This window comes from Rhipicephalus sanguineus, chromosome 2 (genome assembly GCF_013339695.2).
Source record: "Rhipicephalus sanguineus isolate Rsan-2018 chromosome 2, BIME_Rsan_1.4, whole genome shotgun sequence".
Classification (NCBI taxonomy): Eukaryota; Metazoa; Arthropoda; class Arachnida; order Ixodida; family Ixodidae; genus Rhipicephalus; species Rhipicephalus sanguineus.
This window is the reverse complement of record NC_051177.1, coordinates 82,630,246-82,702,334: the sequence shown is the minus strand read 5'-3', so window position 1 is coordinate 82,702,334 and position 72,089 is coordinate 82,630,246. Positions and strand designations below refer to the sequence as shown.

The 72,089-nt window shown below is 45.6% G+C and overlaps 2 protein-coding genes across 2 annotated transcripts; both read right to left on the bottom strand.

The window, feature by feature from the left end:
* Positions 1 to 32,412: 32,412 nt before the first annotated feature.
* LOC119383251 (probable helicase senataxin) lies at positions 32,413 to 35,558 on the bottom strand. Its single transcript, XM_037651313.2, has 2 exons — positions 32,467 to 35,558; positions 32,413 to 32,435 (listed from the first exon to the last, which is right to left on the bottom strand). The coding sequence occupies exon 1, from the start codon at positions 35,556 to 35,558 to the stop codon at positions 33,045 to 33,047; it is 2,514 nt and encodes an 837-aa protein (XP_037507241.1). The 3' UTR covers positions 32,413 to 32,435; positions 32,467 to 33,044.
* LOC119383250 (uncharacterized) lies at positions 35,190 to 38,824 on the bottom strand. The gene has a single exon (XM_037651312.2). The coding sequence runs from the start codon at positions 38,645 to 38,647 to the stop codon at positions 35,573 to 35,575; it is 3,075 nt and encodes a 1,024-aa protein (XP_037507240.1). The 5' UTR covers positions 38,648 to 38,824; the 3' UTR covers positions 35,190 to 35,572.
* Between the last annotated feature and the right edge of the window lie 33,265 nt (positions 38,825 to 72,089).

Below are 72,089 nucleotides of genomic sequence, written 5' to 3'. Positions count from 1 at the left end.
AAGTGGTCAGTAAACGAACAAAACCGCGTTAATATCACTTTCTCTAAACATTTCGAAAAAACAGGCAACACTAATACAGGGTCATAATTTGAAAGAGCATTCTTGTCGCCTTTCTTTAATGTTACTGTCACCTTTGCCGTCTGCATGCTACGAGGGAAGACGCCTGTTGACAAACACAGATTAGAAATGTACTCTAGGCAAGGCAATTATGTCTGACGAATTTTACCGGCGCTGTTTGAATACCAAATGCATCAGTGACGCTGCTGTTACTTAATGGCATGTTTATGTAGCGTGTAACATAATAATAATAGTTGGGTAGCGGAGAGCTCCGGAAATTTCGACCACCTGGGATTCTTTAACGTGCACCTAAATCTAACTACACAGGTCTCGAGCGTCTTGCTTCCATCGAAATGCGGCCACCGCGGCCGGGAATCTATCCCGCGACCTTCAGGTTAATGTTGTAGCGGACGACCTCGTCAAACACACACAGCCTCTTGACATTGCGTCAGCAACTGCATGCGGTGTCTGGTCACACGACGCACAATTCAATTCCTTCAACAAACGCAACGCGCGGTGAGGTCCGCGGAAAGTACAATATGGCGGTCCTGAGCCCCGCATGTTGGCTTCTTGACCGGGAAGCCGAGCTGCTTGCCGCACGCATCGATACGGCCGGACATCTTTTTTTATTCGCGCGTATCGCTCGCCCGCCGCCACGAGGCCGTTATCACCGCGATCAGCACGCTGGTTGATGTCTAAAAATAGGAACACGCGTGCAGCTTCGGAAATCTGAGTGAAGATTATTTCGCGTTGTTTGTCAACCATGGCGTTAGAGCGGTCGTCGTCGTTTTAGTTTTAGCGGCATAAGACACGCCGCCAACGGAACATCTTAGGAGCGAGCTATATATGGCCGCTGTTCAGGCCACGAGCATGACTTGCAACTCGCGAGCGCGCGTCAGCACGTTCAGAGTTAATTAGATGGTGATGTTCTACGTGTGAAAAGTGCGAACTCATTAGACAGTTTTAGAATAGGGTTGGTAGGTTTAGCGTTCCTTGGATACGACACGATATATTTTCTTAACTTAACGTGGGTACCCAGGAGGATGGCGTATGACGCTTGCGCAACTAGTGGCGACAAACGCTATATAACGCAAAGCTTCGCGTTCCAAAATATCGTTAAAATCCTGCGTGGCCATAACTGAGTAAACGTATCGGGCAGCCCCCCCCCCCCTCCGCGATCACCCTCCTTGGTGAACAGGGGGGGGGGGGACGCTCCCCCTGCTCCCCTCGTGCGCGAGCCTATGTTTACATGTTCTTGTATGGACGCGACGCATAAAAATCGCGATACCGCCTCGTAGATTGTAAATTTTCGCAGATTTCCGTCTGTATAGCGTCAATAACTAAAGGTGTCTGACATTTTAGCTACAGTTAATAGATATTGCCTTAGTTATAGGCCGTACAGCGCTTGAAACGAGCTAATAGTAGTGGTTCCCGAGCAGACGACTGCCGCATCCAAAGGTTCCTCGTTTGCATGTTGTGCGCATACGTGAATAGGTGGCCTTGGGAGGACAAGCTTTCGCGATCTGCAGACTTTCTGTCTCTGTTTAGCGCTCTCGCGGGCTTCCGTGTTGCGCCGGTGGCGCTGGCTTCTCGCTCTCTGCGCGCGCTTTTAACGCCTCAACAAAGGCGAGCGCTTTCCAGGATTTTTATCTGTCCTTCTGTATACGATGGGGTGCAAATGTGTCGAGCAGAACTGCAACACTGGCTACACATCCTGCAAAAAGAAGGTCATTACCTGCAAAGTTCCGAGTGGTCCGGTGATGTTCGAAGCGTATACGCTCGCGCAATACAAAGAAAAGCTCACGACTCCCGATTACTTTGCAAGAAGCACTTATCGGAGAATGACACAAAGAGATGGAGGTATTATAGCGACCTTGAATATTGACCCACTGGATGCAGAAACATGCAAAGTGCATTCAATGCATTTACTTTTTTAGCAGCGTCCTGAGGATTGTCAGGCACCTGAAGCGATACCATCGCAGGAATTACTGGTTCCCAGCAGTGGCCATTCATCAAAGCTATGAAGGGAAATCATTAATAAGAACAACCTAAATACGAAATGATGACATGTAGAAGTACCATCATTCGTTGGAACAAATGATATCTAAGCTATCGAATTCACGTTATATAAAGAATTATAGTTCGCGCGCTGTACAAAATATTTCACGCATGTGATTTCCCTTTATGTGAAGACATTGTTTTCGATAATTTGCCGAATTTGGATCCGGCGAGGAGACCCAGAATACACACCCATTCGCGCGTAAACGCAAGCGGTGAATCATTACCGAATGTCCTTGAACCGGAGAGCTTCATCGGAGAGCGCAAAGCACGCGTTCTTCCTTCTCCGCTAGCGGACTCTCATGACAGAGGGCGCGTCAGTGCTGTGCCCGATTCCGTGACATTATTGGGACGCCTGAGCGAGTGCAGTTTGCCCCCTCAAGAATTCTTGCTCTGTGGCCGGAGCTCATCAGCTGACGTAACAACAAAGGGCTGCGTTAATAGTTACTGGGCTGCCGACCATTTCCATCTTGAGTAAAAGGACTTTGACAGCATGGCCTGCCAGTGGTGTCTCTTCGATACTGCCTTTCCGAGCTTCAGCACTGAAACTCTCCCACAGCGTTATGCATTTTGCCGTAGAGAAATTCACATCACACCGATTCCAATGTAAATCTCACACGTCATTTGTTTCGTCACTGATTTCTTAGGCTTTTTTTATTGTACTATCGGAATTACTTTTTAAAGAAAATCTCTCTTGATCCTACTTGCATTTCAATTATTGGTCATAATTGCATCCCTATTTTCTAAATTCCTGCCTCTAATAAATTTCTTGAAGACCCCCCCCCCCCCTCCCGGTATGTAGGCACCAGCCGCACCACTGCCTTCAAAATCATCGTCATAGAACACCTACTGAATTGATACCGAGTCGCCGCGGCTGCGCAGTCCGCTTCTTGGCCAATGCCCCCTATTTAGTTGTTTAGTTGGGTCCTCGTGCCAGGTGGTGTGGTCCAGACATTTACTGAAAGGGGAACTCAGAAAGCGCCATATTTTAGGAATTATGATCGTTGTTTTCGTCGCCAAAATTAGGAATTAGCATCACCGGTCGTGCCCCGGCACGAACCGCTCCTCTTCGCTGTGAAGTTCCGTATAAACTTCAAGAGGATTAAGACCATCTCGCACCCCGTGCGCGGTACGCTCAAGGTGCAAGCAAACGCGTGCGAGGGTAAGCAGAGAACGGTGACCGTATGTTGCACGAGTAAGCCAAGAATGATGACGTATGCTTGGCTCACGTCATTTCCGTGACGGAAATTATGCTAGTCACTGATATGAAGTCATAGAAGCGCACACGAATTGACCGCAAGGAACCCCCACGCTAGCTATAGCACCGTGCTTTGTGATGCGCAGCATAATTTGGCGAGACGCTTCGAAAAATCATGCGTCCATCCTTCCGAGGCAAACAAAAAGTTGTGGGTTGATCCTGGAGATAGTGCAATATATATGGGCTTTAGCGCAGAGTAGAAATACTGTATATGCTACCTTTAGGTATCAGAGTTGTGCGCCTGTCTTCTAAACTCAGCTATCAACCATGCATTGCGAAGAAGATGTCGCTTGGACCCACTTTTGTATTTCTCTACGCCGCCACTGTAGCGAACTGGATTGACATCAGACTTCGACAGTTAAGTTAATCACCAGTCTTCGACACGCCAAACATGTCGATCGGCGACACGGTAGGCATGTCGCCTGCAAAAACGGAGAGCGGCTTCGCCGCGTACATGTGGTTGCTATGCGCGACTCTGCTACCTAATAGTAGAGTAACTCTACCTAATAGTAGCTCTAGCGCAGAGCACGTCAAAACCAAAGCAGTCTCAACCAGACGCGGCGGTCAATTAGACGTAGGACCAAAAAAGAAATAAGAAAATACTCCCTCAAGTCAGTGGTGCAGCCAGGATGTCGGGTGGCGACGTACCTTTTGGGCGACGCATCGCTACTTATTTATTACTCGTGCAGTTCCCAGCGAACTCGTGGCGACGAGAGAGAAATCGCGTGTCTTCTCTTCCCCTTCTACATCGATCCTTGTAATGAATAGCAGCATATATAGGAGGCAAATGAGCGAGCCGAAAAAGAGTGCCAAAACGTCGTCGGGAGGCCTTCGACTGATTTCCTTTGTTCCTGGGCGCCGCAATCTTGGCTTGAAGAGAAACAAACAAAACAGAAAATGGCTGGCTCTCCCGCACGACGCAATATATACTGTGCTCGCCCGCAATCGAGAGCAGATTTAAGCATGAAATGTCTAACGGCAAAGCAGATTGATTGGAGATCATACTAGCCACAATCCTGTGAATGTTCGCAAGGGTACATCCCGGGCATTGCGCGGATTACGTTTCGCAAGTGCGTGTCCCGGCGCTACAGTTAATGAAAAAAAAAAAAAAAAAAAGCTCGGGGCAGCTACGCACTAGTGGTGCGAAGACAGAAGACACAGCAGAGCCGGTGGTGTTCCCCTCCTCCTCATCTTAACATCCCTTTCTATACATGGATATGCTATGCTTCACCCTTTCAACTTCAACTTCAACTTTTTTATTCTGCTAGTTACAGACTAGAAACGTCCTCCGGGGCTAAAAGCTGCCGTGAGCAGCTTGACTGGACCGAGGAGGCGTTGTACATGACAGCGCGATAACAGTAAACGTTTCGGTACAAAACTAAAACGAAAATTTGACACTCAGATACATGCTTTACGACAGGATGTTTAACATTCAACAAGAGACATTGTTGTGCAAATAGAGAGGCAATAAAACAAAACATGGTCATTTCATATGCATCATTATACAATAATATATATGCTTATATGTTAACAAAATACATCTTCAATTCCTTGCGAGATAGATTAGCAGTTTTCACATGTTTATTTAGAATCCTATCACCCTCATTTCCCTTTCCCACCTCCTTGCTATACTATACTATATACGGTATGCTTTCTTTCTCTCTCTTCCTTTTCCTATTTCTTTCTCTCTTTATTTCTTCCTCTTTCTCTTTTTCTCTTGCTCTATGTTATTTCTATCTTTTTTTGTGTGTCTGTTTCTTTCTATCTCTCACTCTCCCTGTGCATTTCTTTCAGTCTTTCGATCTTTTTATGTCTTTCTTCTCTTTCTTTCTTTCTTTCTCCTTGTTTCTATGACTTTCTTTTCCTCTCTCTGTACTCACTCTCACTACGGACAAATCGGCGCACGCTTTCTCCGAGCGAAGCAGAACATGAAGAAGAGCATAGGCGGAGAGTACGGGGGGCTGGGAGGCTTGGCTCCCCCCCCCCCGGACTGCCTCACGGGGGACAGAGCCCCCCCCCCCCCCCCTGGCGCCGGCCCAAGGTATTTTTTAAGAGCTTGGCTTAGGTCCCCGGGTCGTCCTGTCTGGCAGCTATTTCACAGGAGGCTGTTTACGCCCGCTTCTTTTTCATTTCAGCCATTGAAAGTTCGGCACATGGGCCAGTGACAAGTCAAACATTCAATGGAAAAGTGCCCCTCAAACGGATTTTTACGTGCAGAATGTGCTGTGTCGATGAACAACTGAAGCGACGACTTAAGCTATGACAAATTAAAAAATTCACCGGCAATTACGATACTGCCTAATTCGCTGAGCGCAGCCTCGTGTTCGGGCAACGCCAGCTGTGTTTGAAGTTTTGACTATCCGCAGTTGTAGCAATGTAACATTCGTTACATATTGCCACAGAAACTGCCAGCGCTCGAGTGCTACGCACACTATATACTCTGTACATTGCAGCTGTCGCGAACCAAGTGAAACGCCCACAGCCCCGTTACAAGCGAAGCCAGCCGCAGTGCACGTGCCAGCCCTGCATGCGCACGAGCTCCGACCGAGGGGCCAGCGCGCGCGACAGAGGAAGAAAGCGAGGTTAGAGGCAAGTATCTCGTGATATCGACAGACTCCGCGTTCGCTCTCTTTCGTCCTCGTTCGCGCTATCGGTTACGCCGCCGACGCCAACGTCGATGTGCGCTCAACGCAGGAACGGACGCCTAAGAGCTGCGCTCTAATTGTCTTGAACCCCGTAGTGAATGGTTTAGAGGACACAAAAAATATACTGAGAATACAAAGCAATCCCGACACAGTCAGTCAGTGAACGCTTTTGCACAAACTTACTCGCCAATAAAAAAACGGGGAATTTTGTTGGTTGCCTACATATTGGTACCCTTCGACATGCCTGCTAATAAAAGTGCCGAGAAAAGATAGTACGCTGTTTTGATTTATCAGTAAAGGGTTTCACTAAAAGTTCGGCCACCAATGAGCAACTCCATTACTCGTCCAGATTCATAACCGCAGCGTCGCACAAGGTGTAGTGGTAGCAAATGGTAATTGCTACCATCTCAGAATTACTTTCGGCCATCTTGAATTGAACTGATAGCGTTAGCCTACTGTCACCTGTGTGGCGCATGTTTTAACAAAGTAAAGCCCAACCCCACGCATTGAGTGAATCGATTTTACCGCGACTCAGTCAACGAGTCAACGAAAAAGGTCGCCTACGCGACCTTTTTCGCTTCGAGCCAAAAGTTACGAGGTGGATAGATGTCTTTGTGTAAATTGAAAAATAAATCTAGGGTCTTCCACTTACAGATTCTCATTATGATATCGCGGACACCTAAGAGACTAAAGTTACATTAAATTCTTTAATTTGGAAGTTTGACTCCTCTCTCTCTCTCCCTCTCTCTCTCTCTCTCTCTCTCTCTCTCTATATATATATATATATATATATATATATATATATATATATATATATATATATATATATATATAGGGAGAGTGAGAGAGAAATGTGGAACAGCAAGTCGGGCCCCCGCCCCCTCCGGTAAAATGAAAACTCTCCGCCTATGAAGAAGAGGACAAAGAGAGTGGACGCAGTTCATGATGATAATAGCTTTTGTTCTCAACAAAGGGTTTTTTTTCGAGCATATACAGCTTTGCTGGCTAAATAAAATTGAAATGGGTCAGTACTTCTTTAACTGTACAAGCAAACCACACCATTGTGCTACACTCGAATTCAGTAGCAATTATGGGCGCACCAGAGCACCTAGAACTACAGCGTACTCAAATTATCTAGTATACAATACCCAGGACAAATGGGAAATCTGCAAGGGCAAGCGGCAAGAAAAAACACTGGCTGTACGGGAGAAAAGAAGGAGAGGGAAGGCAAGAAAGAATGGCCGCTATCGACTTAGTTAGAAGTACTAACACAATATTATTTTTATTTTTCATATTTTTTTTCATTAAATGAAAGTCTAGAATTGCAAAACTGTTGGGAAAATACTGCTAAGCCTGAAGGCACCACAGATCCTTCAACATAATAATTTCCTTTATAATAAAGTGTACCTATTCCTTCTTCGTACAGCAAGAAAGAAATTCCAAGAATTTCCCTTCGTGCAATTCGAAACAATAACTTCCAAAAGTAGATTAAAACTATCATTGTCATCACCACCACCTGCCTGTTTATAGCCACTGCAGGACTAAAAGCTCTTCCAACGATCTGCAGTTGCTCTTGTCTTGCCCGAGTTGATACTGTTTTATGCCTGTAAATTCCCCACTATCATCACACCACCTATTTCTCAGACGTCTTGACTGTACTTCATACCCTTAGCACCCATCCTGTAACTCTAACAGACCGAACGATTATCTATACTCTGTGCATTACATGGCCTGCCAAGCTGCACTTTTTGCTCCTAATGTCAAATAGAATATTGGCTACCCCTGCTTGCTCTCTATAATCTATACCACTCTCATGCTGTCTTTAAATGTTAAGCTTAATATTTTTCGTTCTATTGCTTGCTGCAAAATTCTCAACAGAGTGTTGACGTGAAAGTCTTGTGCTTTGCTTTTTCTGCCTTTTTAAGTAGATGTAGACTACACACAGTACAAAAGCCTCAATTTAAGCTTCGGATGTGAAAAGAAAGTGATAATGGTAATTTATTGGAAGGTATGAGAGAAATGCATTAGCATTGTTGTTAATTAGCTTTAGTTATCTCAAAAGCCATCATCAGCCAACAGTGCCAATATTTTAAGAGTAAGTATGCTGTCGGCCTCACACAAACTTGTACACTTTTTTTAGATTTAGCCCCTCCTAATGCTAACACAGGAAAAGGAGACACAGGACATAATTCAAAACAGCGCTGATGGTCACATATAGTGATGTGTTCGAAGGCCACACCAGCCTTTCAAAGTTGTGAGCTTGTTCAGGTGAACACACTCTGCACACTTGCCCTGTCGAGTGCTGAATGGACTCTGCTTTCCAAACGCCGGCAAAAGTGTGTGCAGACACGCCATTGGTATCTGGTATAACAAGATGAGCATGGCAGGTTCCAGTGATGAACTGAGCATCTTTTTTTTTTCACGTCCAAAGCTGTGCAGTCCTGGTGCACATTTTGAAATGGTCAGATTAAAATATATGTTAATTGCAAATTTGTTTCCCTCTTGGGAAAATTAGGCTTCTTAGTATGATAATTACTTTGTTGACAGCTATCCAGCACAGCAATCAAATAAAGAGATATATCTTATTTCAGGACTCCTCTAACTCCTGAAGTTTTTGTTGACCTTAAAGTTGTTGCCCGATACAGGTGAATCAGTAGAGTACAAATAACATCTATATGAAGGCATGATTAGACTTCCTGCTAATCCACAAAAGGATGCGACATATGCAAATAAAAGAAAGGTGCATTTCCCAGCGTCTTCTATGAGAGTCTTTCATACTTAAAACCTTATAGAAGATCCAGAAGTGACACGGTAGTAAAAAAATGACACAGCAATGCTTCGGATTCCACTTTCAGCACCAAAGCACCAAGTGGGTAGGAGCAAAATTGTGTTTTGATAAAATGCCTTCAAATATCGATAGAAGGCAAGGTGAGGGCCTGTAGATTACGGGAAATCACCTTTGGAAGGCAACTCGTACAAAACCACAACAGCTGCAAGATTCAAGTACACTGAGTGGCACAAGCACACGTTTACTACCAATTCTTACCCTTTGTCATGAAGCATCAAAAGTGTGAACGAAGCGAACATGACTTCAAATCAGAGATGCAGACTTAAAGAAATTGTGGATAAGCACAAACATAAGCTTCAGAAGCTGAATCAAGAGTTTGTGCCATGCATGCACTTTGCTAATGTAAACAATCTCTCACACACACTCCTTGCTTTTTGTACACATGTTTCATAGCAGTCTGTATCTGTGTCAGTGCAGGAGTTACTCTAATTTAGATGCAATGAAGTGATGGGAACTGAGTGGAAAAAAAGGAAAGCTACAGCTATGCCAGCTACAGCTACATCAGGCTTTTTAAAACTTTTTTCAGTGTACCTGGTGTCTGCAGTGACCGGATGAAGGATGACGTCTTCACACAGAAGTCTGGTGTGTGCAGCGGCTCTAGGGTGGTGCCATGCTTGAGTGAAATTCGTTTAGGCAGTGTTGATCATGAATTGCAGTCATGGCTGAAAGATGTCACAGTCAAAACCTCCCGATATGTTGATGACTTTCTTGTACTCCTGGAATCGGGCCAGAGTGTTGAGGGTAGGGTTAATGTGCTAAAGCATTTTAAAGAGAACAGCGCAGTCTTGCACGTCACGTTTGAGGTGCCGAAGAATCATTATCACCATCATCAGCCTGTCTATGCCCACTGCAGGGCAAAGGCCTCTCCCATGTTCCGCCAATCAACCCGGTCCTGTGCTTTCTGCTGCCACGTTACCCCTATAAGCTTCCTAATCTCATCTACCCACCTAATTTTCTGTCTCCCCCTCACGCGTTTGCCATCTCTTGGAATCCAGTCGGTTACCCTTAATGACCACCGGTTATCCTGCCGATGTGCTACGTGCCCGGCCCATATGCATTTCTTCTTCTTGATTTCAACTATGATATACTTAACCCCCTTTTGTTCCCTGACCCACTCTGCTCTCTTCCTGTCTCTTAAGGTTACACCTATCATTTTCCTTTCCATTGCTCGCTGCGTCGTCCTCAATTTAAGTTGAACCCTCTTTGTAAGTCTCCAGGTTTCTGCTCCGTAGGTAAGTACCGGTAAGATGCAGATGTTATATACCTTCCTCCTGAGGGATAGTGGTAGACTACCATTCATGATTTGATAATGCCTGCCGAATGAGCCCCATCCCATCCTTATTCTTCTAGTTATTTCACTCTCATGGTTCGGCTCCGCGGTTACTACCTGTCCTAAGTAGACGTACTCCTTTAAAACTTCCAGTGTCTCTCCCCCTATCGCAAAGCGCTGTTCTCTGCCAAGATTGTTCCACATTACTTTAGTTTTATGCATATTAATTTTCAGACCTACTCTTCTACTTTCCGTATCCAGTTCAGTAATCATGAGCTGTAATTCGTCGCCCGCGTTACTCATCAATGTAATGTCATCAGCGAATCGCAGGTTACTGAGATACTCTCCATTAACTCTTATCCCTAATTCTTCCCAATCTAGGGCCCTGAAAACCTCCTGTAAACACGTGTTGAATAGCATTGGAGAGATCGTGTCTCCCTGCCGTACGCCCTTCTTTATTGGGATTTTGTCGCTTTCTTTATGGAGGACTATAGTGGCTGTGGATCCACTGTAGATTTCTTCTATTATGTTTGTATAGGATTCGTCAATGCCCTGATTCCGCAGTGCCTGCATTACTGCTGATGTCTCTACCGAATGAAATGCCTTCTCGTAATCTATGAAGGCTATGTATAGGGGTTGGTTGTATTCCGCGCATTTCTCTATCACCTGATTGATAGTATGAATATGGTCTATTGTTGATAAGCCTGCACGAAATCCTGCCTGGTCCTTTGGTTGATTGAACTCTAATGTTTTATTAATTCTGTTAGCAATTACTCTTGTAAATAGTTTGTAGACAACGGACAGTAGGCTGATGGGCCTGTAATTTTTCAGGTCCTTGACGTCCCCTTTCTTATGGATCAGGATGATGTTGGCATTCTTCCAAGATTCTCGTATCCTCCCCGTCGAGAGACACTTCGTATACAGGGTGGCCAGTTTTTCCAACATAATCTCTCTACCGTCTTTCAACAGGTCTGATGTTATCCGATCCTCACCAGTGGCTTGGCCTCTTTGCATTCCCTTTAGGGCTTCCTTTACTTCTCCTGTCAATACTGGTGAGATGTCAGATTCCTCTGGGTTATTACTGCTTCTTACATTATCATCCTGACTGTCTCAGCTGCTGTACAGATCTGACATCATTAAAAATTTGGACCTTATCATCAGGCTTAGGGGGCCTCGTGTGTGTTGGGTGTATTCCCCACATTCTGCTAAGCCAATTTTGGATTTTAAGTCAGCACATTCGAAGCGCATGGAGAATGGCACTGGCATTTTGTGCCCATGTCCGCATTGAAGAAATCGTGCCCTCATATGTTGAGGGAGCGTTTTGGAGAAGTGACGTGGCAGGTTGAAAGAGGCCAGCTATCCTGAAGTTATGTTGACGAGTTGTGTGAAAGAGTTCACGGGAAATTGAAAGCCGAAGAAAACGGTCTGTTAGGAGAGAGTAAAGGTTCTGAGGAGGCAAGGAAGTCAATCACAAGTGTTCATTATTTGCATGGCATTTCCCACCAGCTTAAGGTTGGGGGCAAGTTGGTGGTCAATGTCATTTTTTCTGCCAGAAACAAGCTGGGACAGGTTATGTGTCACCGTGGAAGCACACAGCCGTAGCACGCATGCAACATTAAGCACGGGGATAAGTTTGCAGAATGTGCAAAGGCAGTCGTGATTGCAGTCCCCTTATCCTGTGGGAGGCAATACATCGGGCAGATCGGTCGTTGCCTCAATATTCGCCTGATGGACCACAGGGCCTCTATGAAAGGAGAGGTGTCGTCAAATTTGGCACTGCACTGCCGGGCATGTGCCTGCACTTCCACGCTACGTGGCACCGGGTGCTAGCGCAAATTAAGTATAGAATGGAGTGTGAGATCACAGAAGCCTTCTTCGTTCATAAAGCAGGTGATAGGCGCATTGTCCAGCCATCGTTACCTTGCATAAAAGATAGAGTATTTAGATGCTTACTTAAAATGGCCATGCCATGGAGGCGTGTAAGAGCCTACCATGTGATGTCCAAAGCATTTTCTTTTCTTTTCGTGTGTTCTGGTTTCATTGAGAAAACTGTCAGTTGCCAGCCAGTGCTCGTGTCGTCGCCTCTTATTTTGTGTTCCCTGTTTTTGCGCATGCTTTTTCTCTGAATGATGTACCAAATCGCCCAACATTCCAATTTACACTTACTTTGCCTTGCCCTGTGCACGAAATCCTGCAACCCACTCAATAAGCAACTGCAAAGCACTTTTCTCGCCATAGTAACCATAGTGCACATTACACATTCACAAACATTGTGACAAGTCACTCCAAAAAATATTGTTATAAGACTATATTTCACACTGAAGAAGCAGCACTATTATTATACACCAGACAAGGCCATCTCTCAAAACTGGACATTACACGATCGTAGTCTGGTGGGCCGATTAGTGTGGCATGTTGCAAAAGTATGAGTGAAAGATAGCAGGTATGGAAAGGAATTAACAGGACAAACACTCAACTTACAAATCAAGTAGATTGAAAAGTTCATGAGAATATGGAAATGCTTATGTGCAGCTAAATTTATTGTAAGGTGTTGCCAAGCAGAACCAACAAAGGTAGTGATAGAACCGCTCTTATCAGAAGCGATTAATGACTTCCACTTTAACTAATGAGAAAGTGTATTTCTTTATCTGTCAGTGATACACAAGCATAGGTCGGCAAAAAGATTGGAGCTCACTCAGATTCACTCAAGAAATATATTTTGCTCTGAGGGCTCACTCAGACTCAGACCGACCACAATTTTCCTCAACCAGACTCACTCGGACTCAGACTCACCAACATATTATTACTCAGCCAGACTCACTCAGACTCAGACTCACGGCTTCACATGAGCCTGAGTGAGCCTGAGTGAGTCAACTCATGAGTACGTAAGCATAAAATGAGGTTTTTCGATCATGGCGCCAGTGCTGTTTAACGCCAATATCTCACCTAATTGGCGCTCTACGATACGTCTTTTGAGCTTGTACCTTCAAATACGTGTAATCAGCGGTTTAAATCCAGCAAAGACATTTTTATCAAATACATGACTCACATGAGATATCAAGAAATTCCTGTGAAAGAGTTTGCAGGGGGAGGTCATGGACCCCCCCCCCCTCTCCATCTCCCCCGAACTCACGCCTCTGGTCAACAAATATTGAGGTGGCGCATGAACAATCGTGCATTGACATATGTGTGAATAGACTTGAGTATAAACGTAAGTGGATATAAGACTGATAATAATGCTGAAGACAAGTATACAGGACCATAGGTCAGCAGTAGAAGGTGGAGCTCACTCAGACTCACTCAAGAAATATATTTTGTACTTAGGGCTCACTCGGACTCAGATTCCCAAATATTTTCCTCAACCGGACTCAGTCGGACTCAGATTCACTAAAATTTTCATCAGCCGGACTCACTTGGACTCAAACTCACCCAAATATTACTCACCCGGACTCACTCAGTCTCAGACTCACGGCCCGAGCTGAGTCTGAGTGAGTCGACTTATGAGTGAGTTTGCCGACCTATGGCTGGAACACTGAGGTACAGAGCTCAACACGCTTATACAGAACACTTGAGTGGCAGGTTCCGGACTGCACTTGCAACGTCTATTGACTACACAATTTTAAATGGCCCACGTTTAATCACGCATAATTGGTGCCAGCGCATGCATAAATTTGGGGTACCTCAAAATATGCATTCTCAGTTGACACCGTTTATGCAGCCCGGAATGTGCCGCACCAGCATTCTAGACAAGCATGTTGAGTGCACACTAGTCTGCCCATCTTCAGTAATCTCTCTGGCCAGTCCGTCTTTACACTTGCTAAATACAGCTGTACTAATATACAGTGGAATGCACCCGCATTGTTTACAGTGTGTGAAGACAAGTACGCACCACCTGCAAGAACCTTGAATGCAAGGACAATAATGTTCCCAGAGTCTGTCATTTAGGCATTGGCCTGTCTGGTTGAGGTACACTTTTTCATAGCTCAACGCAACTCTATAAACCACCTCACAAGAGCATTGAACAAAGTACTCGGTGTATTTTTTTGTACACGCCTTTTTGTTCACCTTCCCTTTCCCGTGATTATTAACCAGGAAGCACACCTGAGCCTGTTTATATAGGGCAGTGAACACGACAGCCACCCCATGCTTTCGGCCAATCTTCTTCAGAGTGTGTGAAACAGCATGCAAATACAGCATAAACATAACCTTTTTTAACATGACAGTGTTTAATGCCGGCGTCCACCAAGACTTTCATGACGTATTTCCGTCACCATCAGATGGCAAAGAAAAAAAAACTATAAGGAAAAGCTCCGTTGACAGGAGTCGAACCCATGACCTCTCTGTCCACGATGATGGCTGGCAGGCGCTACCGAAAAACACATAATGGAGGTTACATGAATGCGCCCTTTTATCTTTCACACTTCTCTCTCACAGATGGATGGATGCTGTGAGCGTCCCCTTTATAATGGGGCGATGACGTGTGTGCCATCAGGGTCGAAAAAAAAAAACTATGTTACCTCCGCCATTAGCTCCTGCAATGCGCCGTTGCTACGACCATACCATTAGGCGCGTTTCCAGAGAAGTGAAATGTCGTCAATGCTTTAACCTTTCGTGCGTTTGCCTATAGTATTTTTGACACGATCATATTAAAACCGGTTGTGGTATATTCATATAAGCTACAAAGAAAAAGTATAAAATAAATTTCACCAAAATCAAGCCAGTAGTTTGCTGAAAAAAAGTGGGACATTTATGTCCCACTGACTCATGAGAGTGTTTTCAAAAAGTGGGAAAACACTGTCGCACTGTCTTATGAAGGCGCCATCTTGAGATTGCGTCAACGGGTATTTGGGATGAAACGGCCGAAGCAAGTGGCACAGAGTACTGCTTCTCAAGGTGTGCTGATGAAAGTTGTGGGGATCTCATTCCAGCAGTAGAACACCACCTGAACCTGCGCCTCTTGTGAGCTGTCATAGCGCTGTGGTCTGTTCCTGTAAAGCTTACTTCACCGCATGCACCAACTTTTTTTTTTCTCCATTCGCCTGTCCTTGCTTTGGCTGTCGAAATTGTCGAGTACAGCTGTTGTCCCTGAATATGCACCTACTTTTCAAGAGGTATATGATATCAAAAAAAATATTTCCATGTACCAATATCTGCAATTACGCTGAGCAATGAGCGTGGCAATATCGCAGGGGATTCTTTCGATGCATTTATCGGTCAAGTTATTACGCAAATTTACAAAAACACGTGATGACTGGAAGCTAAAATAACCTCTCTGAAAAACCAGAAAAAGAGGGAATTATCCGGTATTTTGATTGGTAGGCTCTTTCTATCTTTCAGAAGATCAGATCTTTCTATCTTCAGAAGCTGTCATGAAAAACTGATCGAAATTCATTGTCACTGTAACACTACTTCCGCCCTTCGAAAGTGTAGTAAAAGATTTTTCCTCAAGAATACGAAGACTTAGGTAAGATATGAGTGACTTATCGTTGCGCTAATTGCAATGGGTGATTTGGGAGAAACTTTTTCGTGCAGACGGAAAAGTGGGACATATGTGTCCCGCTGTCGCACAAAGGGTTAACACACCGCGGGGTGGTGGCTTTAGCCCAAGCCTCGCTTATAGCATCCATCCATATCGAAAAATAGCTCTCCTACGCTCGCCTGCCTGTCGCACCACGTTCCCCGCTCGCCCTGTGAGAATGAACGACCAGGCTGGAAGGAAGACACGACGCTCGTCGCGTTTCTCTTCGCGTTTCATGACGCTTTGAAGGAGTGCATATCGAGCATCAGTGTTTACTATGTGCTTGTTGATGCCATCTTTGCTCAGTATTCACCCCTATGTGGTGTCCAGGTATATCTTGACAACTTCAGCTACCGCAAGGGTTAAATCATGATCATGGGCGTTAGTCGTCGGTACGGAGATGTGCCACTAGGCGTCAACGTGGGTGCGCCCACGTCAAGTGGTGCTGTATCTGCCAAACAACAACAGATGTTGTACAAGCTCTCATATACCAATGCACTATAAACAATCAACTATACTTCTGTGACGACACGTTTCACTTTCGTGTTATACCAATTCCCATGACGGGGAGATCAGCCATAACTTTTTTTATCCCCCAATCGGTATTGGCAAAGCTTGTCTTCTCTAACTTCTTCAATGGAGTACCACCCACTGCAACTAGCAGATTGGCAGGGAAACCCGAGGTGACCAGACAACTCACTTGCATGCTGGAGCTGTGTTCTGCCTTAGGCCAACAAGAATTCACCGAGGAACTAAGCAGGAGATAGCAATAGCTCTATTCAAAATCTTAGTGTGTGAAATGTTATACGGTAACAGACCTTTCTTGGAGTGTGGTGAGAATGCCCAGCCAACATACCTTGTGATAAGTTTGGCTACACATGTGCATTTCTATAAGGTAACAGTTTGGGCGTGTTGGTGTAGCATGACACAGGGTAAATGCACAGAAGATGAGGACAGTGAAGAGACTTGACACACACAAGTGCTGTCAGCGCTCCTGTGTGCCAAGCCTCGTCACTGTTCTCGTCTTCTGCCCATTTACCCTGTGTCATGCATTTCGATGCTCTCATGAATGCCTTTCCACTGAAGTTGTAAGTTGAGTGTCTGTCCTGTAATATCCGTTTTACTCCTGCTGTCTTCTGCTTATACTTTTACAACATGAACATAACACCATTCTGCATAAAGCAAAAGGAGGTATGAGCTGTGAAAAACAGGGGAGTGCACAATAACATAGGAAGAGCGATGTCATATTGAACAACAATTGCTCATCAAGACACACGAGTTGTTACTTGATGTGAAAGCTCTGACCGGAATCGCGCGAAGGCAAATAATTCATCACTGCACCCCCGTAAGGAATGGAGGGTGAAAGACATGAATGTAAATGTAGCTCCTTGATGCAGCAGCAGGGCGAGCCAGCCTCTTTTGCTCAGTAACAATTCAACATGGCACCTTACACAAACGGCATAAAAAGACATGCCACTTTGTCGACCTGGCATGCCAGCCAGCTGGTGCAAGAGTATCGTGTACCAACTAATCAAACAGCAAGCTCTCTTGGATATTGGAAGCCAGGCATGACTCTATCAGAATACTAGACCTCTTATCCAGGAAAAAAGGACAGCACTATGTATGTATGAAAACTTGACGCACCAACTAAAACAGCTATAGAGCTACTTGCTGTGTGCAGCTCACCAAGCAAAAAGCCCACAAAGATATGGACGTTGATAATAAAACAGACTGCCAGCGGATATAGCCTGTGCTAAAGCTTATTGCAAGGAGTCCGAAGGATAGTACTACACAAGCAGACTGCACTATGACCATGCCAGAGAACATAAGAAGTGGTCAGAAATACTGTGCAATATCGTGACATGGGTCATTGCAGGGCTGCCATAGCACATCGAGATCAAGAAACTGTGCAATTGCCACAACTCACTTTAAAGCAGCACTGACACAAAAATTTTACATCTTGTTTTTTCTGTTGCAATAAGTAGCTAACGACCCACTCACCATGCCTAAAAACCTCGTTTGCTCGACCGCATGGTGGTTAATTATTTGGAGACTGTTTCATAGCACCCAGTCACAGTTTCAGTTTCAAAGGGCGCCGAGTGAGCCAGTACCCAAAATGGTTTTCATTAGGCTTGTGCGAATATAGTAAATTCTAGGTTCGAAGCGAATAGTGATTTGGTCGAATAATTTCGAATCGAGTTCGAATAGTATATATCACATATTATAAAGAAAAATGACCATATTTGTCATAGCCTAACTAACCTTCACAACAAGGCATGTGCAAATGTCGTTCATTTTGGTTCAAAGGGAAGAGAAAGCAACTGTAAATAGTAGCAGGATTTGACTTTCGGTAGAATGCAACTGATAAACTGTAAAATATGTTACGTTTTAAAATTTACTGTACTTAGAGCATATAAGCCAGTATAAGAAGCTTTTAAACTTAAAAAATGATGAATCGATGTGATGGTAGTATGCTCATTTAACCTTGAAGTGGGGCTTCGCGGCAGTGCGGATTTCCCCTGAATAGGTGCATTCATGGCATAGTACTCCTCCACTGCAGTGAAACCACCTTCACATGGGGGGGGTTACATACGGACTAATATACACCTATTCGTTGATTTCGAACACTTCGAAATTTCCAATAATTTAAATTCTAATCAAAGCGAATTCGAATACTGTAATATTCATTCCAATATTTGAAGTGCTCGAACATTCACACAAGCCTAGTTTTCATGTAAACATAGCTGGCTACATGAGCACACAAAACCCCATTCACATGAGCACCACGCTGACAACTCCTTTTAACGAAGGCTCTCTGGGTGCTGGTATAATCTCCTCTAAGATGTTCTAAATATGCGTGACCCCCCGAAAATTCACTGCCGAGGCAAGGCCGTCAGCCTTTGTACTCCCACACAAGTCGATAAAGGAGGTGCCTTCTCTTTTCGTTGCAAAGGCCTGCTAGGAGAGTGCACACGCAAGGATCATGGCAGTCAACAGAAACTCGTGATGCAGGTGGCGTTTCGCTGTTTACATTAAAACCAAGTAGGTATCAAAGTCGTGAGGTGGGGCATTTCGTGTGCAGTTGTGCGACACGCACTTTAAGATTGATTTTAAATATGTTCTAGGCCAGGGGTCTCAAACACGAGGCCCTCGGTCTTGCAGGACTAAATTGCGAGAGGGCGGCCCGCTGGCTGAGGTGAGATTGAAACCCCTGTTTTAGGCTGTATTACCAGTTGACATTTTTGTAGATGATGCATGTGTGTCCACACAAATCTATCCCACAACTCATCTCGCCGTCAAAATTTTGTGCCGGTATTCCCTTAAGAAGCATACTACTTGCCTCTATAACAAGTGTAGTGGCCAACAGTTCATCTAGAAGCAAACAGGACCCACTACCAAAATCAAAATGCTCCAGTTTTCGCAAAGGAAGAAGAGAAAGTTTGCGATGTCAAACCACTACCAGTAAGAACCCGCAGTTCCAGAAAATATGCTCCAGAAGCACTGTTGAAATTTGGGCTTATTGGTACATTTTTCGTCAGCAGTGCTCTAGAAACTACAGGAATGGATGAAGAGAGAACATAGCCTTAATCTAAGATGAGGACAACAGCACAAATGCAACATTTACCACAACATTTACCACAGCAATAGAGGCTATATGCAGACCAGCAGTTACACACTAACATACCATAGGGTCAACTGACTACCATGAAAATAAATCTACAGGCCACCAAAGGAGCAGCACAGTTCGAAGCTACATGGAAAATGCTGTCAAAATGAACTCACAATTCCACAGATATCATGAAGGTCCTCAAGCACCTAAATGTACGATCCTGTGAGAACTCATTGGAACCTGCCATCAAAATGCTCAGCAAAAGCTGCAACATGTGAATTGACAGATACATGCATTCACTGGAAGTCCAGACATAATTATCAGAATGCATGACAATTTGCCAACTTTTCATTGGATATGTATAGCCAGCCTAGATGTGGCAACATTTTGCATGAATTCTTTTCAAACCAATAAGCAAATGGCCGTAACTAAAGCTATGTGCACCTTTCCTCACCAAGGAGCCCAGCTTCCAGCTGCAGAATTAGGGTCAAATGCATAAATGCCTTGGCGTCATACCCACTGTCTGCAACGCCATTGATTACGGTGCAACTTTAGTGGATAATACAAAGCAGAATGTGCAAAAACGTCACGTGAAGTGCAAATGCGCATCATGTAATGGTTATTGTTTTGCAGTGCTGCACAGTAAACGAAAGGAAGATAAGTAATGAAAAGAAGGTGGGGCTCATGATGTAAATGTAACACACATTCTTGGCTCCATTATGGGAAAAAACAAAGAAGGAATGGCATTTGTGGACCCTAGTTGACTCAAAGGAAGAGGGAGTTTATGTTGCCAGTGACGCTCACTTTCTAGCCACACAGTGATGGAACATTTCAATATCTACCTCTCATAACGACAAACCAATCTGAAGTATCCTTGCAGCATAATGCTCTGGTTTATGCTGGTTTAGAAGTGAACGACGTTGGGCCAGTTGGTGTTCAATAATAAAGGGAAAAACAGCGCTTATACGATAAGGACAGGGAAGGAACGACCCACGATGCACTGACTAACAACAATTTTATTACAGCAAGGAAGTATATGGAAAAGCAATGCCTGCTAGCGCATGTGCAGTACACAATGAAATGTTACCGTGAGTGAAAAAACATAAATAAGAAGTTAAAAAAACCACATTTCTTCACAACTGTGAGATCGTAAGGTAAAGATACAGTAGAGACAGATACACGTAACCTTAAGGTGCACCATCTAAGAAACTAATTTCTTTCCTACTAAGTGATAACGATGCTGTGCTAACACACGAGTCACCCTTCTTAAGAACTGCATGAGCTTCCACAACCAGCCGCGCGAATCTTGGCGATAGCTAGCTCGCACCTTGCAAGAAGGAAAGTCCAGTGAACAACTGCATTTTCCATAATGTAGGGCCAAATTGCTTCCCTGCTCGTGGTTAAGGTTATCAGAATGCTCTCCCAGGCGCGTGTTGAGGCACTTCCCCTTCTGGCCTATGTAAGTTCGACCGCAGGATAGGGGGACCTCATACCCTACACCTACGGTGCACTTCACAAACGGACTCGCATGCTTGGTGTTGCATGCAGCCTTCCTGGCTCCTTCTCGATTCTCACGTTTTCAAATCCTGCCCAACTCGTTGGGGGCTGAAAACACAACGGGGATTCCTACCCGCCCTACTACCTTCTTGATGCGATGTGAAACTCCGTGAATGTAGGGTATTACACTAGCCTTCTTCCAGTCACGCCCACCTCGCAGGGTTCTCGATAGCTATCCAGGACCTTCACTACTCTCCACCGCAATCCAGTTTGTGCCGAGTAGTGAGGCAAGCTATTGACAAAGCAGGTAGCGTGCAGTTTCAGAATTCTGCGGGAATCAACGTCGACAATTTCTTGGAGCTTTTGCTGTGCTACCTTCACTTCTACCGTTTTCACCTTCAGCGACGAATGTGATGGTACAGAAAAAAGGATTCTGCATTGGTTCCTGTCTTGAGCCTGTACTGAGCGACCTTTTGTTGGCTAGCATGTACAGACAACTCGAGGCATGAGCTTTCCGGATTGAGCGCGTATCAGTGTGTTTGGATAAATCGACGACTTCCTGATCGATCATTTTCCGGAAGACAGACAGTGATGTGACCTCTCAAGCGACATCTACTTCTGCCACGTTCAGCCGAGTTTTAGCTAATTTCCTTCTCAAAACTGAGGTTCCTGACGCACAGTGAGCTGAGATTCCTTGACACAAGCCTTACGTTTCGAGGGGATCATGTTTGCTGGCAGTATGCCCCACGCTCGAACAAAGGCATCCTTCTTTTAACTACACCCATTTGAAACTCGTGAAGCAGGCCATCAGGACTCACCACCCACAATAACACCCTGTCGAGGTCATGTGTCCATAAGATTGACTTAAGTTTCCTGACTCAAGTAAGAAGACCGACTGACCCTAGGTTTCCCTTCTCCGCTTTTAGGTGATCTTGCTGCAACCCTCCTAAATTCCTTACGGAACAATCCGCAACCCCCCAAAAAATCCGTAAGTGACTGGAAGAAGGCTAGTGTAATATCCCTATATTCATGGATGAAGGAAAGAAGATGACTTTTTTAAGGGCTTGTCTTTCTTTGTTAAACACAATATTAATGAGAAACTCCATGTTCATGGTGTTTCACATTGCATCAAGGTGGTAGCAGTGCGGGTAGGAATCCCCGTTGTATTTTCAGCCCCTAACGAGTCGGGCAGAATTTGAAAACGTGTGAACCGAGAAGGTACCCAAGAAGGCTGCATGCGACGCCAAGCATGCGAGTCCATTTGTGAATGTGCACCTGTAGGTGTAGTGTATGAGGTTCCCCCTATCCTGTGGTCGAACCTGTATAGGCCAGAAAGGGAAGTGCCTCAACACACACCTGAAAGAGCATTCTAATAACTTTAACCACAGGCAGGGAAGCAATTTGGCCCTACATTATGGAAAATGCAGTTGTTCACCGGACTTTCCTTCTTGCAAGGTGCTAGCTAGCTATCACCAAGGTTCGCGCAACTGGTGGTGGAAGCTCATGCAATTCTTAAGAAGGGTGACTTGTGTGTTAGCACAGCATCGTTATCCCTTAGGAGGAAAGAAATTAGTTTCTTAGATAGTGCACCTTAAGGTCACGTGTATCTGTCTCTTTTATCTTTACCTGACGATCTCACAGCTGTGAAGAAATTTGTTTTTTTTTTTTTAGCTTCTCTTTTACGCTTTTTTACTCACGGTGACGTTACGATGTGTACTGCACATGTGCTAGGAGGCATTGCTTTTTCATATATTGCCTTGCTGCAATAACTGTGTTGTTAGTCAGTGCATCGTGTGCCGTTCCTTTCCTGTCCTCGTCGTATAAGCTCTGTTTTTCCCTTTCATTATGCTGGTTTACTTTCATAAAGGGCTGGCTTAGTTTAAAATTAGCACTGATTTACTTTCATAAAAAAGAAAAATATGCATAACAAACTTGTTTTGTTAGGTGCACACAAGGTCAAGGTTCAATTTCAAGCAATGATAGCTGCATTTCGATGGGAGAAAAATGCAGAAATGCTTGATACTTAGATTTCAGTGGACGTTACAGCATCTAGGAAAGTCACAATTCATCCAGAGCCCAGCAGCGGTGTCTCACACAGACTCATGGTTGCTTTGATACAAGAAAGATCCACAAATTTTATGATCAATCAACACCACAAATCTGTGTGCCTCCCTACATACTACGATATCTTCCAAGCTCAATAATCATTTCTCCAAATAAAAAAAAAAGAACCATGTCCTAATACCTCGCTGCATGTGCTCCTTCCCCATTTGGTCTCCCAGGTGGAGTAAGTATCGCCCCAGAGACGTGGCTGGAAGGGCCATTGCACCTTCCATCACCAGAAGAGCCGGCAGGCTGAAATGTCCAGCTTCAGCAATTACAGCTTGCAGTCACCCATTGCCGAGGCTCTGCTTTAGAATGAGGAGCACATGTAAGAAAATTCTCTCAATGTGGAAGCATCAGATTGACTTACATGCACACACAGGGCCCTTGGCACTGTTCTCACCTAAATTATAAGATTATCAGAACGGCTAACCTGTGAACTGACCAAACTGAGTGCTATGCGCTGAATTCAATAATAATTGTTGGGGTTTTACATCCCAAAACCACAATATGATTATGGGAGGCACCGTACTGAAGGGTTCCGGAAATTTCAACCCCCTGGGGTTCTTTATAGTGCACCTAAATCTAAGCACACAGACCTCTAGCATTTTGCCTACACAGAAATGTGGCCATCATGGCCGGGCTTCGATCCCGCAACCTTCGGGTCATCGATTGAGCACCATAAGCACTAGACCACCGCGGCAGGTTCATAGCATTTAGCATTTAGATTTTAAGCAATGTTTTCTTTGCCCACTTCTTTAGGTTTAGCTTGGCTGTTATCCGCTGGGTCAAACAGCATATATGTGAATAAGTTTATAAATACTGTAAAGCAATTGCATAATCACCAAAGCTCATGTGTCAAATTGCGCATCACGTCTGAGTGTCCAGTTTACTGCATCTTTCCAGTTACTTTTCCAACATTTGAAAGCTACATCGCAAAGCATAAATAACGGGCTCACTGAGCGTGCACCCGCTCCCCATGTGTGCCCAACAGCAAAGCTCCCAAAAGCGGTTTTAAAGAGACAAATTCTGCACAGCAGCTTACTTGCTAACAACGAAAAAGTGACAAGGCAACAATTTACTCATTGGATGCTGCCATGACCAAGCAGTCATGCGACAATAAAAAAAGTGCTTCTAAATTCCTTTTCAGAGCACTGCTGTCGAGTGCACACAAAGCATGGGCACATGCTCAGTTTGCTCATTATGTATTTGCGTTTTACAATGCAGTCGTCAAATGTACAAAAATGTAACTAGGAAATTAGTAGCGAGCTGGAAATAATTTGACACGATGTTTTTCATTGTGACGCACAATTTTACATTCGAGTTTTGGCAATCATGCAAGGAATTAGGGCTTTCGCGAATTCATTTTTTCTAACGAAGTAATCATTGCTAATGAAAAATTTTTAACAGCGAAGCTGTTTAAGTTGTCGGTAACTTGTGCTTCATCGTAAAAAACTATCATCATCATGAATCGGCACACGCTCTGTTCATTCTCTTTAAAGTAAAGCTGCTTAAGCTATCGGTAACTTGTGCTCCGTCGAGCAAAACTTCTCAGGTGGCTGTGCACCACAGGAATTGGGCAAGCCCCACTACTGTGTACAGCAGGTGCGAGTGTCAAATGAAAACAAACACGTGAAAAAGAGAGAAAGAAAGAAATAGAAAATAGAGATAAAGAAAGAGAGAAAGAGAGAGAAAGCGATAGAAAGAGGAAGAGAAAAATTGAGAGAGGTAGAGAAAATAAAGACATAAATAGATAAAAAGACAGAAACACATAGACACGAGAGAGAAAGAGAGAAACAAAGAAAGCTAGAGAAAGGAACAGGGAGCCAGAAAGAAAAAGAGAATGAGAGGAAGAGATAGAAAGAATGAGGAAGCGATAAACAGAGAGAGGGAGAGAGACAGAAAGAAAGGGAAGAGAAAGAAATATAGAAAGAGCGAGAAAGAGAAAGAAATGGATAGAGTGAGAAAGAAAGAAATAGCAAGAAACATATAATATAGAGATACGAGAAACAGAGAGAAAGAGAATAAGAAAGAGAAAAATAAAGAAAAAAAGGAAGGCTGCCGAGCTTCGCACTTCCTTCAGGCTTGGCACGACTAGTTCAAGAAAGAGAGAAAGAAACAGATAGAAAGAGAAAATAGAGATAGAGAGAGAAAGAAAGATAGAAAAAGAGAGAGAGAAATGAAACGATAGAAAGAGAAAGATAGAGAGAAATAAAGGGAATAAAGACATCAAAAGATAGAACGACATAAAAACTCGGAGAAAGACTCAGGCACGAAAAAGAGACAGAAAAAACAGAGAGCAAGACAGAAAGAAGCAGAATCAGGTAGAAAGAGATAGAAAGACATAGAAATAGATAGAGAAAGAAGCAGAGACAGAGAGAATGAAATAAAGGAAGAAAGAAATAGACAGAAAGGATGAGAAAAAGAAAGAGAGAGAGAAAGAAAAAATACAAAGGAACAGATAGAAAAAAGAGATACAAGAAACAGGGAGAAAGAGAAAGAAAGAGAAGAAAGTAAGAAAGAAAATAGACACGAGGAAGGCCCCCCAGCTACGCTCTTCCTTCAGGCTTGGTCCCACTAGTGCGAAGATGCGATAATTTTTACGACTCGATTATAGCATTGAGATTAAGTGAAGACAGTGCTTATTTTTCTTAATGCTTTTGATTTACTGGCTGCCGCTTCATATTTCTCACCTTTTCTATATATTTCACTTGTATTATCTTTTGTAATGTGTTCCTTCTTTAGGTATCATTCGCTCACTTCTCTTGCTTTCCTTGCTGCTTATGTCAATCAGAAATACATCGCACATCACCACACTTCATTACAGAATATAAGTGGAAGCAACTTAGGCAAACATTGATTTCAAAAATTTCACCCATCAGCGCAAGGTTGTCGCTAATAGAACATCGTTGGTCTCGTCCTGGTATTTCTTTGTTCCCTTTTCTTAATGAGCTCGGCCTGAATTTATTGGCACACACCACTACAACACTACATACACAAAAATGAACCAGATGGTAATGTAAGCAAACAGGCTTATAATAAAACTCCTATATGCATACTGACAATATAGTGCAAATAAGCAAATCTTCATTCTGAAAAAATAAAAAAGCTACATAATACTTGAAGGAATAAAGTCATTTCACAGGTATGTCAAAAACATACTAGTATTTCTAAACACATATTTTTCTTGCCACTCATTTTTCATTGATTTACTGATATGGTATGTGTCAATGCCTACTCATGACAAAATCCTGCAGAATAATTAGTATGCACCACTGTGACACATGGTGTAAGTAATCCTTAATTGTTGCAAGATATTCTGTCATAGTTTCCTGTGCATACATCTGCCATCACCACTCTTCCTTCAAAGGGAGTCATAGTACACATTCGTCCTCACAACATTACTGCATAGCTTGTGTGCAGAAACGTGAACATGCGTGAATACGTGGTTTAGTAGTAATTTGTTGACACCAAATGTGCTGCTTGACCACAGATCTTGTCCTCACTGTTCAACACTGCGGGTGGATTCAGTACATAGAATAAAAATGGTTTTGAGAACCACTCTAGCGTGAACATGCACAACATGGCAATGCGACTATGCGACAATTCAATCAAGACACAAGTTTTGGGGAAGAAGGGGCTTGAGGTGATGACAAATCGTTGAACAGGAAACAGCACTGGAGCCAATGTTTAAACAAAATGACTCATCCTCATCAGGGCAGCCATTGCCTTCCTTAGCAGTGTGTTTATGTGTGCCTTGCTCACTCACCTTCAACCTCATAAATGGAGGACGAGAAGATCGAGCTTGAGAGCTACATGTGCCAAGGAAAGCAGGGGATAGTCACCTCGCTCAGTCATCTTCCACTGGTAGAAATTGCCACGAAATTTTTATTTTCATTTGCTGCCTACTCCACAAGGTGTTTTTCTGAAAGAACAATGATGCTATTTTCTGCCACCCTCTGTGCCATGCCCATCCTGTGAAAGAGACCAAAACCAGTAATCACCTATGAACCCCAATCCCCCCTTTTTCGTCCTTTCTTACTGTACAGCCCGAACACTCCCCTCGTAACACCACTATCATTTCTGTCTCCAATAGCCCCTTCCTTTCCCTTACTTTCCATTTCTCGTGTAGAAGCTTGCTCTTCTTCCTCTTTTACCTTTGAGATGGGGGGAAATTGAGCAAGGCATACACACAAACACTGCTATAAGGGCATCTGCCAGACTGACAACAAGTCCTCTTGTCAAAACATTGGCTCCAACAACATCTCCTTTTCAACACAATTTCTCACCAATGCAGTAATTAGGGAGTTAGGGCATACCATGGTGGGATGTCCACACATGTGCGACTCCACAACCATTTCAGCTCCTACAGGACCGATGTTCCAAGTGAAGTGTACATGCCCAAGCTCCGTATGGTATTCTAATGGAGCTCACGCATGGACATCTGGATCGTAGCATTGGCCTCATAGGAGCAGCCACAGTAGGCGGAGTAATGCGTGGGCAGACGCTTCATCCCAGCAGCGGATCGCGGAAGTGCATAGTAAATCATGGCATGCTACAACTCTCTTTAAAGAACCTAGATGTCATAAATTATTTTATAGACCTTCAAATAGTACCTCTGATTGCCCCAGAGTTGCACTGGGATGCGAGGTATCACGAATCAATCAATTGACAAATAGGACGAAACTTAATTCACAACATTACGCAGGTACAGAACTGCAGAATGAAAAGAAATGCAGAAGAGAAAGAAAGGAAGACTAGGGAAATACAACACCCTGTTACGATCAGCACACTTTTCCAATTCATCCACGCAGTGGCTTCGGCACGGAGACTGCAAGGACTCAAGCCAGGGTTCCATGGCTGTACCCTGCCTGCTCCAGTTTTCCTGCTTCTGCGAGGCAAGCTGGTGGCAGGGTAAGCAACTGTTTGGCTGATTGCAAAATAACAGATTCAAGTAAGAAACGTTTAAAGACAGCTTGGGTGACACACTGACATGTGGCCTTGACCTTGTAAGGCTCCTTGCATTAGAGAAAGTGCTGGCTGGCAGCTGCATCCTCCCACCCCCTAGTTTCCTCCAGAACACAATTGTTGTTTGAACTTGCTGGTAAATTAGCTTTCACTGACCTGTTCCGGCTGAAACTAATTGCCCGAAAGAATAAAGGATGTACGTTCCTAATTTTTATCTCCTCTAAACTGCATATGTCGTTTTATAGCAAATGAGCAAGCTTACGCATGATGACAATTATAAGCCACTGCCTCCAAACACAAGCCCCCTTTCACAACTGTACCCATATATTATATCATAGAAGAATACATAGAAGGTAAGGCAGGGAGGTTAATTAGTTTAGGACAACAGCTTTGCTACCCTACACATGGGAGCAGGATGGGGGGGACTGAAAGATGGAGAGGAAGGAGAGGGAAAGACAGCACATGACACAGCAGACACACAGACAGTCACAGTTCGTCACTCTTGCATGACAGACTGTGACATCACTCCTGTGTGACAGAATGCAAGTACAAGAGGCAAGAGCACCCCAAAAAAATGCAAACTACCAATGTGAAAAGAGGTGTAGCCACATCACACGAGAAAGAAGCATTTGGTTCTTGGTCATATAGATCCCATACAAAAATACATACTTGCTTAAAACATATTAATGGCTAAGATGGTACAGCAACAGATCCACAACCCAGCAGACTTTAGTCGAATACAACTTAAGAAGTTCCGGAGAGGCCCCACCCAGACGACCAAAGTGTGGCAGCCAATTGCCTCCGCAACTAAAAAAATAGTCTCGCACATGCACCTGGCAACGTTCTCCGAAGGTGAGGTCACCGGCCATCCATCTCATAACGTCAGTCTGGAATGCATGCTCATAGATATATATTCAGTCCCAACTCTTGATTGGTGAATTGTGAATAGCAAACGGTGAGCAATAAGGTCCTGACATACTGGATTTATTAGCATATCAACAGCATCGGTTAGAACTGGCTAATATTGGCTAGTGATGGTAGCGTTCACTAAATTAAGGCGAACGTTTGCTGATGCAGGCTACATGCTGCTACAGCAGCACCATTAACCTTATTCAATCTCAATCCAATGATGCTCTCACATATACACTGACAACAACCCAAGTTGGTTCTGCCCAACATTTTTTTTACATAGAGGCTAACTCACGTTGTAGCTGACGATGTGATAGGCCACCAAAGGATATCATCCATCGTTTTGGAAAGTGCACAGAGGTCTACCGATTACTGTAGGATGTGGATCAAGAAGTTCACCCATGAACAGGAACCACCAAAGGACATCATTCATCATTTTGTGAAGTGCACAGATGTCTACCAGGATGTGGATCGAGGACTTCACCTGTGAACATGCACCACCAAAGGACATCATCCATTGCTTCGAGAAGTGCACAGAGGTCTACCGATTACTCCAGGATGTGGATTGAGGACTTTACACAGGAACAGGAACCACCAAAGGACATAATCATTTTGGGAAGTGCACAGAGGTCTGCCGATTACTCCAGATGTCGATCGAAGACTTCACCAATGAACAGGAACCATCAAGGGACATCATCCATCATTTTGGGAGGTGCACAGAGGTCTACCGATTACTCCAGGATGTTGTTCAAGAACTTCACCAATGGACAGGAACCACAACAGGACATGATCCATCATTTTGGGAAGCATGTTGGGAAGTGCACAAAGGTCTACCAATTACTCCAGGATGTAGATCAAGGACTTCACCCATGAACAGGAACCACCAAAGGACATCATCCATTGTTTTGGGAAGTTCACAGAGGTCTACCGATTACTTTAGGATGTTGATTGAGTACTTCACCCAATAGGAACGACCAAAGGAAAAAGGACATCATCCATCACTTTGGAAAGTGCACAAAGGTCTACCGATTATTCTAAGATGTGGATTGAGGTTCAACTACGAACAGGACCCACCAAAGGACATCATCCATAATTTTGGGAAGTGCACAGAGGTCTACCTATTACTCTAGGATGTAGATCGAGGGCTTCACCCATGAACAGGAACCACCAAAGGAGATCATCCATCATTTTGGGGAGTGCACAGAGGTCTACCGGTTACTCCAGGATGTAGATTGAGAACTTCACCCATGAACACGAACCACCAATGGACATCATCCATTGTTTTGGGAAGTTCACAGAGGTCTATCGATTACTTCAGGATGTTGATTGGGTACTTCACCCATGAACAGGAACCACCAAAGGACAAAGGACATCATCTATCGTTGTGGAAAGTGCACAGAGGTCTATCGATTATTCCAAGATGTGGATCGAGGACTTCACCCATAAGCAGGAACCACCAAAAGACGTCATCCATCGTTTTGGAATGTGCACACAGGTCTACCGATTACTCCAGGATGTGAATCGAGAACTTCACCCATGAACAGGAACAACCAAAAGACGAAGGATGTGCAGCACTTACAGGTGAGCACTGCACCGTCCTAGGTACGGACCATTAAAGGACACTGCATTTTTGCTAAATATTAATAAAGTCATTCCTCCGCTTGGCTCAGGTACAGGAGATTTTCGAAAATGCAGAGACGCATGATGGAAGCCTTAACAAAGAAACATAGCCCCTGACTGCCACGCATGTTCACTTATTTTCTCAGCAGCAAGCGCACCATACTGCGTCATTGGAAGCATAATGTAGGCTTTTAATAGTGGAAAACACAATCATGCCGCTGAAATGGGGCCATTACAAGTGCGTGCCTCCACTTGCAGAAACGAAAGCAGCCTGCAGTTGTATTCACTCAACAAGCTATCGCTGCACTCGGGCACTGCATGTACAAACACGAGTGATGCAGCCACAAAGATGTGTCCGCATGACTACCATGTCTCATGTCTGCAGACTGCACAGACATTGTTATGAAGCACGGTAGTCATCACACGTGGATTCAACAGTTAAGTGTCCCAGGGGAAACGTTCTAGACTACTGGTGTCACACATTAGCGGTAACAGTGCTTGTGAAGTGGTACCGGTAATTTTCTCAGTACAGTATTGCATAAGTGTCGTACACATCAAGGAAACCTTGAATCGTTGATACACAGCGTCATTGTGGCATCAAAATTCTGCTGGCATTGCCTGCCCAGCATCGCAGTCACAGAAAACAGGCAGTACTCTTACTCAGTACTTTTGAGAGACAACATTAAAAGTATAACTGTAGTTCTGTGCACTTAAATGTGCGCAAATGTTTTGCCTGGACACACAAAATTGTGGAGGAAGAGCGGGCAGCACAGGTTTTGCAAGGTTTCTTTATATCACACATGCAGGCTACCCACACACTTAACTTGTTAATTATTTAGACTAAGATGTGGCTCAGATCCAGTGGCAAACTTGGAACAGCTCAAACTAACAAGTCACACAGTTTTTAAGTCACAGCCACTTTTTTCGCGACCTTCCTACTACTCCACCTGTTTCAGGAACGTCCCCGAACAAGCTTGCTTGAAGAATTCACCCCTACGGTGCCCATTTACAATTAGACTTCTGAAGCTATGGTTGCAGACTTAGAAACACAGCTTTCTCATGAACAGTATTTATTTTCCACACAGACAAAATATTTGTGAAATTGTTGAACGAGCTCAACTTCTTAAGCTACATGAAAAATTTTATCATTAGCAGGCATGAAACCTCTTGGCTTTTATTTTAGGCAACATTACCGTGTCATCACATTCTTTTGTTCGCAGCAGCCACTTAAGAGACATAAATTCATACTCATTAGTGCATGGGTAGGCTACATTTGGCACTCTGTATTAACAAGATTCTATCTACTCTTTATGCTTTCAACCCAATAAAATGTTGGTATGTAAATACATAAGTTGATGCACCAAAATCCAAAACACCTTCAATCATCTGTGCAGAATTATGGTAATCTGAAGAAACATTCAAGTTAAATTGCACTATTGACTTGCATTTCCGAGATAGCTAAATGGCCACTTTTCACCCCTGGAGGGTGGTTTACGAAGTCCGACAAAAAATGCAAAAATGAATGACAAATGACACCACGGCTGTGAAAGCAGTGAGCCATGATATTATGAAGTTTAACAATATCCACACGTTTAGCACTTATTTGTAAAGTGTGGCCATATCGCATTCTAAAATAACCAAGGGCTCAACCAAGCAAATTTTAAGGACTTTACCGGCACCAGAGCAGCCCCAATACGAGATGATATCAAATCCATTATATCACACTAACACATTACTGCCGAAGTTCTGGCACAACACTCTGCAAATGAATGCTACACTTTTAATTTCTCTTACGATAATGAACTTTATCCTGCTTAACGAGTAAAAATGCTTAAAATATACTTTGCCCACCTAAATTACTTGTTTGTTGTTCATTTAAAAGTCAAGTTTGCAGAAACGATCAGTAACCTTGCATTGCTCTTTCTGCTTTTCGTAGGGGGGGGGGGGGGGGGGCAGGTGGGTGGTTTGGGTAGAACACTCATCAAATAAGGGTCTGCGTTCCAATAGTCTGCGATACCTTGAACGACAGAAGCATCAAAAATGAAGCTACAAGTATGAAGCTACAAGTATGAAGCTACAAGTATGAAGCTACAAAAATAAGCCACAAGTATACAGTTGTGTAAGGCACAATGCTGGACGACCTTGAAACAGCCACACAATGAAGTTTGCCCTCCATGTGATTGCGGTGTGTCATGAACTTAAGTCGTCAAGGGGTTACAATAAAAAAAAAGTGACCACAACAACAGTGATAATTCAAACTTTCATTTCGATGTGCATTAATGTACAATTACTAGCAAACTCTGCTTTCTGGCTTGAACAAAAGTGACTTCTATATCACAAAAAACAGCTATGTAGTCATTTGCATCTTGAGGCATAACTTGAACACTTGTTTTCACAGTGTTCACTAAATGAAATAGTGTCAGTTAAATGGAAGGACAATTACACAATCACGAAGAGACGCAGCCCATGCTAATCAGAAAGCCAGACATGAGGGGGAAATATCAAGCATAACAACTCAAACCACTAAAATTGAAATGGAACCTGCATATACAATCCTTTGGAGGCCTTAGTTGGCCTGCATAAAAACACAAGATTTCAGCGCTTACATACACTTCGCACAGTGTGTAGGCAAGTCCACGATATGTATTAACAGAAATGTACAAATGCAGAGCCCCCAACTTCATCACCATCGGCTCACACAGGGTTTCTTGATAATGTTCGCAAGAAGGTCAGAAGAGCACTTAGCCGAGATATCTCTCACTTTAGAGCGACAATAGGCATCAGAAATCAATGCCTTCCACTCATCACTGTCCTTAAGAGAGTCGAGATGCCCACAGATATACAAAGCTTTCCTGGCTCTCGTGATGGCAACATTCAGTCTGCGGGCATCAGCAACGAAACCAATGTTACCTCTTGGATTGTAGGCACGCACACATGACAGTACAATGACATCCCTTTCCTGCCCTTGAAAGCCATCCACAGTATTTACGTCGAAAGTTGCAGCCGTTGGCGCAAAACTCTCTTGAAGCTGTTCTGTGATAGCAGCCTTCTGTGCCTGGTATGGCGTGATAACACCGAGAGACGCATCCCCAACTAGCCGGGAAATAGCTAAGCAAAGATGGGCAACAAAGGCAGCTTCACCACGATTTAGCCATGATGTACTAGTGCCCTCACTAGCCTCGGGGCTGTCCTCAATGTTAAACACAAGGTATGGAATCAATGGGAACGGTGCATACATGGCGTCCAGGCCAACAACTGGTCGAAGCTTCCCACCATAAAAGTAATTCGATGGGAACCAGCAAATCTCTGAATGCATCCGTCTCTGCTCATTCAAAGTGAAAATGGGCTTGGGGTCAGCTTCTTGATTGAGGTAGTTGTAAAAGCGCTCAAAAAGCGATTCCTGGAATCCACGATCTGCAGCGTCTTGCGACATGACTGTAGCAGGCAGCTGCATAGGATCCCCAACAAGAATCAGCTTGCTTGTCTGGTACTGCAAACTGAGGAGAGCTTCAACTTCGGTGCACTGAGTTGCTTCGTCGAGAAGAACACACGAGAAGTTATGAGAACTGTTGCGGCCGAATGCCTCTTCCATCAGACGGCTACGGCAGCTGTTCAGAGTGGAAAGAATGACGTGTGCATTACGTAGAATTAGAAGATTTCTGTCATTAACATTACGGAACTGCCGGGCATTGCTGTCAGTTATGAGCTTCTTCTTTTCCTTAGCTTGCTGGATCTGAGCCCGCAAATGATTTATCTGAAACTCAAGACGTCTAGAAGCTCTAACATCCCGAGTGGCAGACCTATCAAGCTGATGCTTTTTGTCAGCACAGTGTTTCATCTCAGTCTCTAATGCACAAATGGTCATGTCACATTCTCTGCAACGTTCATTCTCGTCCTTCTGAATGTTCTTTTGCAACAGCTCTTCAAGACATATTCCACGAACCTCTGGGTGGACCTTGTTGGTTTGGCCGACTCGGACCACCTTCAAAACTTGTTCTGTTGGAACTTTCTGCCTGTACTGCTGCTGCCTGTGAGCCAAAAGTCGACGACCAATCTCATCAACTGCAGCATTGGATGGTGCCACAATCAGCATGGTCTGTCTGCTGTTATGATGAAGGATCTCTGTCACCATACCAACAAGTGTGTGCGTCTTGCCTGTGCCAGGTGGGCCATGCAGGATTATAATTCTAGGTTCACTTCCACGCACTCTCATAGCATCAACAGCAGAACTGATTACTTGCTCTTGTTCAATGTTGAAATTTTCCTTAAATCTGGAGCGCATAGGAACACCCTTCCGACACCAAAAGTGGCACACATTAGGCCTGACAATGCTTTCAACGAACACTGATTTTTCAAGCTCAAACACAGCTTCCATTTGCCGCAAAGTAGGAGTGATCTTGCTCACTACAGACAAGCGCTGAACTTTACGAAAGTCCAGAGTCACAGGCCTTGCTCTCACTTGAACCTTCAGTGTGACAGGAGCGCACCCATCAGTATACACATTTTGCAGCAAATCTGGGATGGCACTTTTAAATGAACGAGGGTCCCTCACAAGCTTGTGTTGAGTCACAAATCCAAATACTGGCATCGCAGCTTTTGGCTGGTCTTGAATGCGCAGATCCAAGCGAACAAGGTTGCCTTCAGTGGGGTACAAAGATCTGTGCATCTGCTCTGGTGTCGCTAAAACAACACACGTTAATATCATGGTGTCGCCAGGAGGGCATGTGTGGTGCACAACAGCAGAACTGAATGTCATGCGTTTGGTTTGAGCAAAGTATTCTCGCCAGTTGCGGAAGACAATCTGCCAAACTTCGAGGCACAAAAACTGATAGTTCACTAGCTTGTATTCCTCAACGCTACTGTACATCAAGCGTTTGGCTCGAAACTTGTCCATGTCCAGCAGAGGTGGAAGCACTGATGACTGCAGCTGCTCTTTTAGCCACTGAACTTTCCAGTTAAGGATGTTAGAAATGAAGACTCCCAAGTTTATCTTATTCCTCTGGCTCTGTTCTACCTTTCTCTTCTTCAGTGATGCCCTAACACGTTGTGCAAATTCAGCTCTCTGCTCATCAGTTCTGCTACTTGGTTCTTCTATGTGAAAGTGCACACGTGACCTCCTTTCAGGTTCATCTATGTCCATATGTTCAGGAAACTGGCCCATGGGCAAAGAAGTATCCATGGGCACGTAAGTGTCCATGGGTGCGGAAGTGTTCATGGGCACAGAAAACTTTGGTACAACTCCAGGCATTTGTGTATTATAGGGAAGTCACTCGCAGTGGCAGCATACACTGGCGAGCCCTTTGCCACCCTTGAAATTCGAACAGCTTGCTTAAACTTTGGCACGGAAAAGCCCACTTCTTGCTGTACTGATGACTCTGCTCTAGTAGAAGTGTCCACCTGAGGAACAGATCCATGTTCTTCCAGAGAAGGTTTCAATCGATTTTCAGTTTCAGCACGAACAGAATCTGACATTGGGGCATTTTTCGGCTGAGGAAGTATGTCCGTAGCATTCGAAGATGGACACCACTGGTTTGTCCTTTCAATGGAGACAGAGCTTGCCTCAAGAGCTTTGTCCTGAAGCGGCTGAGCAACAAATGGATGTTGGTTTGATTGCTTCACCGCTTCGGCGGACACATCAAATGAGTTTGAAGCTTGCTCTTTCGCTGGATGCCGCATAATACCACGAGACTGGTTCAATAGCCTGGCTCTTTTAGTGGGACTGCCAAGTGACGTGGTAGCTTTTACTTTGTTTGGGGCTGTTTGTATGTCATTAAGAAGTTTAACCATTCTTCCTTGCTGTCTTTTTGATGCACTTACAGCAGGCTTAGATGGTTCTTCTGTACTTAGCAGACGAGCCCAGCGGGACTGGAACCTACCCTTGTAGTGGGACTTCTTTGAACTATCTTCACACTCGGCAAGAGAACTGGACTTTGGCAGCATTTCACCATCTTTCTTCTGGACTGCTGACCCACCACCTGCCATTGGTATCCTATGATTCATAGACTTCATAACCTTCTCTTTCAAGCTTGATTTTTTCTTGGGGCTTCTGTTCGCTCTGCCTCCCAAACGAGCAAAGCGATTGAACGATGATGAATAAATTTCACGTGCAGCACTGCCTCTTCCCTTAATCTCTGCTGGAGCCACCTCCTCCTGAGAGAAGCCTTGTGACAAAACGGGAAAGAAATCGTTTTCTGGTTGCTCCTTATCACTTGTAGCTTGCTCAGGCTCTGATTCATTCCAAACTAGTCTCTTCTCAAGATTCTCATCTTCCGTTACTGAACATACAGCTTTCCCCTCTTCAGTAATGTCATTCAAGCAACCATTTATCCATGGAATGCCAGCCTCAACATCCGCGTCATTGCTAATTATCTCTTCTGCTTCCTCGGCTTCTTTCTTGATCTCAAGATTGATTTCTAGATTACAATCATCATCTGAATCAGAGAGAATGATTATAACATCATCCTGAGAAAATGACATATCGCAAGGGCTGCCTTCATTAGTAGTGTTTACACTGCCATGAGAAAGTTCTGCTTCAACATTACTGTGGTCAAGTTCTGTGTCCAAACTACTTTTGACAAGATGCTGACCACTTAAAAGAGCAACTGGTTGCTGCCGAGTAAGAATGTTGCCTTCAAGTTTCTCAAGAACGATTCTGCACGGCTTAACCAACAGGGACAAATCCAATTTCGGAGTGTTTGGCAAACTGCTGACTTTGGGAGAATGTGACCTTTCCTCACATGGCACATACTTTGAGTTAGAGCACCTTTCATTCTTCTTGTTTTCATGTTGAAACATACTGCTCTGCTCGGTATCACTGGCATTGAGGGAACCCGATGTAAAGCCACTTTGCGCAGCTTTTTCAATACTTCTAGAAGGAATAGACCCATTCATCAGCATGTGGCTCTCAACTGTGCTTTGCATCATGTTGCTACTCGTGTCAAATTCACTAGGTTCCTCTTTCACAGTAATGCTGCTGAAATCTGTTCTTGGTGCTAACGAATGCACAGAAGTGTTTTCATTTCTCTTGGCATGTACATCAGGATTACTCTGGTGTAAAACATGATGTTCTGATCTATGTTCGGAGCGGCAAGAGGAAGGTGAACTGTGACAAGAAGAGTTTGCTTCATCTTCTCTTGACACAGTGCTTGCTAGTTCTGTCCTCTTGGATACACTCCTGACAATGTTGTGTCGGAATACATCACTGCGAAACTCACTTTGGTGAGCACTTGTCACCACCATTCTCTGCACATTCCGGGCTTTCTCCCTGTCCAAGTCGTCTGGATCTTGCTTGATAAACCTTGACACATCTCCAGGTTCACACACAGGAATACTTCCAATGCCAGCTGCGTGTTCGGGTACCTCCTGTTTAATGTAAGTACGAGGAGCATGAGGAGCAAGTGCTGGCGCGGTTGCTGTAGGTGAGTTGTTGGTAGCAGCAGTCAAGACCACTGGCACTGATAGCCTGCTATGCTGCGTGTCACGGCTACAGGACGATCGAGAGTCAGTGGAGTCACAGTCCCGTTCAATTTTTACCCTCCCCGCAGCTTCACACGGCACAGTTTTGGAAGAAGTCGTGAATGTGGTCCCTGTAACTTGATGACGGGGACTGCTCTTGAAGCGCGTCGTGTCGGCCGTTGCTGCAACGTCGATGTGGGCGGCACCAACAGTCTGGCTTGTGAGAGCCTCTGAAACGCCGTAACCAAGGCTGTCATCCTCATCAACTGGTTCCTTTTTGGTCGTGACATGAGGCGGAGCAGCAGGAAGGGTCGTCGTCAACGGAGTGCTCGCGACAAGTGCACACTCCGAACTTGTTGATACAGTCGGCCGTCTATTCGCAATGACCACTTTCGTGACGACAATATCGTCATCGTCGCTCAATACGACGGCGTCCAAACCAGGAGACGCAGCCCGCGGTGAATCGGGCGATTCGCTCTTGACCACGACACTCGCAGATTTCTTCTCCAACGCGAACACGAACACATCATCACCAGTCGGCGTAGGCTTCCCGAAACCAATGATATCGCCTTCGTGAAGCGCAAAGCGGTGAGACGCTTGTATTTTTCTACCGTTGACAAACACGCCGTTGTGACTGCGAAGATCGGTGATTTCCCACTGTCCGTGTCTACTGTACCTCAAGCAAGCGTGCTGACGACTGATGTTGACGCTGTCGAGGCGATACTTGGGCTCAACATTGCGACCAATCACGACGTTCTCGCAGTCTAAAACAATCTCGCTTTTAGCGTGAGTGTAGCTGCCACACCGAACGAGGCGCCAAGCGTCAACCATTGCGGAATTGTTACTCTCTTCTCCTTCATTATCGCATTGCTGGAGGGGATGTCGAGGACAGAGTTGACCCGAAGCGAAATGCGCAGCAGTAAGTCATCTCGAACATAGTTCTCGAATCACAACGACAAGTACTAACCGCAACAGTTTCAACCGACGGGCGATTGCGCGGAATAACAGTAGCACGAAGAGGGCCCATTGGAGGGCCGGTGAGCGTTGCGCAAGGTTGCCGAGGCTGGCGCCACAATCAAGCCAACTGCATGCACTGCAGCATCTCCATGACTGCATGGAATGTCCAAAGGATTTCCACACTTACCACTACTCCACATTTTCTCAAGTTCTACAGCACAAATTGACTGTTCTACGCATTTCCTGGTCGCATTCTGACATTCCCAGTGTTAAAGATAGAACACGTCTCAAAGGCTGTACATTTGTTAACTGCCAACGACGCCGCTGACCACACGCGGCAAAAACAAAGCTGTCATGATAAAAAGAATGCATCATTCTAGACGTGGAACAAGGACACGAGAAAAGAAATATTAGGGAGAGAGTGACGCTTTTTTAACAAGAACCAGTAGTGGGCCCCGCCGTTTGTGGCCTCCGCGACGGTCAGCTGATCCGCCGCAACAGTCACGGAGGCGGATCAGCCGTGCAGTATAATTATCTCTATGAAGCCATGATCGACAGTCGCCGTCGGACACAGTGGCATCATTCTTGAGTCCTCTGCAAGGGTACGGCAGTTGTACTGCACAGTACTTGCGCTGATCGGCGCTTCGGTTTCGGTTTCGCCGGTAAATTTGGTCATCACTCCGTAAAAATGATCAGAGGCCGCTTTTCGAAAATATTAAAGGGACATAATATTGGGCTCTTCGCAGGGATGAATTCTATTCTCCTGTTTGACCCGACCGCCTATCATCCGATCAAAAAGGTAATCATTTTAATTCTTTTGAATAATACTCCTTAAAGGACCCCTGACAGCGAAATTTTTGTTCGTGACTTTTTTACTGTAATTTGTAGCCTTGTGTCCGGTAATGCTGAAATTGGATCGTAAATGCTCTAACGTATTGCATAATTAAAGCTAGCGTCGTTAATTGTGACCAGTTTTAGCGTCACTTCAAAACGCCCGCCTAAAATGGTAAGAAACTAGCGCCCCTTAGCGGTGGAGCGCCTGAGACCACGTGTGCTCAAGCTTCGGTCGCGCTAAACGCGCAGTTTTCAAATCGGGGGACCCGCGCGCGGTGAATGAAACGATGTGCGTCCTTTGAGCGTGTCCCCCTCAGGAAAAACAAAAGCATTCCTGGCGTAAGCAGCCAAAACCACCTTGAGAGCAGCCCGACAACAGAGGGAGAGGGGCGAGGAACAAGAGCCCTCGTTGGGTGCCAGCCGTGGTTTCGTGTGCGTCCCGTGAATGTTCTGCGACGTCGACAATACTCTCTCTCTTTTTTTTTTTTTTTAACGTTGTAAGGAGCCTCTGCAGGGCCGCAACTAAGGGGGGGGGGGGGGTGAGTAGGTTCGGACACCCCCGAAATTTTTTCGTGCTTTAACTTTTCGGATGACACTAAAATACTTTCACGCCTTCACAGCGACCACCAGTTGCCAAAGTTAGCCGTTCTACACCCCCCCCCCCCCCTCCGGAAAAAATACCTGGGTACGGCCCTGGGTCTCTAGTGGTGATGTCGCGACGTGCTGAAAACTCAGATGAGCCCTCACGCTTCTTTAAAACCAAATTAAATATCTTAAAGGCAACGCTCGCTAGTCATAATCGGTCAGAAGTGCCCACGCATGCAACACAAACACCTCGAGTTTCCAAATTTTGTGTCAGAGGTTCCTTAAGGTCAATTCAAGATGTCTGCCACCACAGAAACGATAATTATGAAGGCAGCGAGAGATTATAGCTTTTCTCCTATTTTTGAGGATTTTCGGACGCATTTGTTCAAACACCCGGTATATAAAAAACGTTGCGCACCCCGAGCGTTCTAAACGTAACAGCAAAAGTGGACAGATACTGAGATGGCAAATAGTGGTAACGGAGGTCACACAAAGGATTTTATTTATGAACAGTACAGTCACACCGCAACAAGCAACTACATTCATGGACTTTCAATGAATTCATGTCCAGCGGTCAAAAAGAAAGTAGGACAATACAGTTGTCACGTATACAAGTTACTGTACCATGCGCCAGAGCATACCGTTTAGCCTGTCCATCCTCGATATTTAAAGAGTGGTGAACGGTGGCGAATATTTAGTGGCATGCCAGCAGTGGTCAGCACTGATCAATACATACATACATACATACATACATACATACATACATACATACATACATACATACATACATACATACATACATACATACATACATACATACATACATACATACATACATACATACATACATACATACATACATACATACATACATACATACATACATACATACATACTAGAGCTGTGCACGGGCCGTATTTCCGAGCCCGAGCCCGGCCCGGGCCCGCTGACTTTGTCGAAGGCCCGCCCGAGCCCGACGGCAAGTGGCTGCGAGCCCGCCCGGCCCGGCCCGACGTACGAAAACACAATCCCGGGCCCAGCCCGGCCCGGCCCGGCTTTTTGAAGGTTCGCTGCGAAAATAAGACCTCGTTTTCCGGTAATTTGACATTTTATTGAGCATGTCAAATAAGATCAAACGACACACGACGAACAGTCCTTATTACACAGATTACACATTACAAGTAGACGGCCTCATGCGAGCAATAATGGAGTTCGCTCGCCAAAGCCGTCACGTGTATGGGGTATGCCCATGCAAGCGTCATCTTGCACGAAGGCGATCAGTCGCTCGTCGCTGTCGCGTGCATTTTCACTCATAAGGGATTTGGCCTTAAATCTAACGCGAACAGTCGCGTGGCGCCGTCACTAGCTCAGGTGCATGGTGTCACTTCTCTGTTTGTTGCAACAGAGGCAGTGTTTTTACCTGCTCCCCATTTGTTTAAAGTAGCGAATGGAAAGGAAAAGCGGTAAAGGTCGGTCGCGGAAAAGGCGCTGTATGCGTGCTGGAAAACAATTCCCGCTCATTCTCTATATTTCGGGCTTCAGTCGGGCTTTGCTCCGGGCCCGAGCCCGGCCCGATAAAACTCCAAGTAGCCCGAGCCCGGCCCGGGCCCGAGGTTAAAATACGTCGGCCCGACCGAGCCCGGCCCGCGGGCCGGGTCGGGCTCGGGCTTTCGGGCTACCCGGAGCCCGTGCACACCTCTAATACATACATACATACATACATACATACATACATACATACATACATACATACATACATACATACATACATAGAATTAGGCAGGAAGGGTGCTTCAACCACGAGATATCTGAGTCAATTGATATTCTCCCTGTACGTGCATTTACAGCTAGTGCTATTAGCTACGGTCATGAATCTCTTTATCATGGTATAAATTACGTGACGTTGTCGCTGCAACGTCGCTGTTGGCAACAGTGCATGCTGAAGTTTTACACGTTGTTTTCTAATACTCTGCGGTGTATATGTTTTATTTCATTATTGTCATATACGCATGCCTCCATTGTGCCGCTATAAACAAATATGTTTATAACGTTTGAAAGTATTGCTATTGACAAAAAGAAAAATACTAAAGATTTTTTTATAAACAGATAGATAGGATAAATACTGCACTTACTGAACTTTTGCGTGTGATCGATGTGGACAGTGAAAAGCGTGAACTTAGCGATATGGCGGCGAATAAAAGACGACAAATTGCACTAATTTCACTTCAGAATAACCATTTAGCTAGCTCGTCTGAATGTACAAGTAAAAAATTATTGCACTCTTTCCTTTATACGTTTGCTTTTCTTTTGTGCTGAACCATTAGTTAACGCTCCAAACATTTAAAATTTCATATGAACAATTCTTGGCCAATCCCCCAGTGTTGCTATGAGCCATGTGAAAAGGAACATCATCATCAGCAGAAGCAGCACGAGGATGAGCCTTGGTCACGCGCAAAGAACATCGAGGCATCGAGGTTACGGTGCGGACGTCGGCAGATAGAGACCAGGCTGACAGTACCAGAAGACGCAGCACAAATGCGGGCTGGCCCTGCGCCCTGGTGTCGTACTTGCAGATCGGGCGTCCGTTCCGATCCACTCGCTGTATACATGTCCACATCCTCGTAGAATCGCAGCTCGGACCAACCGGTGGTACTGTCTCGTGTACTGCAGGACATCCCGGGCCCGCCCTCACATCCTGACACGGTTGCCAGTAGCCAAGCCAGCGACTGCGGTGGCCACGAATTATACGCACCGCTTGTGAGCCACCCCAGTGTCTGCACAGCACTTCGTAAACCGTGAGGCATTCGTCCACCTTTTGTTTCTTAACTAGCATGAAGCACGAGAGATGGTCTCAGGCACTCAATGACGAGTCGTATGGCTCGACAAGGAGGCGTTGGCTCGACTTGTTTTCTTGTTTTGCTGTAAATTAGCGTCATTGTCATTGAGTCGCGCTTATAGGTGTGTGTTTGTGCTGCACCCAAACAAGTGTGAGGAATAACCTAACAGAGACACAGTATACATATATAAAGTTGCCCAATTAGAGATTCTGCAAAATGTAAAGAAAAAGGAAAATCTAATTTAGCCGAGCATTTTAATGCGTGCATGTGTGATCCTCGACTGGATGGGATTAAGCTATAGTCGTATACAACTTTAGAAGTACACGGCATTTCCCTTTCAAAGGCAGATGCACACAAGCCTGCACCAATGGACGCGCACTTTTGACTGACGTCATGAGCCGGGCAGCCGGTGACCCCGCCTTCCGAGAAAACTGCCGAGTGCATGAGAGGGACTATTTCTTTAGTCGCGGTGGTACTTTAATGGCGAGGAAGGCAACTGCTTGCTTTAGTGAACCTTCCATCAGCCTGAATAGTGGAGAGAATGGGTTTCTGGCTGCGCGTTCGTAGTTTCGCATTTCATTCTTAGTTCATGCGCATGTGATCTTGATGTTACATTTTTCCTATTTATTCAGTGGTACCGCCCATGAATAAGCACTGTGAGTTGCGCTTGTCCCCGTGCCCTTCCATGTGAACGTGTCCGTTTTTTCGCGCAAACTTTTACTTTCAAGTAAAGTTGCCCGAGCTGCACACTCGAGAAAATGTCAGTCTGCAGCTAGCACGCACTGCAAAATTGGGAGAAGAGACAGAGAAAGCGTTGCGCTGAGATAACCGAAGGTATAACTGCCAAAGGAACCTTTACACAGTTTTGTATCGTGTGGCGCTTGTTTGCCATATTTCTTATATTTTTACTCAATATGAAAGGGCCTTAATATAGCGTGACATGTGCGCCTCGCAGTCGGGGCAGGCATGACTGCGAGACACAGGCACTCATGGCTTAACCCTTGGCGTCGCCGGAGCGGTTCCTGCAACCAACCGCGGGACACCCTGCCTTGACGCAACCTCTTTTCCTGCCTGACATGGCCTCGTTAGAAAGGCCAACAGCAGCTCCAGGACACCATGTCTCAATGTCCTAGGCCCTAGGGTATAAATGCCGATGCTAGACTGTGTCAAAGAGGTTGGCAGCATGTAATCTGTCTGTCAGCTGTGCGACATGGTGCAACGCACTTAACACGTTGCGGCTCGCTCTTTTATAATGCGCTGCACAGAACGTATGACCAGGGTCCTTATACTTTGAAGGACCCTGGTATGACCAACTCACCCTTTCGTATTTTCTTTTAATTACAGGAGCTCGCGTCTTGAGATGCCCACATGTCTGACGCCTGGCCTTCCCTGCTGACTCGGCGTCGCACCCTTGTTCCCCGTACTAGTCGGAGCAACTATAAGTAGAGAGCATACTATAGTCGTTTAAAACTTTATAAGGCAGCGGCATTTTCCCCTCAAAGGCGGATGCACACGAGCCTCCACCAATATGCGCGCACTTCAGGTGACGTCATGAGCCGGACGGCCGGTGACCCCGCCGACGGAGGCAGCAGTCAGGGGCGTAGCCAGGGAGGAGGGTTCAACCCCCCCCCCGAAATTTTTCAATTTTGCTTGCGCATATATACACGCACACATACAAACGCAGGCACGAACATACATAAAGTATGGTTAACCCCCCCCCCACCGAAAAAAAATTCTGGCTACGCCCCTGACAGCAGTCACAATTTTTTGAGCGGGACTATTTCTTTAGTCGCGGAGGCAATTGGCTGCTGCGCTTCGGTCATCTGGGCGGGGCCTCTCCTGTCTTTTCCACTACTCCCCCTGCAAGCCTGCCAGCGCTACAACTCCGCCTTCGGGAAGAGCTAAGGCGTGAAGGTGAAGGTTGTCGTCTATAACCTCTAGATGCCTCCCTGCATCCAGCTGTGCCAACAGCATAGGTAGTGCGCACTTGGGGGGGGAGGGAGGCAGCCCCCCCTCTAGTCACCTAAGAGGGGGGGGGGCGCAAAATGTGCCTCGTACATTGACTTAGTAGGGAGGGGGGCTTCGATGAACCCCTTCCTCCCTGATGGGGAACCCTGCGCACGCCATGGTCAACAGTCATTTGTCATGGGTCCTGGTACATGCATGGCTGTCTTTTTTTTTTTCCCTTCCATTTTGGAACGTGCTGCGCCGAGCTCAAGTGCTGCAGAAAACTATCTCTTCATCTCCGCAACCTACCACACAGATACACGAGTGCGCCACAAGACGCTTTTTAAGGCGAAAGCCTTAGATGCCTCATCAAACGCCAGAATTGACCGTCGGCGGCGGCGTCAACACAAGTGACGCAAAAAAAAATCACGTGATGACGTAACCATATGACGCCATAATGGCGTCACAGATCGCCGAAATTTGTCGCCATCATGACACCACTATGACGTCACAATGTGCACGATATCGTCACTTGGTCAAAAGTGGGCCGATCACGGAGGCCGTGCAAAACCAGGTGAGATGCAGAAAGCTCGCAATGCCTCCTATGCTGGAAAGCTCGCAATGCCTCCTATGCTGGAGGCAGTGCAAAACCATGTTAGGTGCAGAAAGCTTTCGGAGGGGGGAAGGGGGGGGGGACGATCAATACATCGACAGAGCAGAAATATATGTCTTTCGCCTTCGATCGAGTCGCCTTAGGCGAATGCATAAGGGACCCTGTGACTTTATTAATGACTGGCCATACTCGTCTGTAAAGCTGCACGTGTTACACCTTGATATCAAGGAAGTACCTGTAATCGATACGGAACCGATGCGCTACTGCTTTATCATTGCGTCTCGCAAGGCCAGGCCGCCCGGCTTGGTGTTTACAAAAAAAAAGCGTACGCTAAGAATTGCTTTCGCTCGAATATCGGCGCTGCTCAACTTCGACGAGCCTGCACCAAAAGCGCAGATAAACGAAACCCACCAGCAAGGCACCATCGTACCGCTTCGTCAATGATTGTGAGAACCTCTCCTTTAGAGGGAGGAAAAAAAAAAATTCGTGAGTCATTCCACTCTGTGAAGGTGTATTGCCAGCGAAGCTGTGTGGCACACACGCGTCGCAGAGGTGGCACAGAATCTTGAAAGGTATACAGAAAGGTTCAGAAAGTTTTGAATTTAGCGTATGGTCCTTCAACAGTTTCCATTTGAGCATCACGTGTCCGTTTGCCGCGACATGTGTCGTCTTGTACGGCTTGGCGCATGCGCTTGGCGTTTTGAGCAGCTATTTGAACAGGTATTTGAGCAGCATGCGTCATGTTGTAGAGTAACAGTGGTGGGTAATGGGATTCGCCCAATTCCTGTTGGAGGTATACCTGCTCTATAGGGGAATTTGTTCGCTGACGCCGAGCTGTTTTTCGCGGTCGAACGTCTGGCCGAAAAGGCCTTCAGTGCACTTTCACAGCCGGGCTTAATACGGTCGAGCTTTGCGGTATGTCCTATAGATATAAAATGATAATCATTATGAACCGGCGCGCGCTCATTCACCGCCCATGCACTCGGTGCAGGTGGTTAAGCTGCAACGTGCGGACCATAATCGGTGTTCGCCGCCCGTGTGTTCCCTTGTTAGTATTTATTGGGCCAGTGTCGTGAGCAGTGGGACTTGCCCAATTTCTGTGGCACGTAAGCGCTATAGGAGTTTTACAGCAAAGTCGTTATGGTCGAGGTTTGCCTACATGCATAGGGCGAAAGAGATAGAAAGACACAAAAACGAGATAAAAAAAGAAAGAGCAAGCGTAGCTATGTATAGTATAGCAAGAGGTGGGAACAGTGGCATAAATCATAAGGGGGTCAGGGGGCCCTGACCCTTCTTGCATTCAGGCTGGGAGGGACATCCCTTGCAAGTGTCACCCCTTGAGATTTACCTTTCAAACAGCGTATTTGAAATGCTTGACAGTTGACCATAGCGCACTCTCCTTGAAATCAACTCTGAAATCTTAAGTCTTCCCAAGAAGTAGAAACGAAGTACAAAAGTGAAAGCTGTCCTTGGTTTCAAAAGGCACTGTAGACATCGTGCTTTCTGAAATGCTACGGGTGGCTTCTGACGTGCCGCAGAGGCTTATTATTCGGGCCTTTGAAGCGCAAAGTAAAGAATATCCAATCATCTACCGTTATTTATTCGTGTCGACGATTTGTGGAAGACATTGACAATGAAGTACGAATGCGATTGCTCGAGTGTAATTGTGTCATAGAAAAAGACATGGTTGATCCCTGTGTCATAGGAATCGGTATAACACGAAAGTAAAACGTGTCTTCACAGACGTAGTTGAGCTTTTGTGGATTGTTTCGCCCCGAGGGCGAAGGAATGAATGCTATAGCAACAAGTTGCAATGTCACGCGAAGAACGGCAAGCAGCTCGAAACTTGCAACGCGCTGCTCAAGCAGAAGGACGCACGGAACGAACATACACAGGATGAGCGCGAACTAACAACTGTCACAGCTCGACAGTTAAAGCGCGCTGGTCAAATACAAAGGAGGACGCACGAAACGAACGCACAAGTATACACAGGATGAGCGCGAACTGTCACAGTTGTAACTTATTTGTGTGTGAGCAGCACGCTCCTTTCGCAAAAGCGGCCGCTGCAGTGAGCGAAGTGACCTTCGTGCTCTCTGTAGCTTCAGCGCAAACTTGCGGTGACAGCGCAAGACGTACAACATAAGCGCGCGCGCAGGAGCGACCACGCCCTGCTTGTAGAGGCGCACGCTCATCTGAAAGCTTGAGGCGCCGCGCGCCGTTCGAGCCCTTCGCGCCATCTCGCTGGCGATAACAAAAACACGCTGATGTACCACGATCTCTGAGTACAACCATAGGTAAATGGTGTATATAAATAGCACGCCGTTAGTATGTCAAAGACCGTGCCGTCTGTGGCGGAGTCGTTTCGCGCTGCGCGCTGGGGATCGAGAGGTCGTAAGTTCGACTCCCGGTGACGGAACTTTCTTCTAGTTTTTTTTGCCATATGTTCTTTATATTTTAGAGCGCCATATCCGTGACGGAAATGCGTCAGTGGAGTCCGTGGTGGACCCCGGCATAAAACACTTTCGTGTTAAAAAAAAAAAAAAAAACACTGGTGTATATAAACACGCTTTACAAGAACTATTCCAGGTGTAAATCTTGGAAGGCTAGCAGTACACATGATTAGAGCTGAAGTTAAAGAGAAGCTGTTTCTTTACGTATTATAAGAAAAAAAAAATGCCAGCATTTTCATTTCGCGGTTTAACCCAAATGACATATTAGCCGCCGACTTTGCCAACTGTTGGCTGCCCAGGCTCGGGCTCTTTTTGTTTTTAATTTATTTGAAGAAGAAATGATATTAATTTTTGTATAATTAAATATAAAGCGTAAATTTATGGAGAACGAAATGGCCGCCATGGCATCAGGTTGTGTGCCCCCATAGGGATTTTCTAGATTTACGCCACTGGGTGGGAAAGAGACGGTTAAGAGAGCAAAAGCCTAGACAGGTCAGGACTAGCTAGGTGCCCACCAGCTCTGCTGTGACCCATCCTTGCGCGACTTTATGCAAGCTGCGCTAATATTTTTTGCTTTCTTTTTGAGGTTGATGGTAACGGCTCGTATATAACAAAAACGGTTATGTTCACTTGTGCGAGCACTGCTTCCCCCTGAAGTTTTAACCTGCCTCGGCAGTGTGCTTGACTGGGGCTGGTTTGTGCATTATGCAAGGGTTCAGACAAGCACAGTGGAATGTTTCAGTAAAAAGAGGAGCAGTTGCTCGAATTGGCTGGTTCGAACAGCGAGTATTTAGTTCTTAATTGTTGGAGCTGTGGAAGAACGCCGTGTAACGCAAGCTTTAAATAGTGTCGTCATCTTCATTGAAACTCTGACTATGTCGCCAGCTCCCACGCCTCTTGGCTCGCTATTTCGTTGCTTTGGGCCATCCTTTGCACGGCAACTGCGCCCCCGAGAGTTCTTGCGCTTCCTGGATGCAACGGCTGCTGCCTCGTATGGAAGCGGCCCAACGGCTCAACGATAGGCAACGTATACGGTCACCCAGATGTTTGGCTGCAATATACATTTGTCTACCAGAAAACTAACCAATCGGAGAGCAACTAAACCGGACTGCGTGTTATAAAAAATGAGTTGGGCAATGCTCATGTTATATTTTTGGAATTTCGGGCCAGAAAATAAGGTTTTCTAACATATTGAGAAGGGCGGAAGTGATGACACTTCGGCGCGTTTTCTACAGCGTTCATGACAATGGCTTTACACGCGTACATACTTAGGGTCACAGGTAAACATGGATGGTATGACGAGCATAACTAAAACAGTTTCGTGAACCGAGGACGAGGCCACCGCTGTTCCTTCCGCGGGACCGTTATCAACACTGGACAAAAGTTGCAACACACTTCATGGCTGTCACCTAACATTTAATAGTTAAACTCAGGGTGAAAGCGCAACTTAATTACGCCGGAAGTATTGCGAACGCCATACCTATTATCAGGAAACGCTTGCAACTATGAACATTTAAACACAACCAAATGAATCCAACGGACAATTAGGCCAAGGAAAGCATAGAGGGCATTAATTGTTGTCTTTAACTGTAGTGTAGTAATTATGATGTAAATTGAAATGAATTAAAAGCGGACGGAAAGTTGCCCTTTCCGTCGGTGGGTTCGGATCCCACCGATTTGACTCAACTTTTTATTTTGACAGGTTGGTCTTACCCATCACTTCTTATGCCGTCTCTGAAATGACTGTGAACGTCTAGAACGTATTTCTATTATGGTTAACGCCTGTCCTGTCTCTCACATGTGTCTGTCTTTTTTAGCGCTAAACCACGATGTTAAGTACTCACCAACTCGCCCAACAAGTTCTTATTAGGTCTATTATGGTTACTTGTGATGGTAAAAAAAAAAAAAAACATTTTCAGGGAACGTTTCGGAAGGCTTGTCTTGAACCTGGCTTTTCCATTGTTTCAAAGGAATTTTATTTTATTTTATTATTTACATTTTTTTTTTCATTTTTATTTTTTATTTTATTTCTTTTCTTTCTTTCTTGTGAGCGTGGTTTTAGCCCCTGGGTCAATTCTTATGTTCTTTGCAATTTATTATGCATACGAAACAAGGATAACAGCAAAGTATGTTTTTTTTTTTTTTTGCGTTCTCATATTCCTCTACAGGGCTCAGTTACCTGCGGCCCCCGGCACGACGTCAGAACCCCCCCCCCCCCCCATTTCGCCTTGTCACTTTCTATCTGAAGGCCGACATGGCAGTTTTGACCTCAAGTGGACTTAGGTAGGGTCACGACGTGACAATAGGAACAAAGACAGATCGCTTGCAGTCGGCATTGTCCCCATCTTCACACTTAGCCAGCTAACGTATCCACTTCCTTTCTTTGCACAGGTGCAAGAAAAGGTGGAAGATAGATTGTTTGTAACCTTGTGACATGCGTGCTGTCACAATTGGTCACAAGGTGACATACAACCTTGTGGCAAGCGCGCTGAAAATAAACATCATTTGTATTCCAGTTTTGCACATTATTGTCGATTCGCCGAATTTTTTACTCTGTGCTTCAAAGCCCCCCCCCCCCCCCCTGTTTTCAATTGATGTTCGGCCCCGCCGTAGTAGATTTCATGCAATTCAGACCACCGCCTCAAAAGGTTGCCGACCCCTGCTCTACAGAAATATTTTTGTCAACGTCACGTTCACTCTTTATCACTGAACTTCTAAATTCATAATTTTCATTTATTACATTTGTTTCAGTTTTTCACCAGAACTATACTTTCTTATTGAGCACTGAAACCGCTCCGACTGATGGCCGATTCGCCAGAATGGTTGGATTTGCCACAATTCATGTTCCTCGACAAACAAATTTGAGCATACTATTTACCACTTCCGCTGTGGCTAATTCTTTTCATCGTTGCGAGCTTTGTTTGGAGGCCACAACGAGAATTCCCTGACCGGGGGCGGGGGTTCGATTCCCAGCCACGGCGAGGGTTCAATGCAAAGAACACCCGTGTACTTATATTTAGGTGCACGTTGAATAACCCCGGTGGGCAAAATTGATCCGGAGTCCTCCACTACAACGTGCCGCGTAATCATACCGTGGTTCTCGCATGTTAAACTACAGCAATTATTACAATTATTAAGAACTTCCTATAAGGAGATGGGAACCTAAGCGTTGAGAGCCCGCTGTTGTTTCAGTGAATGCGTTGAGATCGGGGAGACAGAATAATTTCCCAATAAGTCTGCTGTATGGCTGTAGTAACAGTAGTAGTAGTAGTAATAGTAGCAGTAGTAGCAGTAGTAGTAGTAGCAGTAGCATTAGTAGAACTAGTAGCAGTAGCAGTAGCAGTATAGTAGTACTAGTAGTAGTAGCAGTAGTAGTACTAGCAGAGTCCTTGAATGACTCTGGTACTAGTAGTAGAAGCAGCAGCAGCAGCAGCAGCAGCAGCATCAGTTGTAGTAGTAGTAGTAGTAGTAGTAGTAGTAGTAGTAGTAGTAGTAGTAGTAGTAGTAGTTGTTGTTGTTGTTGTAGTAGTAGTAGTAGTAGTAGTAGTAGTAGTAGTTTAATAGTAGTACTGGTTGTGGTAGTAGTAGTAGCAGTAGTAGTAGTAGTAGTAGTTGTTGTTGTTGTTGTTGTAGTAGTAGTAGTAGTAGTAGTAGTAGTAGTAGTAGTAGTAGTAGTAGTAGTAGTAGTAGTAGTATTTGTTGTTGTTGTTGTTTTTGTTGTTGTAGCAGTAGTAGTAGTTGTTTTTGTCTGGAAATTCACGCTATTGGCTCTGCATAAATCGCGTTCATAAATGTAACGAACTTAGCAGCATGCCTGAGCCACTGGCAAACACCGCGTTTGGTCCCGTTGCCGTGCGCGGGAAACGCACGGGGCTGAATTCAGAACCGCTCGTTTCGCAAGCTAAAAAAGTGGAGGACAGCAGAGAGGATGAAACGTGAGGGCGCATCGACACGTCCATCGATCTCAGCGAAAAACTGTTCAGCAGGGTCGCCATGGGAGCAGGCAGAGAACGCTCACGCTTTCTGCGTACAACCTTCCATAGAAAAAAAATTAAAACAAACAAATAAGCGAAGTCACGACACGAGGAAGAGGCGAAGGACGCGGTTGCTAGAACTCGCTCTATAGGGACCTCCTCCTCGATTGCAGAGGATATATCACGTCGTGAAAGCGAGCGAATGGCGGTGAGGGAGGATACGTAAACAAAACAAAACAAACCAAAAAAAGCAGATAAGGAGAACGCGACGAAGATAAGCGCGAAAGAAGGAATGACGTCGCTGTGTTTAGAGACGGGATCAAATTACATGCGACGTAACGGCGACGTCGTCTTTCACTCAGACCGAGGAGGCGCGCGCCGAGGTCTTCCCTCCCCATCGAGAACACCACCTCTACCAGTCTGCGCTGTTTTCTTGCTATTCTCGTTTATTTCTTCTCGTGGGTTTGGGCCGTGGCTGGCCATTTACCTCAGCCTGGCTGGTGGTGCACTCTAGCTGATCTTTTGATCACTTTCTTTTCTCGCTATCTCGGTGTTCTCGAAAGTTTGCCCACACTTTGCCACGGCAGACGATAGCGCGTCTTCGGTACTTGTCCCACGGTGGCACGTGCATTGAGTTAGAGGTTTAGTGAGCTGTAGGCTGTCATTTAATGTGTTGCGTGTCTACGCAAGGCCGCCGGAGACTTTAACGGTGGCAGCGGCGCTCCAACTAGCAGCAGCAGCCGCCTCTAAGTGAAGAAAACTTCCTTAAATGCGCGTAGATTTGCATGCACTAGAGTGGCGCGAAGCAATTGACTGTCTGTACGAAATCTTCGCATTTCAGGGGGTAAAACAGGCCCTGGCCAAGGGCCTTGAACACTTACAATGCAGTCGACACAAAAATTGTATTATATATCAGGTATGCAATTGAAAATCAGGGTTAAGAGGGTGGGGGAACGGGTACTAAAGCGCCACTCCATGGCGCCATGGTGAGTGGGTCGTATGTCGATAACGTTTGTTCGCTTTCCCTTTAGCACGTGTATAGATGTGCCTAAAGGACATGGACAATATTTACGCCCACAAGGTCACAGCTATTAAAGAGGAATGAGCTAGCGTGTCGTCTGTCTCTTTATCTCGTTAGGAAATGGCGTGTCTAAGTGGCACGACACGTGTTTGTTCATTGGTTCTCGTTGTAGGTGTGCCCTTGCTGTAATGCGTAATGTTTGTGACTCGGTATTTAATGTCACGTTTTTTTCTGGCAATATTATGTTGATAGCTTGCGCTGCACGTGTGTCACCGTGTTCTTTCCTTGTCTGTATGGAAGGAGGAATGTATGTGCACATTAACTGCTAATCTCGAGGGGGGAAAAAAAAAATCATCCCCATTCTCTTCAAGAAAAAATGCTTCTTATGATCACTCACTGTTCATTTTTTAATCGCAAGAGTTCTACTTAATGCTTTGTTTTTCTTTTCCGTGCGCCATCTTGGGAAGTCGCACGTTACTTGTTATGCTTATGCCGATCAGCTTGGTATAAGTTTTCCTTCCTCTTAGAACGGACATAATCTCAACCTGAAGCAGGATGGAGGCGGGTACTGTGTGGGTTGTTTTGGTCAAGAAGTCTTCGCGGAGCACGTCCATTGGCGAAGTAAATCTCGTTCACTTTTATTCAGCAGTGTCCAGCATTTGATTCATTTTTATTCGAAACTAATTCTTTCTTTTATTTAGTACGTGTTTCAATCGGTGCATGAGCAAGTTTATTTAGAAATGCTTTCGGAATGACAGAAACCTATAGATGGGCTTCCTGCTACCGTCAAATTTAATCTAGTTTAAGTTTGTGACTCATTTTTAATATTTTTTTTAATCATCACGTGATATACACGACCCGCGTGAACTTGGGTGGCCTGCTCGTATCTCTGTGACGTGCATCGTTTACCACGTCGATAGCGCGATAACAGATTTTGTAGCGCGAAACGACACACGTGCCTCGGACACGAGAACGCGCATATAAGGACATCACACAGCGTTGTGTGGTGTCCTTGTGTAGCTTCTCGTGTCCGTGTGTCGTTTCGCGCTACATCAAAGCTTTTCGGAGGATTCACCGACAATGCCCTACATTGCAACCCTTGGCGATAACAGAATTTTCTGTCGCTGTGCCACTCACTGTGCACATACTACCGTACAAGTCGGGTCACAAGCACATGAACATTGAAGCTCGACGTTTGAAGTGTTCAATTCTCCTTTCCTTTCAGAGAACGAAATGAAGGCAGCTAAATTGCGGATAGTCCCTTACGAGGTCTAGGCTCCTTTACATATCCCCCGAAGAAGTGGTCAGTAAGAAAAAAAAACAATGAAAACCTTAACAACTGATATCGCGAGCGACGAAGTACTGCATACTGAAAAACAAGATGAAGCCGTGCAAGCAGTTAGGTGCACGTTTTCCGTTTTCTCAGCTTTCCTTAACTCCTAGGTATTGTCGCACAACTCTGTGTTCACCTCTCTCTCTTTTTTTTCTTTACGTTCTCTTCCATTTCAACTCTAATGGAAGAAAAAGAGGAGGTTGGCGGCCAAGTAGGCCGGCTCAAATGACGGCGCCCAGTGCGCACGCCTTCGAGCTTCCGAGAATGCGCTCGACCGTTCGGCCACTGCTTCCGTTCACGCGGAAAGTGCTCGGCCCCTCACCATGGCGCCACGCTGCTCATTACATACACCCAGGCCGAAGTAGGTGGCCGTCGGGGACACAAGCTGCCGCGCGCGACCACCGCGGCGCCACTCTGCCATGCAGTGCGGCGCGCAGGCTTTTCCCTCGAGCTTGCGGTTTTCTGCCCGGCGCGCAGCACTCGGGCTCCGTGGTTGTACCGATATATGGACGAAGGCTTCCCTCGCGGCGGCCACGCAGGTCTCTCCCAGCCAGCAACTTCAAACACATGCATACTCGGTCCTCCGCTTTCCCTCCCTCGTGGTCGTAAATTGGCGGGCGTCGGCTGCCCCGCTGTATGGGCCGAGGAAGGCTGGAGGGGCGGAGAGAGGCAAAAAAAGAGGACTTGGTTCTTTTGTCACTTTTGGTGCTCCCGTTTCCTTTCCCACTAGCAGCAAAAACTTTTCTTTGATATCTCCATTGGTCGTTGTGACGGTGCGCCTGCGCAGCTTGTTGATATATAAACCTGTGGATCTGCCTTCAATAAAATCTGTTGTTAGTTTGCGCCTGTGCTCGTCTGTTCCTTTCTGTTGTCTTTACTCGTTGCGCTACCCACGATGGTTTTTATGTCCAAACACCAACTCGCCCAACAGTCAATTCCTTTACAGCAAGACTTGGTTCCTATAACTTGATTACAAGGATCGTTGCTTAAACTGACGCTCCTTGGGCGTACATATGATGTACGGAAATAACTGCAACGTTGCGCGGCTCCGCGGCAGCATACGCACGGCCGGTACATGCAGAGCGGCCGTAACGTACGGCTCTCCCAACCATAGGCGTGCCCAGGGTTATCTATTAGGGGAGCGGGCTGAGATTCCCCGTAGCGACCTCCCGCCCTCATTGGAAGAGTCGGAAAAAGAAAAAAAAAAAGCGAAGCTTCGCAATGGATGCCAACATTAAAATGAACGAGCGATGTAACGCTCACAACGTCCCACCTTTGGTCCCCGGCTTTCAGGGGTAAATATGGGAAGTAAGCCGTTCTTGGAATGCAACATCGGGAGCTCTCGGTCGCTATTATTTAGGTGCGGCTGAGTAAAGACATGGGACTGACGTGGCGCTCCCCTTATATTATTAGGGAAGAAAGGGGACTCTCGCCGCAGCACCCCCTCCCCCCAAAGTGCACACGCCTTTGTTGCTCCGCAACACTCTTTCTTCTCTCATGCTACAAGATGTGGCTATTCGCTTAGGAACGCGTCACCCCACTTGACTGACACTCCGTACCGATGCATGACAACGGCATGATTATGCTTTCTTTCGCTTCGCACCGGCAACAAAAAGGTAGGCAGGAAATTATAGCTTCATTAATTGATATTAACAAGCGTTTCACTCTTCCTATTGTTCTCTTGCCTCGTCCTCGACAGCTTACGTCGCCTCATTTTGTTTCCTGCGGCTGGCACGGACGCAATAACTTCAATTTCGCAACTGCATCGCATGCCGTAATGGGAATAACGTTAGTTTAAATTGCCTACCTAAACGTTAAATTTTGCAGTGCGAGTGTAATAATGACCAGCTCCGCCGGTTAATCCAACTGAACGGGTCGAATTTTGCCATATACTTCATATGCCATTAGCTTCCATCTCTAAAACAATGTTTGAACTTTAACAATAGAAAGAAAGAAAGAAAGAAAGAAAGAAAGAAAGAAAGAAAGAAAGAAAGAAAGAAAGAAAGAAAGAAAGAAAGAAAGAAAGATCTTTCTTTCAAATTAACCATTTATGTTTCCTGTGTAGAACAACCATTGGAAGGGCATTATCCGCGTTTTGCGAAATTCTAGGGTTTACTGTAGCTACGCTTCTTTTTTATTGTACTATCGGCGTCAAATGAAACGCGAACAGCGGAGCGCGCGGCCCAGGCATAAGCAAAGGTTTAGTGCGCGCCGTCCAGTCACTGACAGGCGCGTACATCCGATTTGGCAGCCCTGCGCGATCCCCTCATTGTACGATATATTCGCTTCTGTTCTAGTTCTGATATTGTGATAAAGACGGCCGGCGTGGGTGTGCCTGCGCTTTTGGCCGTTTCACTTTTTTGTTTGTGTATATATTTGATTTTTTTACTTTCAAATATTGAAACTAGAAAAGAAGCAAAAATATCTGACTATAAGGGGATGTGCGCCTGCGCCTTTCAATGGTGATGACTGCACGGCATGCACTATACCGTCGCTAACTGCTTGTGCCACGCGCTCCGCTGTTCGCGTTTCATTTGACGCCGATAGTACCAGCTGGACCTTGCAGCGGCCTTCAATCGTGTGCTGCCAGCCTGTATTATGCCTGCACTTATGTATGGCAATTCCTGAGCTTCAGCAGCGCTCTAGATTACAGCTGTGAGGGGAAGAGCATTCCTTATCTGAGCGTTAGTCCCTTGCATTTTCTTGTACTAAACGTCCTGTCACCCGTAAAATTAATTTCGTCTGCGCGCACTGCCAACTGTAAAATCGTACGCCTTTTGCTATTCCGCTGTCACCTCCCTGGCACTCAGTGCTACTGAAACTGCGGAAGCATCGGGACCGCTGGAATCTAGAATCCAGGAGGACCGTTTGAAATCCAGAAGCCGTTATGTCATGCCAGTAAAGTCGACGTTTCAATGGATAGGCTCGCCTTGATGGAAACATGCGGATTGTGCGGGTATTCTTCAAGTATGACGTCACGACACCGCGCACCCCGCGACGCTGGGAGGTGACGGCTCTGGCCCGAACTCTGGAAGAGAGGGAAGAGTGGAATAAGAGGAAGAGAGGGAAACAATCGAACAACCGGCGCCTGCGCTGTGAGAGCGAATGGAAGAGAAACGCAGACACGGTTCTGGTGCGAAAACGGGTCGATGGAGTCGTTCGCAGGGTTGATGCTGCCGCGTTGCCGGGGGAGGGAAGGGGTGGGGGATGGCACTGGTCGTCCAATGGGAGGCTCCGACTCCGCCTCAAGCCCTCGGGTCTGGCAGTGGGCGCTGCCTGGCCACGCCGCCGGACAGGACTTTAACGACGACGCGAGGAGCGCGTCGTGAAAGGACACTTGGAGAGAGAGAGGAGAAACAATGAACTTTACGGTGAATGATCTGCATGCGCGCCCAAAGGCGAAGGAGAGAGCGCTACGACTGCATGGTCAACGAGCGAAGGGGAAGAGGTGGCTCTTCGGGAAATGGTTCCCGTGCAAATAAATGGAGCGACGTGCTCAGCGTTGCGCAGCCGAGTAATGGTTGCGCGCGAATGCGAAGAATTGGCTTGGGCGGGCCTAAGTGCAGCATTCGGAACGTCTGCCTCTGTCGAGGTTCGAAGCCGAGACGCGCGAGGAATTTTATCCGTTGCGAACGGCAGTTATGTCATTCCTGTTATTCGTGGTATACTCTGCAGATTATTCTTTGCAATAGCAAGATGTCCAATCCGGCAGTATGGTCGTGTATATGCATTGTCCGGACGATGGCCTTCGTCTCCTATTAGCGTGCCAACAGAATATAACGCTGAGCTTAGAATGAGTATAACCATTCCAACCACCTCAGTGGAACGACAGCACGTATATTACGGCAAAGCTATATATAGCTATAGGGTTCCGTGTATTTTTCCTTCGCGTCGCCATCCGATTGGACAAACCCCACCACTCACCAGCGATCCACTAAAAGTGAAGGAGGGAACACACGGGCGGCAAACACCAATTAATTAAGATCGCGCACCAAATTTCAAGCGCATGCGGCAAGCCAGAGAAGGCGACGCATGTCTCCAAACGAGCAAATGGAAAACGTTACAGCAGCATGCGCTATGTTCAAAAGGGATCGATTTTCTGGACAGACATTTCGGATTTAGTTGCAGGGTGTGTGATTGGCTACGATTCGAAATTCTGTGTCACCTCTGTGTAGTGAGCTAGACAGCGTCGCTACTCATCCACCTGCACAGAATGGAATGGCTCACAATTTTGACGTAAAGGTTACCTGCTTTCAGGCTTTTCCCTTCATATATACGGATTCTCTACCTCCTTTCAGTGCAAGGGATGCGCTTGCAAACACTGCATGTGGCGTTACATATTTGTCACGCCTACGTCGTTCAACGTGCACGTTCTGTGCATGCTCTATGCAGTCGAATACTGCTTCTAACTTTTTGATATGGCAGTGGTGATGCATTGGCGGTGACGTTTGCATTATGAGCCCCCATACATATATACAGAACGCGACGACGAACAACCAAACCCTGGAGATAAGGCAAAGGAAGCTTCCCTTTGAAAACGCGCGAGGATTTAGATTAAGGCACTAATTTTTAAAGAACATGAGATGATTAAAATTAACGCAAATATCTCACATCCCGCTGCTGTAGTTTCAAGACGTAAAACCTCGCTCTTCTCGTTTAATGCTTAATTGTGTGCTTCAAGTTGTGCTGCGCGAAAAGGACTTGAAGATGATTTGCACTTGAAGATGACTTACCAACTCACCCCTGCACGCAAGTTAATTGTGTGTAGAGGCTTTGTCCGTTGGTTAAAGTACGTGATATCGACTGGAAATCAGCAAATCAGTGACAACAGAGAGCTCGACGTTGTCACTCGAGTGTGAGCTCTCTAAATCAGGAAGTCCAAGGCGAGAGAACATGCTTCATCAGTTAATTAGAAACAAAATGAGAGAAAGCTAAAAATACGCAATGGGCGCGCTCGGCCCTTGATTGTGTATACGGCAGCATCGTGAAATCCGCGGAGAAGAGCAGTAATGGCGAGCAGCTCTGAAGCTATACGCGCGCCGTGTTTGTTTGGCCGTGCGCAGGAAGCCGCAGGAAGCCGCAGCCGCCGCTGGCAGAGTTCCCGAACTGCAGCAGCTCTCTCCTTGCGCGGCGAGTACGAATCGGCCGCGAAATGTGGTCGCCGCACGCTGCATGCAGGCCGTCGTAAAGTGCGCCACGAAACACCCTCTCGCCGCGCCAACGCTGCTCCCGAAGTTGTAACGTTCGTGCACGTGCTCGCATACGCTCTAAACTTGTCTCGCACTCTTTCTTTCTTTCTTTCTTTCTTTCTTTCTTTCTTTCTTTCTTTCTTTCTTTCTTTCTTTCTTTCTTTCTTCCTTTCTTTCTTTCTTTCTTTCTTTCCTTGACAGCGAAGCTTTAACTTGCGGCGATGCGACGCACAGTACATGAGTATTCTGGGTTCGCTTACAGCTAATTTTTTGAAGATATTTGGGTAAGCTGACGGTATTGTACTTGATATAGCGAAGCATTCCCTTCGAAATATATAATAAAGAACTGCGCGACTGCGGTTCAGAGAGAGAAAGGGGATTAACGACACAGCACCTCGTCATTGCAGCTATCCCAGCTTTACTGGTATTTGTTCTTTATTATTATTATTATTATTATTATTATTATTATTATTATTATTATTATTATTATTATTATTATTATTATTATTATTATTATTATTATTATTATTATTATTATTATTATTTGCTGGCGTGCGCCAGCACAAAGACCTTACGGTTGTTCCTGGGCACGTTAAATAAATCACTGATTGATTGATTAATTGATTGATTATTATTATTATTATTATTATTATTATTATTATTATTATTATTATTATTATTATTATTATTATTATTATTATTATTATTATTATTATTATTATTATTATTGTGTTGTATGAGGGCCCCTCAGCAACGAGCTCAATTTATCATATATAATTATAATAAGCATAGAAAAAAAGCTTGCTGTCGTGGGTCTATTCGACGCAGTGGGAAAAGAGACACCTACTCAGCATTCTAAAGATATATACAAACTCGCTGTCTTTAATGTACGAGTTGCCTCGAATCGGATAAATGTGAGGCAGTATTGTTTCTTTGATTCAAGGCACGAAAATGTTGTGTTCAACTCTTTTCCGTCGTATTCGCGAGTTGGAACCACGTAAGGAACGCAGGATCCAAGCACACGAATGCGCCCACGGTAAAATAAATGAAGAAATAGAAATATTAAAGATAAACAGGGTGACTGTATACTTCAGAATGTTCGAGGGTTCAATAGTTCCTAAAGTTTAGCTTAGTCCAAGCAAAAAAAAAGGAAAAAAATTCCTGCAGCTCCTGCTAATAAAATACGGACTCCCGTTGTCAGCGAGACGTGTACGGGTTTTTTTTTTTTTTTAAACGTGCGAACATAATCACGCAATAATATTCCATGTATACGTAGAACCATCTACAACCCTGAAGAAGCACACAGGAGATCAGGTCTCTGAGATCGCAAGCATCAGGCGCTGTAGATAATCTCCCAGCAAGAGACAGCAATTGCTGCAAAGCGCGCTCTGTGTACTTCCTTTTTCGTATCTCTCATTTTTTTAAAGCTCTACCTTGTGACGCCAGACAGATACCTGATACGCACAAACAAGATTGAGCTGTGTGTTTTATCCGCAGGGTAACGCCCCCACTTTAGATAAGAGGGCAACGGCGTCGGCGTTGTGTGATTCACCTTCGTTGTAAATGCGTACAAGTATAGCGGACGAAGTGCAGATCTCCTGCACTTAGAGAGCGTGCGAGTTCGGTTGGTGCTGTGTAGGTACTTTGCCATGAAGCCCCTTATGTGGACATCGACAATATCGCCAGAACACGCGGGCACGAATGCGATGTTCATTCGTCGTGCACGGCACCCTCTCCGATTGCCACACTGACTATATTTAAAGGTTTTTCAAGATCTATCTGAAAATGTCGAAGTGCGCAACCCGTGGCATTGCTCCTCTTTCAGTTGAGTGCTCCGGGACCTCCTTTTGTATGTATATTTTCTGTGACAGAAAGATAAACTCAAACAACAGAGGCTCTGCCGCATATATACTATGCCATAAGCTAAAAGAATGAGGTGACCTTCTTATCCGCAGGCAAAACATACGCTGTGCTATGTAAGTTCATGACAGCTCGCTAACGTTTTGTTGTTCCGGCGTTCTTCGTTGTATGTCACGGTTCACCATATATGACTCCAGTTTTTGACTTCGCTTTCGCGTTGCTAAGCTGGCAAGTGGCATATTTACATCTTACACCCCCCCCCCCTCACATGATTCTTTCATGAATCAATAAAGTTGTTTACCTAACTACCTTATAGGAGATTTTACGTAAGGTATACGAGCGCCGCCACCAGTGGGCTGTTAAACGAATGTTTTCTCATTTTTGCATATCGTGACGTGAATTAATAAAGTCATGAAACGTCTAATGTAACAACCCAACCGTTTCCATACGCATGCGTATACCGTAGCGCTTTTCGTTTGGTTGCTGAAGATACATAATGGCACTGTTACCGACACTTTATGGCCCGCGCACAGAAACACATTCGTAAAATAGGCTATATAGATTGTCCGTTAAAGTGGGCGAAGCCGGTGCAGATTTTGAAGCGCCGGTGCTATATATTTCATGTGTGCATAATAATCTATAAGGCATGCAGTTGACGACAAACTAACGAAAACGTTGCATGAGGTGCACGTTTAGGTAATCAACCCCCCTCCCCCCTCCGCTCTTCGGCCACGAATTAAAGAAGAAAAAGCGTGAAGAAAAAACTCAAGAAATAAGGCTTCGTGCCCTTCGTCGCTAGTCTACAAACGGATTAACATTTGTCTTGCCGTCGTTAAACAGTAGAAAAAAAAAGAGAGAAAACAGGTAAATAAATTTGGCAGTTCTTTTTTTTTTTGTGTGTGTGTGTGTAGCGCAACTATAGCACAAGGACAGACACACGTTCAGGGCGCCCTGTACTTTTGATAATACCATATTTCAGGGAGAAACGCCAACCCGCCACGGCGGTCTTGTGGTTATGGTGCTAGACTGCTGTCCCGAAGGTCGCGCGATTGAATCCCGGCCACGACGGCCACATTTTCGACGGCAGGAGAAAATGCTTGAGGATAGCGTACATAGATTCAGGTGCACGTTAAAGGGCCTCTAAACCACCAACAGACGCTCACCTGCTCCTCTCCGTGCATTTGCTGTCGACAACAGCTGTCGTGACGTCACCTGTATGATTAGGTGACGTCGCGAGCAAGAGACGCTGTCAGTGGGCGAACAAGAGCCTGTTTTCTGCAAGCAGATGCGCGCGCTTCTTGCGTTTCCACCTCGGACGCTGAGGAAGTGCACTCGGAGAGGTGGATAGACGAGCCGACGAACGCGCGAAACGAGAAAGCGCGTGCAACTCCGCCAGCGTTTGCTGTAGACTCGTGCACAACTGCAACGCCACAACTAAATTTCGACCTCTGGGTAGTTTAGGGGCCCTTTAAAGAACCCCAGGTGGTCGAAATTTCCGGAGCCCTCGACTACGGCGTCCCTCATAATCATGTCGCGGTTTTGGGACGTTAAACTCCAGCAATTATTGTTAATCCGGCAAAAACACCTTCTGTGTCCACATTTCGTCACAAGCACGAGACTGCCGACATATCCAACAGAGGGGCGCATGATGGCGTAAAAACCTGGGGAGTACACTAAGCAAAAACTATTTTATTGGACGCATGCGCAGGAGTTGAAATATTGTGCCTTTGATATACATAGTACATTACAACAGATAATGTGCAAACACGTTCACCGTCAATCTTCAAATGTGAGTACTTTCGATGATAAGACGAGTTCTATCGCATGTGCTTTTTAGGGGTGGTAATATCGATGAATGCTTAATCGACTAACAGATGAAAAGTGTCCCGCGAAACGATTAATCTTCATCGATGCCCGCCTTTCCTTTAATCGAATTAATCGATTAAACCTTTCCGATTAATCAATTTACAGATAGTGACAGGAGCGTCGCGAAAATTCTGGAATCGTACCAGGATGCTGAGCAAGAGCCGCGATTGCGATGCTTTGAGGAGTGCATGGTGGTCGAATGAGAGCTAAGCTCAAGTGTCTACTGCTTTCTCGAGTCCAGAGTAGTGGCGCAGCCGTCCGACTAAGAGCTCCCTCTCTTCCAGCCGACTGCACACGCATTAGGTCGCGCAGCGTACCTTGGCGAACGAACTCTCCTTGAAAACATTTACTATATGTATGTCCCCTCGCCGTATCGGCCAAAACCATATCAATAAAAAAATATTTGATCTGGGGTAGTTTTACACCTTTACGTAAAATGCACACCTGTATGCACACCTTTACGGCTGTATGCCGTAACTTTGCCTGCAGAGCGGCAGCGTGTGCTGGGCCGACACTTTTCTTCAATTGTACAGCGCTCTCCCCCCCAACGGCTACTTCGCCGTATAATTGCGCTGGTATGACGGACTGGCGATCGAAATCCTTGGGCTGATCACTGTTTGTAACGGTGCGGATGAGGCAAACAAGAGTTCCAGTGCCAACAAGCGCTGGGGATTCTAACGAAGCGCCAGTTAATTTGTAGTTAATCGTAGGAAAAACAAACAGGAGAAAGTTGTGGCGTCTTTCCAGAGTCATTCCAGAGCAACTCGCTCCGCACCGGGTCACTCTCATTTGCTCCGCTGACAAGTCGCAGATCTGGTCGGAGATAGAAAGAGTGGCATACGTCACTTGCGTCAATTGGCGAGCAACTGTAGTCACGCTTTGCAGCGACCAAGGTTGCCGTGGAAACGTACAGAGCGGAAGCAGGAATCGCTTACGGAACCAGTTTACCTGACGTGTGCATAAATAACTCCCGGTGTGGTCTCACGAGGAGCGTTCCCGTGCTTCGTTGACAGATTCGGCATGGTGCGGTCCATGTGGTCGCACCAGGATTTTCGAGGCCGCTCGGTATCTCCGAGTGAAAAGCGCCATTACACGCATACACTTAACGGAGCTTTGAACGGGGCACAAGGCCGCGCTCAAGAAATCTTGTCAGCACAGTATGGAAAGGAGCCTCGAGGGGCAACTTGACAAACTCAAGTCGCCCAAGTTTCCTCAGAATCATTTGGCGAGGCTAGCGGAAATGGTCCTGCAGGACTTGAAAGTGAAGGCAAGTTCTGAGCACGGTACGGGTTCAAAGAAACTAGCTGTCGCCAGCATCCCATACCTACACGGCGTCTCACGTCGTTTAAAGTGGGAGCAAGGTACGGATGCAATGTTGTATTTTCGGCTGGGTATACCGTTTAGGCAGCATTTGCGCGGCTGTAGACAGGAAGGTCGAGGGCGGGGAGCAAGACAAGGGTGTTTGCAAGGTAAAGCACAGGGCTAAAGAGGTTGAATGCGCCACAGGTGTGGTGTACGACATTCCGCTTTTGTGCGAGAAGCGTTATGTAGGACAAACCGGGCGTTGTATTAATAACAGGCTGTTCGATCACAAAGCTTCACTAAAGGGACAGCCATGCTCTAACCTTTCCCTACCGGAAACTCTCATATGACACATATGCCTCGTATCCAATAATCTATGAACACATATGAACACATGTGAATCATATGTGTTCTCGTATGATCACACGAGATTATTGGATATGTGTCATACGAGATTTTTCGACAGGGTTTCCTTGCACTGCAGAGAATGCGGCTGCGCACCACAGTTCGCTGAGACGACAGTGCAATCTAGGTTCAAAGACAGGGTAGCGCGTGAAATTGAGGAAGCATATCTGATTAATAAACCTGGTGATGCATGTGTCGCGAAGCCCTCCGTCACAATATATGTGCGATGAGATGAACCCGTGTTAAAAACACGTGTACACACAGCGATTGTCTCAATGACGCCGCGCTTCCAGAAAACTTATCTCCGCAGCAAGGGTTCATCAACCGCATATATATATATATATATATATATATATATATATATATATATATATATATATATATATATATATATATGTTGGTGTTTCAATAAATTTTCAGTTGATAGTTTGTGTCGTGTTTCGTTTGCCTTCCTTCGTGTTTTCGTTCTTTCGCGCACCACAGCATTAAGAGGAAAAAAAAAGAAGGCCTTTTTAGGTAAGGATTATATTCAGATTATAGGCTTTAGAAGTTTATATGCTATCAGTCGGCAACTGCTGCTACATGTGTACTCGAGCATGTGTAGAACCACGGCCGCTACATTTATGTAGCGGCCGTGGTAGAACACGCGTGGTGCCGCCTATAGTTCGCATAGGCGGCTTCTAAATAACTCATGATTGGCAAAGGGACGAAGACGTATCGATCTACCAAAGTAGAATAGAACGCACCTTACTTAAGTCATCCTGGAAAGCCTCCGTGCTATATCTGGTTATATTTCATAGTTCAGCTGCCTGTCCAAAATAGCTTCACTTGTATCTTGCGCAATATATTGTAATTTAAAAATTATTTAGGTTCCTATTTCATCTTTTAAACAAGTGGTTACAATGTAAAGAAAATGCTTGGAATGCGGCCGTTTAAATGTCTGCAAACAAGGAGCTGGATCTACCTAAAGAAGTACTGATATGTAGCCATATGAATGAATGAATGAATGAATGAATGAATGAATGAATGAATGAATGAATGAATGAATGAATGAATGAATTTTATTCAACCACGGCCGGACTGGAGAGGCGCGCGAACGCTCACGCGCCTCTCCAGTCCGGCCGTGATTTAACCTCCTTGGAGTTGTCTAAGTGATGCATAAGCGTAGAGCTTTAGTGTAGGTAGCCATTTTCTATAGAGTTTTCGGGCGGCATCGGCCTGTCGTCTTTCAACGTCTGAAACGGCCCCACAGCAGCCGCATCCACGTACCGCGGAAACGCGAGTTTGGCAGTAAAATTTCGCGGAGCACAACTGTTCCTTGTGTTCACAATCCTCCATGTCGGCTTTACATCTTGTCCTGCAGAGAGGGCTTTCAAATGCGTGAGCATTTCTACGCCGACTCAACGAGAAAGCTTCCCGTCCGCCGCTCCGTCACGTGAGGCGATCATCACTTTAAAGAAATGAATGTATAAAAGAAAAGGGATTTTCTTGGAACTGCTAGGCAGGCCTTAAGCCTCATCATCGGCTTTCAATAAGGGCCGTTTCATAGCGGGATTCACATTTCCACTAAACTTCAGCAACACTCCTTGTTCGATGATATTTAATCACTGCGAGAGTCTCCATCATTACCTGAACCTCTGTCTTGTTTGGCTTTACATTATATGTTGTTTATCGCTTGACTATTCATTCGCACCAATTGCATTAACTATTTAACAAAGTAAATATGACTGATCAAACTGTTATCCACCGGTGTTTTTTATCTGTGTTCCATCGTCCATACAAATAAATAGAGCCCAGACTCTATCTGCTTGTTTTGAAGGGAGAACTGTATAAACTGTACATGAGTCAATAACTGTTTCAGCCTTTTCGTAATATCAGCCGCCACGGTGGTCTAGTGGTTATGATGCTCGGTTGCATGCTGACCCGAGCGGCGCGTGTTCGATCCCGGCCGCGGCGGTCGCATTTAAATGGAGACGAAAACGCTAGATGCCCGTGTGCTTAAATTTAGGTGTCCAGGTGGTCGAAATTTTCGGAGCCCTCTACTAAGGCGTGCCTCATAATCATATTGTGGCTTTGGCACCTAAAACCCCCAGAAATCAAATAGAAAGGCTTGGATGCGCCTTCCAAAAATGTCGATTATTCGACGGAAAAACTCTCATCGATACAGAAGGAAGGAAAACGAGAGAGAGGAAAGACAGGGATGTTAACCAGTTTGGCATAACCAGTATGCTACCCTGCAGAGGGGGAAGGGAGATTGAAAGAAGTGTAAAGAGAGAGAGAAAGAGAGGGGAACACACACGCACACACATAACTTCACAGCGCAGAGCGGCAGTCTTGTGCGGTATGCGGCATCATTAAGAGTCTACAGTCACTCGTGCAAGACTGTATTCACCGATTAATGGCTAAGGTGGCGAACGATTAATTGCTAGTCGATTAAGAAAATTAATCGACCATCTCTACTGCTTTTTTCCAAATATATAACTATTTCTTCACAAAACATAGGCATAAATATGGCGTCGTCGCCCAAAATAAAAAAAAACTTTGTTGAAAGTGAGCGCCCTGTGCTTGTCTCTGTTCTTCTGCATCCTCGTGTTACTTGATCTACATAAAAAAGACTAATCTTTACACTGATTATAAATAAATATTTATTTATTTATTTATTTATTTATTTATTTATTTATTTATTTATTTATTTATTTATTTATTTATTTATTTATTTATTTATTTATTGACAGTGCCAGGTGGTTAATTCTTTGCGAATGCATCGTCCACTATGGCGCCGAGCCCTCCCTACGTATGTTGGCTTCTCAAAGCGTGCTCGCACGTAACGAAGGATGTAACGCGCACTCGCCGCGTCAGAGGTCACGCTATCGGTGGCGCGCTATCGTATACAACGAAGCCGTGGCACAGCGGTGCCAAGATGCACACAGGGTCCGAGTCCATGTCCTCCGCCGCATTTTCCCACGAGTCTTTGCCCCCCAAAAGGGCGCACAACGCGATAAGTTCACAACGTATACGAGTGAGTGCGCAGAGCATCTATGCGTGTGCGTGTATATATGCTATACATTCAAAGTTACACACACGCTCGTAGAGCTCGTAACCAAGAAAAGTGAACGCCTCGGAGGCACCGCTATCGCGACTGTCGAGGATCGAGTGACCAGCTTGACACGGCTCCAATGTCACTGATTGGAAAGAGAGGGAAGAGAGGATATGCCGACAACGCTTTTGCGGCTCGCGAAAGCCTTTCGAGCGACGGCTGCTCGGTTGTAAAGCATTTTGCCGCCTGGGCAGAATTTAGTAAGTTCTACGCACACGTTTAAGAGAATTATATTATAAGATTCTACGTGCCAGAATCATGATGTGATTATGAGATACGCCGAAGTGGGGGACTACGAATTAATTGTGACCACTTGAGGTTTCTTTAAAGTCAACCTAAATGTAATTACGCGCGTGTGTTTTTGCATTGCGCCCCGATGGTAATGCGACAGCGTAGCTGGGGAGCGAACCCGCACCTTCGAGCTTAGCAGCGCAACGTCTTAGCAGCCCACGGCGGGTTGCGCACACGTTTTTCCTAACAGTTTACGCACATGGACGGCATACGTTATAGCAACGTGCTATAAGCACGTTGCTATGAGCACCATACATCGGCCAATACTCGAAACTCGAAGGAGGAATGGGTCACACCGCAGAGTTATCTTTCATCGCCGCACACATGAAGGATGGCGATAAGAAGTATATAGCAGATAACGTTTTCTATAATACCGAAGAAGTGTACGCCAAGTGCACTTGAAAAGGCGTATGAACGAATGCGTGTTCTGTTTGCGGCACAACCGCAAGCTTAAACAAAGGATCGCACGGATTACGGCAGAAGCGGAAAAATACGGCGAAACCCTCACTAAGAACAGCTGGCACAACTTCTGCGACCGCCTGAATGGCACGCTGAGTACATTCAAAACATGGTCAATCCTCCGAGCATTACTCAACCCAACACATACGAGAACTCACACTAATAACACCATCCGTACTATTCTTCACAAAGAACAGATGGATGACGACAACCTCCTGCGAACGCTGCAACAGCGGTACATATGTACAGGTCCTCGGCCCGAGTACAAAGACTATCCACACAAGGAAGAAACGGACCTGGATGCAGACATCACAGAGGCAGAAGTGAGGGCAGCCCTGCTAGGCATAAGACGAAACACGACACCGGGAGCAGACGGCATCCATTATGCACTACTACGCAACCTCGATGATAAGGCCATCCATCAACTCACTGACTTCTACAATAAACATTGGAAAGACGGAACACTTCCTCAGAAATGGCGGCACGCTGATATCACATTAATAGACCGATCTCACCGCGAGTTGCACTACGCCACCGCTGCCGCCGTGCATGCCGGTACTTGTAGTACTCGGTACGTTCAGCTGCCTACAGCTGGTGCATTGGCGAGCTGCATTAACGAGCTTTAGTGGCCTTATTTGGATTAATTGCGATGGTTGGGTTGACGTGCTGTGTGCTAGGATGCTACAACAAGATCCTGAAGCAAAAGGACTCGGATTTTACGTGTTCTCAAAGGATTTCAAGCTCCGACAGGAATGTGCGCGACAGTCAACGAAGTCCGACAGAGAGGCAACTACCGCGCACTTTCTTGTTCAACGTGTTTGTGAACTCCCTGTGCCTGATACATCGTGGTTTAGCAGTGCCCTATTGCGTCATAACAACCTTGCTGCGCGAACAAGGTTGTTCATACAGCAAAAAGTTCATATAACGCGAGCTCGATCCCTTTGCCGGGGCGATCGCCGCTATAGCGGCGACAGATTGGATACAACGTCCTTCCCGGGCTCAACAGAGATCGCTTTAATATATAGGGAGACCTAAATCGACCTCTCACCAAATGCGATGACGACTGTCAAGCGTCTAGCATGAATGAGACCTGTAATACAAGCCAAGATTATAACTGCATGCTATGTACAGCTCGCGCCGTGGAGCGCACGACGAAAACTCGGCCGTGCCGGCATCGCAGCCAACTCCGCCGCCGGGATTTCCCTATTCCTTTCAATATGCGATATTATTGTGAACTCATCGTAAAGCGGGCAACAGCGGTAGCAAAGCTGAACTTCTTTATGAGCGTAAGCTATTAACCGTACACTGCTGTTTCGAAGCGGTAGGCCTAGCGAGGATACCAGCGCCGAGCCACCGGCTGAGGCCGCCGCCGCCAGCCGGAGCGAGCTTCTGCTTATCCGTCGCATTGCGTGTGTCGCCAAGATCTCTTACTGACTCATCCATCCCTTGTACAGCAGGAAATATTATGCCATTCACGAGATTTTTGTGATGTTAACCTTTGGCAAGCGGCATGAGCGGCCAGTCACCGTTCAGCGGACGCGCCTCTAACCTGCTTCACGGCGACTGTTTTATCTTCATTCACGTTTAACGTATTACTGTGATCGAAGTCCTGCGTTGACAACACAGTCTACATGGAAAGTGTCGCCTCGACAAAAAGAAAAAAAGCGCAATAAGCTTCTTTTTTTTTTTGTCCCTTCGGCTTTTTTTTTTTTTTTCTCCTGTTGTCGTATAGCGGAGAGCTCTATACGCAGTTTGGGCAAGTTATTTTCCGGATACTGTAGCTTGTGTCGCTTGCATGCTTGCGTTCACTGAAGAAGATATTTGCTCTCATGACGACGGGAACGCGATTTCTTTTTTTATTACTAATAGTTAATCAGCAAAACGACGCAAGCGCATCAACCCGACGAGACGACCTCGTCCCATGTAAGCACTATCAACTGTTCTTTTTTTCCTTTAGCGCTAGGATGCAGTTAACCTGAAATAAAATAACATACATTGGAGGTGCGGACACAGTTTTCCACCGCATTCAATCGTCTTGCGTGTCGAGGATTGGTGCAAAACGCCAATATACCTGAAACACGCAGCAAGCAGCCGCACCAGCAGCGCTCCGAGAACTACAACTAAGATGGCGGCAGTGCCACCGTCGGAAACTCGCGCATGCGCAGATGGTCTGGTGGGATCGGTCTATTGCAAAACCTGGCAAACCTTTGTCCCTTCAAAATCTGAGACCCACATCCCTGACATCGTGTGCCGGAAAACTCTTCGAACACATTGTTCTACTGCGCCTGCAAGATTACCTCGAGGCGACCAACTTCTTTCCTACCACCCTATTCGGTTACCGCGCTAATTTGTCGACACAGGACGTATGCTACAACTTAAGGAAGATGTCGTGGATGGCCCAAGTGTGGCTCAAACTAGAGCAATTTTGGCCTTGGACCTTAAGGGGGCATTTGATAACGTCTCACATGACCTCATTTTAAACAACCTTGCCTCCTCCCGATGTGGCAAACGCACCTACGATTACGTACGAGCATTTTTATCTGACCACACGGCAACCATTGGCCTTGGGGAACTTCGGTCAGACACTATAAAACTTCCCGGCAGAGGCACTCCGCAAGGTTCAGTTTTATCATCTACCCTGTTCAACGTGGCCATGGCAAAACTACCACCACTCCTAGACAAAATTCCAAATGTGCAGCATGCTCTCTACGTCGATGACGTCACAATCTGGGTAAGCGAAGGGTCCGACGGCGCCATTCAAGACGCACTACAGGACGCTGTCAATGTGGTTCAAGAGTATGCCTTAGCCGGAGGACTCACTTGCGCAGCTGAGAAGACGGAACTCCTGCTGGTGTTTAAACGCCGAAAAGAAAAACCAACATACCACCAGACGTTATCGTGCATTTGAATGGAAACCTTATTCCAAGGGTAGATAGACTCCGCAAATTAGGACTTCATATACAACACAACGGCAAGGCCACATATACTCTCGAACTACTGCGCAAACAAATCGCCCAAGTGACTCATATGATTAAGCGCATTACCAACCACTATTATACACGCTTCACAAATACCAGCACCGGACGAACCAATTGCCGTGGTTACTTATTCACAAACTGCTTGTCGGAACATAGTGAAAGGAGTGGTCACACCCTACACACGCCGTATCCTGATATCAATAAACCCCACTTTGTTACACAGGGTGCGTATCGTCTGGACGCCTGGACACGCCTCTTTCCATGGCAATGAACGC

What these genes read in the sequence shown, in the direction of transcription:
- LOC119383251 (XM_037651313.2), bottom strand. Translation starts at nt 35,558, where the DNA reads ATGGACACTTACGTGCCCATGGATACTTCTTTGCCCATGGGCCAGTTT.
- LOC119383250 (XM_037651312.2), bottom strand. Translation starts at nt 38,647, where the DNA reads ATGGTTGACGCTTGGCGCCTCGTTCGGTGTGGCAGCTACACTCACGCT.